This window comes from Cygnus olor, chromosome 4 (assembly GCF_009769625.2).
Source record: "Cygnus olor isolate bCygOlo1 chromosome 4, bCygOlo1.pri.v2, whole genome shotgun sequence".
Taxonomy (NCBI): domain Eukaryota; kingdom Metazoa; phylum Chordata; class Aves; order Anseriformes; family Anatidae; genus Cygnus; species Cygnus olor.
Window position 1 is genome coordinate 24709621 of NC_049172.1, and position 72089 is coordinate 24781709.

Consider the following 72089-nt stretch of genomic DNA (forward strand, 5'->3'; position numbering starts at 1 on the left):
GGTCACTACCTGCCTGAGCAAGGTATTGTTTGCTGCGGCCAATGTTTAAGCAAGACAACAGCCAAATTGAGGGCCTGGGGGAAGCACACTGCCACAAGCTACAGATAGATCACACCTTCCTGTTGTTCTAGCTCAGTGTCAGTTAGTACATACTTGTCAATCTTATAAGTTGGAGGCAAGACTATCAGATAGGTCACTAAATAAAAATCCAAACAGCATTATCAAAGCCAAGCCTGTCACAAAAATTTAATTGAAGTCCAAACTCCTGAAATCAACTGCAAAATAACTAAAGACCATCAATCCCTTTCAATCCCCTCCAAATCACTAGAACAATTTTTTTTTCTTCCTCCCTCATTCTAAAATAACCTAAAGATTGTATCCTTCCTTCTGTGCAGGTACGGGAATCTCTTATACTAGGGACAAAAAAAACGTTCCAACAGTGATGTACAAAAAAAATCATACAGAAACTTAAGTCACGAGACTTAAATCGTTGTATCACAGCTTAAAAAATGATTTGATAAAGTATTCAGTCTAGCAATCCCCCACCATATCAGCACCTATTTTTCTGTAGTTCACACAAAAGCACAACTACTTTATCTGAAATTATCGCAGCTGTCAACTACTTTTATAACTACAAGAAGCTGGAGCTTAAGTTACTACTAATACATAAGCTCAAGTAAGTTCATGAACTCACCCCTCAGTTCCTTCCATAGGTTCCAATGGAATGGTTTCAATTAAGAGAACTCCTAAAACCAGACTACAATTTTTTTCCATTAACTTTTTTCCTAAGTAATTCCTAAAGTGGGCATAAACAATGAACCAAACCTCATAATACTCTCAGGAGGAAAACAAGAGGAATCTCTTAGTTTTACAGTTGAAGAAAGCAGATATAAAATAACTATAAATAACTTATGCAACAATATATGGATAAAGATTCTATGTAATCCCGGATCATAACTCAGTCTGATAGGAAAGGTATAGCACAGTCAACTTTATCACCTATGAAACAATCAGGCATGCACTACTAAAAATAACTGGTGTCTTCATGTATTTTAAAATTCGCTTATATTGATATCACTTAAATTAAACAACATTAATTAGTCTAGCTTGCCACTTTACAGTCAAATGAAGGTTGAGAAGATTTGCTTCTTTTTATAATATAGTGTGACCATCTAAACAGAATATTATTTGATATGCTTTACATGTGCATATATGTTTGCAACATAATACAAAAGGTTTCCAAACATATTCCCTAAGGATTTGTTTTGCATTTGACAGTACATTTTATGGTCACTTTATTTAGCAAGAGGGTAGTAATTTATTTTTTAATTTATTTATTTTTTTTAAAACACAAAGAAAACTAAGAGGCTAAACCCACAAGGCTGGGAAAAAAAATCAGAAGCACATGTAATACAAAGAGCTATTTTAAAACTTGAAAGCAGACTCAATTCCAGAATTAGATTCCCTGTAATGCTATTCTACATGTTCTTTCAGAAGCACATTGGCCCTTTCATTTGGTCAGTTCGGACATAAATTAAACAAACATGCAAAAACAAGATTTCATGAATGTAAACGTCAAGACTTTGCATGAGAACTTTTTCACTTCTGGTTTACTATGAGCTCAGAGAAAAATTCTTCAGCAGTAACAACACTAACCGGACACATCCTCTCTCCTGCTGCCCAGTTACCTGTTGATACCACAGCATGCTGCTCCAACTGGAAATTTAGACACAAATGTTTGTATGCTGTGTCATAAGGTGGATCACAGAGCTATCTGTGGATGTGGATAGAAAAAAAAACAAAATACCACAATACCCTGCATGTCATATTTTCAGACTAGTATACGTAAGTCACAACAGCTAAGAAATACAGTTCACAGCACAGTCAGATGGGAATGGGGACCAGAGGGAGGAAATCCCTTAAGCTGGTACTACCAATAGTTCAGCTTTACGAAACTATTCTCAGCATTCACAGAAAGCATTCAAGGCTAACTGTATTTCCCTTAATCCCAGTTCATATTTCAGCATGCATTCAATGAAGTGTAGCAACACTGGGTAAGATGAGAATAGAAATACAAGCATGAAAATTTAAGAAGACCTTGCAGTATTTTTTAGAAATATAATTGTATCTTTTATTAAAATACCCTGAGGTATAATATTCTGATAATACTTATACCAAAAATTAATCCTTATAAACCTAACGGGCAAAACTATACTCTGCTGGTGGTGGAGCCTATCATCAGAAGTTATTTTATTTTATTGCATATAAAGTTTCCTTCATGATAACTGGAAAGGTAAAGGTGAGGGGAAAAATAACTCATTTTGCTGCACTAGAACACCATTGCTCCACACTACTGCTTGCTGTTGTAAACCTATAAATAGAGCAGTTTTCTCCCAGATAATAAAAAACATTACCACTTCCAAATCAAGTATCTGCTCTGAAAGGTGTCTAAAGAGAATGAGTTTCGTAACCAAAAATACAGCATCTTCTACACTTAAATAAGGCTACATTGCATATACAAAGCTACTGAGTTTATTAAACCTCATGAAATAAGCTGTGATACTCATGCAAAGAAATACCATATCATTAATAGTATGATCATGTCTTTTCTCCATTTGAAATGCTCAAATCACAAGCATTTTAAATAGTTTCCTTCAACTGCTCCAAAATATCACATGCATTAGGTAGAGTACCTTTACTTAAGGGTTTTGTGTTTTTATTTTGTTATTATCTGTGTATTCTTTTTAAGCTTTCAAAAGGTTTATTCAGGCATTAGATCCAATAAACTTTGATTTCTATCTCCCACCACTCTTCCCAAGACTATTGGGATCTGTAAGTCCAAGCATAAAAATATAAAAGTATGTTCCCCGTACCCACAAAACCCAAGCTTTCCAACTAAAAAAGAAAAGTGCGAAGAGTGATGTTTCTTGGTTAGATACCTCCTGCTCCCCAAATCAACCAACCTCCCACACCCAAAACTGCACTAATTTACTGCAAAAGTGTAGGAGGCCATGCATTGAATAACACAATATGCTCAGAAGTATTTTATTATGTCTGAAAGTGGTAAGGCAACACTAAGACATTCATTAATTCCATTTTTTTTTTTTTTGGCAGTTCTGCCAGTTGACAAATTAAATAAGAAATATAAGACCAGAAGTCAGTATTGGACAAAATTAGTCTGTTGTATTTCAAATGCTGCATATTTTAATTGCAGACTGAATGAGAAATGCATCCTAGATTTAAAGCCTAAGGAAATTAAGTTAAAAACAAAACAAGGAAAAAAACACATGTATTCTTAAGAGAAAAATATTACCCTTTCAGATTTCTTCTTAAGCAGTAGTGAAGATGCATTCTTTTATAGCACAATGGGAAATAACTTGATTAAATTTTACTCACATTAAAAAAAAATCTTGTTTTCTTATTCCAAGTGAATGATTTGCTGTACAATAATGAAATGCCTAGGTATTTAGAATTAGATTAACCAAAGTACACGTAAAAATATTGCCAAATATTTTTTATAACTACCCTTGTATTGATTGTTCCTCTGGCATAGCTGCATCATCCTAATTTTACAGAGAACAAAAAAACAGACCTCTGTTGCACAGCTCTGCCTAGAGACTACAGAAGCAACATACTACCATGGTATATGAAACACTTTCATATACGATGAAACATTTTTTGCAGATTTAATATCTTTCTTAACAAAGCTTATTGTGCTGTCTGAGGGTTATGGGTGAACTCCTTAGGTTTTTACCATAAAGAGTTTAAAAAAGTTCCATGAGAGAAACTGAGAAGGAACTATTGGCATAAAGTGTTTGGAATGATAACTGTAATGTCAAATACACAATTTTAAAGTGCAACATATTACAACTCAGACTGTTAGAAAAAGCTAACTTCCTATATCAAAACAAGCAGTTGATAAAAAATAAGCTGGTTTAACTTCTGAACATTGATGATTAGGAAAGAATTTTAAATATCTCTAATAAAAAGTAACTAAATAAATTTCATTAATATTAGCAGCTTCTCACATTTTTATCACCATATTTTATTCCTCCTCTGGAAATCTAACCTTTACAAAACAAGAATGCACCTCTCGAATTTTAGTGTCGCCGTATGCCTGATTTTAGCTGTACCTAGCTTTTCATAACAAAACAAAAATAGATGTAATTCGTCAAAAAAAAAAAAAAAGCCAATGGGAAAGGGGAAAAAAGAACCAAACAGACATTAGTTGCCATAATAACAACTTCAGCAACGAAGAAAACAAAACAAAACAAAACAAAAAAACTATTGTGCAGCATAGGGGCACCAGACAGCTATTTCCCCAACTCTACACATATTCTTGTTTTTAAGAAATTAAAAGGAATAGCTCATTTGAACAATCACATATTTGATCTTCCACAGTAAGAAAACTGCCACCCTCATCAAGTATAGCTAAACTGAAGTCACATCATTACTATTTTACCAGCAGCACAAGCTAAAAAAATTAAAAATAGAAAATACAGTACTGGAGTATTTATTCAAAACTCTTTTAACAATTACACCAAGTTAACAGACAAAAAAAAGCAACAAAATTATTTTGACTTTGGAGTTCAAAGATGTCTCTACTGTTAGAAAGAGCGAAGGAAAAACAAGTAATCTCTCTCCCCACAGAGTCTGGACTGCAGTTACAGAAATTTGTCCTTAATGGAACTGATTTCAAGCAAATGAGTATTTTGTATCAGAAAAATTTAAAAGAAAGAAAAACATTTTTAAGGACACGTTTGCTTTTGGACTACTTGAATTAAGCCTGACATAGGATATATAACTAAACCAGGACCAAAACATATAAAAATAATTCAAAGAATAATTAAGATAACTGGATACACTCGTAAGGAAATAGGGCACACAGTAATCATGGCCCTCAGCTTGAATACAATTCTGATGATGAAAAACAACTCAAGTTAGACTTAAGCGCTGGGGTATAACTGAACTCAGCTTGTCTCACAGTTCAGTACAACCAAATTTGAGTGATCTGCAATACAAATTAAGTACCAGATCTTGAACATCAAAAGTGACATAATACAACATATATTCTAGTATCATAGACTCCAATGGTTTTCTTAGTAACTATGACTTAGAGCACTGGAATTCCTCAACTTGTATCAGTATATGTACTATCTCAGAATACAACTAAAAGATCTCATCAGACTGCCTTTCAGTATTACAGGTTTGGAGTAAGATGATTGTTTTTTATAGCACATTTTAATTTCATTAAACAAATTTAAGTGCATATCGATGCTTTATAAGGCAGAGTAAAAAAACATAATGGGAATAAATTAAGTTTTATAAAACTCAATCTGCTTAAAAACCAACTAAAAATCCTGTTTTACTGGAGGCTTAGGTTTTAGTATTTTACTTAAAATGCAGTTACATTTTATTATCTTAAAAAATATTTATTATATAACTGAATGTACTTGTGCATTACAAGGTGGAATTACTCTACTGATACTTAAGGAAATAATGATGTCAAAATTCTTACATATAAAAACAATAATAAACTAATAGTTAAATTCAGTAACTTTAAGCAATAATAGTACTTCAATTAATGAGCTATAATCATAGAAAATTTATCTTGATCAAAAGGAATTTTTTTCCAAGTCATTGGAAAGAGGTAGTAGGCATGATGGAAACTATAGTAAAGAATATTATCTGGATGAATTTCATTTCAGAATGCTTCCAAAGTTTCCTCTCACTCAACAAGATTCACCCAATGCAACTGGTTGCACATTTAGAACATCAATTCTTAGACTACTATAGCAATGCTCAATTGGTATAACAACTTTCAAAAACAGCTGCTATTTTTGTTCTTGAAATGCATTTCCCATCATTGCACTTCTGTGAAGTTCTATGACATGACTAGTACTGTTTCCAATGATATAATCGAATAATTTAAAAAGCGTAATTCAAAAACATAAGGGATTAGAATGCACTAAAAGTATTTATTTTCCTGAATACAGAATAATCTTTCAGAACAGAATTCTGTTTAAGAAAAAAAAAGCGTGAGAAAAATACCTTAGAAAACCAGTTCCACTGCCCTAACAGTAACGCTCTTGGCTTCACTTTGATCGAAGTGAGAGCTTGCTTGGTCCTGAAAACAGGAGAAGCAAAACCTTTAATTGCAAAGGCTGAATCACATTACATAGAGAAAAGTTTCTCAAAAAAGGAAATAGTTGAACAACTTTGGGTTTTCAATTTTGCAGTACTGAACAGAAATGATATTAAATTGCACTCTAACACTTTTTTCTAACATTGCATCACTCAGCTGTTTTCAATACTAAATCCCTGTAACTTGAATCATTTTCATGGACTAACACCTTCTCGAACTGAACACACCAACATACACAGGTTCATTGTTTTTCTCATTCCTGCCATGAACTTTACCAAATACCATTCATAATTATTTTAATTAAATGGCTTTTCCTCTTCCAATACAAGACAAAAAAGGAAACTTTAAAAACGAGGTGGTATTTCAAAGTGTTTGATCATTATTAGTTTAAAGCAATGTTTTTAACTGTATACTTTTTTCCTACTCTGCTTATTATTTTGTATAAATTATTTCCACAAGATGGTGCTGCAGTCCTATTTTAGGAAGATAACATCTATTTTCTATTTAATTGGTTCCTTCTCACACTTAGGAAAAAAAATCATTTCATTGTTAGGTTAACAAAGTGATTTACAAGGTCTGTTTTCAAAAAGGGCAAAACTAGTTCACATCATCTAACTTATTTATTTATTTATTGGAAGCAAGTATAGTGAAGAAAAAGTTCTACTGCAAAATTCAAAAAAAAAATCTAATGTTCCAGTTTATAGAGCATAATGGATCCACATATGTTGCTCTTTGTATGTAAAATAGTCAACTTAAATTCCATATGGTTATAGAAAAGAATCGTAATTACTGTTAGAACACAAATAATTTTTTACATCATAATGTCGAACAGCTGCTTTTGCCTTCATCTACAAACTCTGCCAAAAAAAATCCAATTTTTATGATATCAAAATCCAAAAATCTTTTACACGAAGTGGGTATTATAGCACAAAGAAATCCTGATATGATAGGCCACCCATTTACAAAGGGTAATAAATCTTATCATATCTCACGCATCTTTGGTTTGATTATATAATGTTTATGAAAGTCTTACATCTACTTATATCTCCAAAGGGAAATTTTAATACGGCTTCAAATCATAAAAGTGTTTTGTATCTTTGTATACTGGATGGTCTCCATCTGTGCTGCTGGTCTTAAAATGTGTTCGGTAAGAGTACTAAAACACTCAACACATCTCTCACGGTCAAAGTCTACAGACTGACTTGCACATTTCAGTGCTTAGGATCAAACTGACCCTCACTTTGTCAGTGTTAATGGAATCCATAATGTGTTGGTGTGCTCCAGCTAGGCATGAAAATTTGTATTAAAAAAACAGTCAAAAAGGTGCATATTTAAAATCATGTATTTAAGTTTTCATTAAGACTTACTTAACAGTACAGATGGTAAGATGGTATGTAAGAAAGCCCCTTGGGTACAATATGCAAGTCCCAGCTGGAGTGTTTCCAACAGGATGTAAACCATGGTCCTCAAGCTCACACTTTAAAAAACATATTACTTAGCACACTGCTAACAAATGTCAACACAAAAATACACTGCTCTAATGACTTCACTTCACAAAAGGACTGGGGTGGGGTGGAAGTTATTTGAACAGTTTTTAAAACCAAAAGTCAGGGAGGAAAAAAAAATACACAGATGTATTAGAAGATATTTATTCAAAGGAGTATAAGCACCAGTGATCATTACAAATTCAATATATTAAAAATTTAATGCTGTACAAACATACATATTAGTTTTGATATCCATAAGTCTACAGAGACCAGGTCTGAAGACCTGTTCTTTCAAGTCTTCTCAGAGGCATTACTTGAGGTTTTCAACAATTCTGAGGTTTCTTCTATTCTGAAATTAAAAAAAAAAAAAAAGTTTTACACTCATGCATACTTATTAAAACACAGTAAAAGGCAAATCAATTATTTCTTACTTTCCAATGAATCCAAAATACCAATAAGCAGCATTAAACCAAGTGGCCTGTCATCCCCCTTTTCTTCTGCAATTGGTTTGCAGACTAAAATGCCTACCAAATATCAATAAAACCTAAGTATACACAGAAAGAAGTAGCCCACTCAAAATTAGAGGAAGTTAAATCACAAAAAAAAAAAAACTACAGTTTATTTAGGGCTGGCATTTGTAGGATGTACAAATTTCCAGCTAAGAAAATATTATACAGCAATTCCTCAAGTGTAATAAAAATATTTCTTACAAAAAAATTTCTTTACCAATCTCAGCACTAGCATGAAACACACCTTAATACAGTTAATGCAATGCTTAGCCTAAAGTTGGTTTTACTTTATTTTTTCCTTAAATAATAATAAAGCAGAATGGAAATGTCATAGTTTTCAGGAATAAAAAGTTGCTCATTCCAGAAACTTCTATCAAAAGATGCTAATATTCCTATTCCTTGTCAATCAAACTCTAAACACTCTTTAATCTCCAGTTAATACTATTAACAATGCTTTCTATTACTTTTTAGAAACCAAAACAGTGACTCTTCCCAAAAATACAGAACTGTAAGTGGATTTATTATCCAGTGGAGTCATAAGGAAATGCCACACCTGATGTAGAGACCTTTGAGGTTTGGAACACATATGTACGTTCTCCATAAGCCTTAGTCCAGTACAACTCCCTCCTGGGAAATGAATTCCTGCTGCCCTTTCCTATTACTTACATTTTACTTATCCTTTCCATTCTTTGTCTTGTTGTCTCCTGCAATTTAAAAGCAACAAGTTTAGTGAACTCTTCAAAGCTAACATTCCTCAGATGGACTTTCAACCTGAAAAATTCATTGAGAAAATGTAACTTTAAGCACTGTTTACATATCGAAAGGATTTTTATGAGACAGACCTAGACATAGTTTTGCATAGTTTCCTTGTTTTTCACTAGTAGTATATACAACTAAAACGAATGCTTACTTGTTCTCTTGACCCCAGAAAGGAAATCAACTAAGCACTTGCCAGTTTTACTTACCTTTGAAATGTCTGTCAGACCATGAGAATTAATGGTCATGGCTTTGGGAGATGGGTCTGTGGATAATAGTGAACTGTATCCAGACGACTGATGAAGACTCTCTGGCATCTCCTCCTTCCTTTCTGTATCTATAGAGAAAGACTCATTTTTATGTCACCTTTGCCTTTTTGCTCCCTTACTGCAAGGTCAGCTATCAAATAGCTTGATTTACAGTATGTAATAACAGAAGAGAATGCATTGTTTAGAGAGAAATAAAAGCTACTGGTGAGGGTCCAAACTAGCTTTTTTCATTTCTTAAAACAAAAGTAGGTAGAGTATATTATGTATAACGAAAGACAAATTCCAAAAAGATCATTTAGGAAAGCTACCTTTTATCCTGACTACAGTAAAATCAACACTTAAACTAATTACTGGATCAAATATTAAAGAGTAATTTCAGAATGTTCACATTATTTGTACTGTGAATCACCTGTTCAAACATGTTTTTTAATTTGTGCAAGGTAACCTGTCTTTTAAGCAGCAAAAATATAAAGTCATCACTTATTTAGCTAAAAATAAGTTTTTTTGTCTCCCTAGCTCTGCTCCCATTGGACTAGTTTTAGGTCTGTTTCTGCTGTATGGATGCTGCATGCTATCTTTTACTTTGGGAAGGCTTTGATATTCTTCAATTCAGAATAGTGTTGTCAGGGAAAATAACATTTTAGTACTTAAAACAAGTGTTTGTGTCCTTATTTTTAATCATGCAATCATCTACAGATAAAAACTCTGGAACATGTTCAGCTACGCTATTCTGTACTTGAAACGTATTATTTTAATCAATTAAAAAGTGTTCCTTCAATACAGTAGTGATTCATGAAGAGCACTACAAGCAAAAAATGCATTCTGAGTACTGCATATCCTCAATATAAGAGTTACGACTGGCTGCACAGCCTTTAAGCCTACAATTTTCTGGATCATATTTTGGAAAATCCAGATGAATTCTCTAAGTCTGAAAACATAAAGGTTACCTTTTAAAGACCATCAGCCTACTTGCTGACTATGAAGTCCTCAAGTGTCAATAATATATCATTGAACATACAAAAGCAAGTAAACAAGTGGCAAGGTTTTTTGCTTTTGTTTTAAGTCTCTAAAAAGGTCTACAAAGAGGCCTTCCTAATTTCCATGGAAACTGGATTACTCAGATTAACAGAAGTAGGTTCCTAGTTACCTTTCCAGTTTCTATCCAATATCCCAAAAGGGGACAAAAAGGCCTAATAAATGAGAATACGAAATGCAATACTCTCCTAACTAATGGTGATAGGGATAATAGCCGCCATAGAGGAGACAGACCAAATTAAAGTGATGAAACACATAGGCTAAGAAGCTACCATTGAGAAAGAAATAAGAATTACTCAGGAACTAGAGAATATTTTTAGTTTTCTTCCCACTTAATGCTGTTTCATTGACTACTTGTGTCTTCCAAAATTCAGCTGGAGACTGAAAAAAGCTTTTGCTGTGGTCTTCAAGATAAGAAAGCTCAGTGAAAAAGCTAGTGAGGATAGCTGTTGTTTCAAAAGGGATGAAACTATAGAGAACGTTCAGTACAGATTATGAACAAAAAACTTCAGTTTTCCCTTTATAAGTAAAGAAAACTTAAAATGTGCAATTATTTTAAATATAATAAACTTGTGGCAGCAAATAATTTATTTTGTACTTGAAAATTTTATTTTTTAAAACATTGTAACTGCTTTGAAGTGCAGCCAACATTATTGCTTTTCACAGCTTTATCTACAGCACCTTAAATTTGCATCTGAGACTTTTGGTAGAGTGTTACTTACAACTTAATTAATATGCCATGCATTTGCATTAATACATTTAAAACAATTAGAGTAAATACAGCTTCTAAAGAATAAATTAGAAACACGAAATTGCTAGCAGATTCATTTCTTATCTGAAGCATGCATTTAAATTAAAAGGTCTCTAAATCACAATTGACTCTCTAGTTAAAAACCACTGTTTTAGCCAAGGTCAGCAAGAAGTGCTTAGCATATGACTTAATTTAAAAAAAAAAAAAAAAAAACATTAATACTCACCAGGAGAAACTGGAATCATATTAGAAGTACATTCTCGACTTACACTGCTGAACATTGATGACAAGTCTCTCTGAAATACAAGTTTACTGCATTTTAGCCTTATATCCTGTTTTAAGACATCTTTTGACTGAACAAAGTTATACATAAGTACCAAATATGCATGCATTTTTGTACACCAATCCAAGTATGTTAGCACTGCACAGATATTTTCACAGAACTGCTCTTCAGCTTAAAAAAAAAATCTTAAATTTCACACTCACATTGTGTTTAAGAATCCCCTATTTTATGTAGGATTTATTAATATTGCTGTTGATAAACAGGTCAAAAGCAAGTCCAAATATAGTGCATATAACTTAACAGAATGAAGAGTTACACTGTACTTGGCCTGTGCTAACAATTACATCTTGATGGTGGCTGCTGTGAAGTTTAAAGTAAGCAAACCTTCCACTTACAGTTGATAATCAGAAATGCAGCTCCTCTGTCCTAGAAATTAGTGTAAAGATAAACTGAGATTCATTCCACCTAAATGGTGAGAACTCAAAAGTCTAGTTTAAGCTAGTTTTTCAGGCTCCTAAATGAGACCGTTGTTTCAAGAAAGGTTCTCAGTTTCACTCAATCTAGCTTAGAAAAAGTTGTTCATGAACAAGGAATCAAAACTGATGTTCTACTCACAACAAATGCGTGCAATTTCCTAATTTCAAAGTTTAAAAAAACTCAAAAACAGACTTTTTTTTAAACCAATAACTATTATTATAATTTCAAATCTCACCCTGCAGTAAAATATATCACTTTAAATACTGGACTAACTATATCAGTTAACAGGGAATTATATCCAAGTAAATGAGGAAGAATTAGTAGGTGTTGTGTGGGAAGAAGCTGAAGACAACTGCAATTATAAGTCGTTAAGAGAAGGCAGAGGGGAAAAAAAAAAAAAGATTATCTACACTGACAGCTTCTGCCCAATTCCTTTCATTGAACAGGTTTGGCAGCTTTCAGATTTTCCCAGAGTTAAATGCACAGCTGCTGCTACTTTGGCAGCAGTGCAATACAGATCTTAGAGTGGTCCTGCTATGTTGGCTAGATGCCAGAAGTTCCCTGAAAAATGCAAGAGTAAGAAGAAAGCCGTAGATACAGAAGCAATGCAGAATTACTAAGAACAACTTGGATGGAATTTCCTAAAAACAAAGCAGAAGCAATTCTCTGACCCAAAGGGTTATTTCTTGGCAGTTTTCAAAAGTCTGTTGCAAAAAAAAAGTTACAGTTCAAGACTTTCTTTTTTAATGTAAAAAACTGCTTCTTTTGCTTTGAAAGAAGTAACAATACCACACACAAACTAAAATCAAAATTATTTCTGCAGATAATTTCTTACAGTAACATCTAGTAGAGACATACAATTATCTTACTGGAAATTTTTGAGTGGTATTAGTGTTAAATATTTTCACAGCAAGTATTCCAGACAGCTGAACTACTTCAATACATATGATACCAGAGTAACAATAAACCAAATTTACAGAAATGAAGGAAAAAGCCTAGTTTGAATCACAAGCCTTCCCATTCTGCTGTCAAAAGTAGCCATTGAAACTGTTAAGCAAAAAAAAGTAATTGATAATGTCAGTCATTATTGTCTGAACTACACCCTTCAGAAATATCCCAGCACTTAGTCTGAACACTTGTCCATTTCACGACTTTGCGTAACTAGCACACTTTCAAGGAACACAGGAAAAAAATATATTAAAATGTCTTGTATACAAGTATTAGCAACATTTTCATATTGCAGGGCCAGAAATACACTCTGAGGACCTGATTACAAGTAAGTTCAACATTCTTACAACTACAGAAAAATGAAACACTGATCAACCATTTTTCATAAGTTTTCAGCTTCTGAAAAGATTCTCCTGGTATCCTTTGGATACACATGCAAATACATTTTGAAATCAAGCATGCAATGACAAAATTGATGCTACAGGTCACTGCAGCTCAAAACACATGAACACATGTACATGTATGAAATTACGTAATGTGTGTCTTTATACAAAGGCATTTCAACACCATGAGAAATAAGACCGTCTCAATGTAAGAAAACACCTGATTTGCTCTGACATATACGCCAAATATAGCCGCATCACAGTTACAGTACCTTTTCACATTTAAAAATACAATGAGCATCACAAGTAAGGCTGAAGGAAAGGGGAGGGAAGAGCAAAAGGGAGAAGTATCAGTCAGGCTATAAATTTAAAAGATAACCATAAAATAGTAGTAGGACTAAAAAGGGAATTAACTTTTCCCATTGTACCGCTTATTTTTGACAACTTTAGATATATAGAACGAAGACTTAATCTTTCGGATGTATATGATTAGAGATCAGTCTGGAGAATTAAAAGATATGAATTCAGCTGAATCAGTGGAAAAAGTACTACCTCATAGATTACTGCAACAACAATTGCAGTCCGGTATGAGATAAAATTTGATAATATGGACCAAAAAAAGCAAGCTTAGATGTGTCCCTAACATAATGAAATCCTCCACTACAGAAATGGTAAGTTTTCAAAATATAGTATAATTGCAAGTCTACAAAAGCTTCCTTCTAAAAGTTCACTAACAAATAATAACCACACACGGTCATTACTCATGAGAATATGCTGAGCTATACCTGCTGTTCCTGAAAGGAAACCGTTTCCAATGGAGAGCTTTGCTTCAGAGCATGAGAAAGCAACAGAACTTCACAGTTAAAGAAAAAAATATCACCAACTCCACAAATAGCACTTGTATTCAAGATCACCCCTTTAAAAATAGCAAAGGGCATACATCAGGAGGTGAGAAAAGCATAAACAGGCTGAGAGTGTTGTGTCTGGCAACACTTCTGTTATCTGGTAACGGCTACACAGTACTAAAAAAAATATTTTGATAGTTATATCTGCCTTTTTTTTTTTTAGAGAAGAAAAATGGAAGTTGATATACCTTTCTGGACTGCACCAGCAATTCTGTTTCAAGGAGCAAAACTCGGCTCAACAAATTATTCCAGTCCTTCTCGTCTATAGTAATCTTTCCTTTCAGTCTCTCTTCTAAAGTATGTAGCCTATCTTCAATCCAATCTAGTTTATGAAGCTTTTCCTGGCAATCAGCAAGCTGGCTCCTTAGGAGCTCAATCTGAGAATTATCTTCTATGACCTGAAAATATGGATAAGAACACATTCTCTGATTTTGACATAGATATAATTCATAGTTTGATCAAATAAGCTAAGTGGAATTTTCCTCATGTTCAATAACCACATTCTGCTACATTCGAAAGTAATCTTTTAGAACTGTCATTAACAGCATTCACAGAACTAAGCTTTTATAGAAATTTAACAGAATTGTCTCTTGTAAAGACAGTAGAATTTGACTTTTTTATCCCTCCCCAATCATTTGTTATATATCTACTAGTTACATTTAAGAAGAATCCAGCTATCTTTTTAAAAACCTCCCCCCTTTAGAAAAGTCCTGTAAGAAATATTAAGAATAAGAATGCACGTAGACATCTTAAATAAAAATTCTTACTTGTTCACATTTAACTTCCACAACATCATCATCTATGCACAATTCTTCATCACCTCCCTCGTCTGGAAGGGGTGGTGGATGAAGCGGTGCTGAACAAAGGGGTGCTGGATGAAGGTCATCGCTAACTTCACTTCCAGAGTGCCGTTCTACTTGAGGTATCTTTTGAGCATGTCAAAAAAAAAAAAAAAAAATCACTGGTGTTGATCTTTACAAGAAACTCCAATTCCTCTGACAGGTAACAGAAAAAAAAATCTATTACTTAAACACCTAGCCTTTTCTTTTTTTTTAATCTAACAAACTTATCCCAACTGGTTGCAAAACATAGAAAGCAATAGCAGTTTAATTTTTAAAAAGTAATCACATACACGTGAAAGAACGGTAAAACAAATATTCACACAATTTACCATAGCTACTGAATACCTTGGTATTCCTTGAACAGTACTGAAATCATTAATGGCCTTTCTTATTGTATAAAAGGACATTAATGATGTCCAAGGTTATTAGATTTCAAAGTATGAAAGGAGGCATGAAACTCACAATACAAATACACAGTTTCAACATTAAAACTACCTCTATACCATTCAGAAAGAAAAAAAATAACTAGGAAGCTTGGAAGTCTTTTCCTTGGCTACTGCCAAAGTAGCCCGATTAGCTACATGTTTCACTTCCTTTGAATACTTTCCTCCAAGAGAGCAAAAGACAAATGTTGCCCTTCTTTCCAGCTGGAGCAAGTCTTATGATCTCTACCTGTCACAACACAAAATACTTTACCTAATGATTAAGAATCCATAATTACTAGCTTTATGCAGTATCTTAACACTTGCATATTACTACATGTTTTAGTGAAGCTAAAATTCTTCTCTTCAAGGGAATTCTTAATACACTTGCATACATACTTGCATACATACCCAGAGTAAAAAGTATTTTGAAACCTACACTGAAACCAGCATAATGTCAAGCCAAACACAATTCAATCTCCAAAAATGATGTATGTTGTTTTTCCCAATTGAATCTTCATTTTGATTATTGTTCCTCCTTTTTTGTATAATGCAATTAACAGACAACAGTACTTGATTGGTACTATCAAGACTGAAATCAGCTACTCAGTAAAAGAGAAACAGTTTTCTCTGTAATAGCTTGTTGTGGTTTAACCCAGCAGGCAGCTAAGCACCACAAAGCCATTCACTCCCTCCCTCCCAGTGGGATGGGGGAAAAGAATTGGAAAGGTAAAACTCATGGGTTGAGATAAAGACCCATGAAGAGATAATAGATAATAATAGATAATAAAAAGAGAGAAATAATAATCGTAATAAATAATTACAACCAGTACAAAACAAGTGATGCACAATGCACCTGCTCACTGCTCTTCAACCAATGTCTAGCCCCTTCCCAAACAGCAGCAGCCCCAATCAGCCAACTTCCCCTGTATTAATCGTTCAGCATAATGCCAGGAGGTATGGGACATCCCTTTGGCCACTTTGGGTCAGCTGCCCTGGCTGTGTCTCCTCCCAGTTCCTTGTGCACTCCCAGCCCCCTCACTGGCAGGGCAGCATGAGGAGCTGAAGAGTCCTTGGCTCTGTGCAAGCACTGCTCTGCAGCAACTAAAACACTAGTGCGTTACCAGCATTATTCTCATCCTAAATCCAAAACACAACATCATACCAGACGCTGTGAAGAAAATTAACTCTATCTCAGCCAAAACCAGGACATAGCTACTATTTCAGTCACCCACATTTTGAAAAAGATACCTAGTGTGATCAAACATTAGAACCTAAGTGAAAGCACATATTCTAGAAAGAGCCTGGGAGATTAGATTATAAATCAGATTAACATTTAGACATACAATGTAACAACTACATTCATACCTGTTTGGAATTTAGAGCACTGCCGTTGGGACCAGCAGGGACAGTACCACAATTTGACCATACTTCACACTTTAAAGGTCTAAGTTTCTTCCTTGTTTGGGATTTAACCTTCAAATTGAAAAGGGGGGTGGAGGGTGTGTCATTAACGGGCACAGCACACAAAGACATTTAAACCTCTGCAGTACAACACTGTCTAAATAAATTATATACTAAATTAACAGACAAAATAGATCTTAAAATGAATGCATAATACTCGTAACACCTATGCAAGGCTGCAACAAAGTTGGTCACAAACATAAATGATAACTTGCAACAAAGTTCATAGAATCACAGAATGGTTTGGAATGGAAGGGACCTTAAATATCACCCAGTTCCACCCCCTGCAGGGGTGATATTCCTAAATATCACCCAGTTCCATCCCCCAGGCAGGGACACCTCCCAACATACCAGGTTGCCCAAAGCAAACTGTTCAAGGTTGCCTTGAACACTTCCAGGGATGAGGCATCCACAGCTTCTCTAGACAACCTTTTCCACTGCCTCACCACCCTCAGAGTAAATAATTTTATCCTAATATCTAAACTAAATCTACCCTCTTTCAGTTTAAAACCATTTCTCCTTGTCACACTACACTGTGTGAAAGAGTCCCTCTCCTCCTTTCTTGTAGGTCCCCTCCAGGTACTGGAAGGCCATTCTAAGGTCTCCCCAAAGCCTTCTCTTCTCCAGGCTGAAGAAGTTAAGACTTCAACTTCAGGAACAAAAAAGTATGTAATTATGCCCCCAAAAGTGACAAATGAAATAAATACAAGTTCTGTTTCATATGATTTTATAACATCTTCAAACTCCTGTAAAATATGAAGACTGATTTTTTTTAATCAAAATGTCTTTAAATACAGCATACAATGATAAAAATACCTCAACAATGTCCATCAAATGTGATTAATAATCAGATTTAAGATGTGTACCACCAAAACACAAACACAAGTTCATATTTAAATTAAATGTTACAGAACTTCAACATAGCAGAGGATTTTGCTTTGTTTCTAAACTCTGCCTGTAAAGTCTGAGTTACATAAACATTCACTATGTTGAGAAATACAGGAAATACACCACCTAGTGTGAAGTTAAAATATTTGATTAATCTTTGTTTTAGTAATTCTATTTTGTTTATACTACAAAGCACTGTCAGCTTCACATCTTTTGTATACCCAACAGCACTCTAAAAATCTTAGGGGGAACTTCATACTAAATTTCCCCCCTACTTTGACTATCAGTAATGCTTCATCTTCAGATAAACTCATCTTCACCTTCTAACTGCAGCACCAAGGATATGTCAGAAGAAACATACCTCATAATAAAGTTATCATTTGATCAGTACCTTATTCAAGTTACTTAATTCCTTATGCTTTTTCACCACACAGTTGATAATGTCGCAAACAATCTGTATTTTTCGCTCTGCAAAGCCAAACTGAAGAAACTGCTGTTTTGTTAAAACCGGTTTATATTGAAATTGATCTCGAAGAAACTGCAACAAAATAAAGTTTGCTTTCAAAATCACCATATAATTTATTGTAAAAATAGCATGCTCAGGTTCTTATCTTTCCTTCATTCTGCAATTCAGAACTAACCAAATGAAAAAAGGATTGTTTCCATACTCTCAGCTGTTTCTTCTAGCTAAGTTTTCAATATACCTCTTCCAGAAGTATTTCGTTCACATCATGCTTGCAAAATTTATGTCAGTCTAAAACATTAAGTTATTATAGATGTTAATATTTAAAAAATTAAACAAAATATAACCTTTTCACAGTGAATGCACAGTAACAGCTTGCATTGATCTCAGCAAATGAGTGAGAGGCCTAACTAAGGCTTACACAAAGACTTTGTAAAGGATTCTCTCCTATCCTCAGATGGAAAGCTAGTATGAATAAGCCAGTACTAGTTAATACATCCAGACTCCATTTATAAAACGTTTATGTCTATATTTAAGAATAGTGTAAAATTATTTTGATTCACCTTAAAGAATTTGATTCCGATTTATAAACTCTTAAGAACTAGACTTTTAATATTAATTTGCCCTATGTTTTAAAATAACTGTTTCTTTGTTGTGTCTTTATTACAATTACTGAAGTTTGCCTTTTTTTTTTTTTGCTGGTTATGATTTCTTCTAAGGTCACTTCTCGCTACGTAACTTATTGTGCAACAAATGTTTCCGTATTCCTCACACCTAAAATAAAACTTAATTATGTTACTGCTTCTATGATTGCCCTAAAATTAGAATTTGGACAACAATATCCTTTCCTATTTTCAGGAAAATCTAAATAAAAACTTGCCCTAGCCACTAGCCGTCTTAAATCTTAACCGAATTGCAGTTCCTATTCACAGCCAAAAACTTTTACTCTCACTAGATGTTTAGTTTTTATGAGCCCATGCACAAAATTGTGTCTCTTCTGCAAAGAATATGAAGACAGATACCTTATAAATAGCTTCAATAAAACGCAAGTCGCTCTTTGCTGTAAGCTCCACATCACACTTTACCAGAAGTTCTGCTATGTGAGTTGAGAAAGATGTAAAAGAATAGCTGATGATAGGTAAAAATGAAGTTGGATCACCCTTCACTAACCTGTTGAGATACAAAAGTATTTTACATATCAGGAGATAACAAAAGCCCTTAATTACATGATTACAAACATTTTACTCGAAAGGTGTTTTAATATTGCCAGCATGTGACACCCAAGTTATACTGTTTCTCCTTAAGTTTTTCCTCTATCTTGATTCATAGCAACTTACCAGGTATTTCATTCAGCAGTCCTTACTATTATCTGTAAAACTCCTGAAACAATGATTTTCTGTGACCTCTCATATCATTCTAACATTGGCAGGTCTAAAGCCCAAGAGCATTTCTATCTCAGCATTGAACACGTTATTTGTGATTTTCACAGGATGAAAATTCCTGAGGAAAGTTTTGCTAGCACTTACAAAGAAATAAGGAAGATGACAGATTAATCAAAGAAAATAAGAAAACACCAGAAGAAAGAGCAGCAAGACAGTGGCAGACGTTAGAATTATTCTAAGGATTGCTTAGACTCGCAAAATTGCATTACCTCTTCTTAAAGTCCCTATTTATCAAACCTCAACTTTTCATAGACATACCCTTTGTGCTTACTCATCACTGGATGCAAAGCTAATATTTATACATATCTTGTTTACACATCTTGTTGTCATCATGTATTAGCATAGTTTATTCACACTGCTACTTACATTGTATAATCTACATCTCTTGGATAATTTAACAAGCGGAGTCCTTGCTCTATTTTTCTTAAACTTCCTTTTAGGTCTCCTGTTGCCATTATTCCAAATTCTATTCTTCTTTCAGATTATGAGATAGATGTGATATCGTACACTCTTCCCCTTAAAAACAACAAAAAAAGAAAAAAACATTAAAATTACTAAATGCAATAGAATTGTCATTGAAATTTAACAGGTATCTGCTCATCTTTTCTATAGGCCACTATTTCCAAAGTGTTACAATACAGCACAGAGCTATGGCTCAATACTAATACCACTCATCTTCCTCATTCCTTCAGTATCAGGATCAAGTAGCAATGCCTAATCCCATCAACTATCAGACCTTTAAAGATAGAGATCTGAATGCATATTAAGAATTTAGGACTGGCTAAATCAACTAAAAAGGAGTGAACAAGTTTCTTTGCTGTTTCAAATCAGACAATACTTCTCTATTTAGATGATCCATTAAGAACACTTAAAATTGTTCACGGGGAAGTGTGGCAACCGGCTGCCCAGATACTTCAAGATAGGACTAAGCTAACTGGAACTATAAGCAAAAGGTCCAGTTCAACTTCTACGTTGTCACGCTCAAGCTGAGAACCTGCTTTTAATTTATTATGAGCTTTGCTTCACAGAAAAGACTCATCTAATGACACAGAACAAACTACAAAGAGGTGCCTCTCTCTGCAGAACTATCCTACAAGGAAATTGAGGACTGCAAGAAGAAAAAAATGACAACAAAATAGAATCAACAATGCAGGAGATCACCAACACCCAGAACAGCTTTTTCAAAGGGATAAAGTACAGAAAATTTATACTTTTAAAGCAAGCAGTACTGATTAGTAAGTTCTCAGATGGAGGTAGGGGAGACTGAAAAAAAAAAAAAACTGCCATGAGAAATCTAAAAAATTGGCAATGGAGAGTTGCTATTTATCCTTCAGGATAATTACCATTATCCTTCATATTTCCCCAAAAGCCTGCATAAAAGCAATGATTTCAGCTGTAAAGCCTTAGAGCAGAAATTTATCATTTGTTTTTCTGCTAGAATCGGGCAGATGACTGTCTGGCGCTATCTTCATGGAATGCCTTTTCCTGCCAGAAAACCACTACTTTATGTTTTACCAGGCAAAGCAGTGAGGAGGTATTGCCAGACAGCACATGCATGAAGATATTATCTCAAGATACAGAATTCTGTGAGGTAATTTGTCTTGCTGACGGGTAGGATTCAGCCACTACAAACCTGAAGACGAAAATAGAATTATAGCATCGTTAAGGCTGGAAAAGACATTCAGGATCATCTGGTCCAACCATCCCCCTACTACCAACGTCACCCACTAAAACACATCCCTAAGCGCCAGGTCCAGCCTTTTCTTGAACACCCCCAGGGACGGTGACTCCACCACCGCCCTGGGCAACCCATTCCAATTCCTGACTACTCTTTCTGAGAAGAAATGACTCCTCATTTCCAACCTAAACCTCCCCTGGTGCAACTTGAGGCCATTCCTTCTCAGTCCTATGACTAGTTATCTGTGAGAAGAGGCCGACCCCCAGCTCCCCACACCTTCCTTTCACGCAGTTGTAGAGAGCAACGAGGTCTCCCCTGAGCCTTCTCTTCTCCAGACTAAACAACCCCAGCTCCCTCTACCACTCCTCAAACAGCCTAGGTGTAGCATTGCCAGAAAGGAACTCAGGCGAGCACTCCACCTTACAAATTCGTTACCCGATATTACAAAAAGCTGAAGCAAAAAGACAGTTTAAAAGGAACTTTAAAAAAAAAAAAAAAAAAAAAAAAGTAAGAGCCTGCAGTCACAACGCACCAGTTGTTTTTTTTTTTTATTATTATTATTACTGTGCCTCATGGCACTTAGCCCAGTAAGCCTGAAGAAGATGCCCCCCCGCGCGCCGTCCCGTCCCCACAGCGCTGCCTTCCCGACGGGGCAGGGCCGGGACCCCCGCCCGGGGGGCAGGCCAGGCCAGGCGCTGCCTCCCCGCCGTGCCCCCGGGTGTCCGCAGGGCGCCGCGCCCCGCCCGGCGCGGCCCCGGCACTCACCACCCGCCTCAGGCGCCCGCCGCCGCGCGGCCCAACGGCTGCTTCCGCTTCCAGCGCGTCCCTCCGCTGTGACGCCACTTCCAGCAACAACAGCCCCAGTCCGGCAGGAGACGCGGCGGCGGCCTCTCTGCGCGCCCGAGGGGCTGCCGGGCTCCCCCCACCTCCTCCCTCCGCCCAGCCCCGCTCTGCCCGGCGCGGCTCCCGCCCCGGCTGGCAGCGGGCTCGTCGCGGCGGCGGTCGGGAGCCGAGCCCGCACAGGTAAGGGGCCCCGGCGGGCTGCCCTCAGCGGGGCAGCCGGCGGCAGACGGGCGGGCGGCGCGGCCAATCGGAAACGGCGGGCGAACGGGAAGGGCCAATGGGGGCGCGGGGGCGTCGCCTCCCCCGGAGTAGAGGGGACTGGGGCGGCCCCGGGGTGCCCAAGGGGCTGCTACAGGGCTCCCTGCCGGTGGGCTTTGATGGCTGCTGCACGGATCCCGCCGAAGATCTGTGCCCGGCCTCTGCGTTGGGCTTTATCCGGCCGGGTGACAGCCACTGAGCCCCTCTGGTTTAACCCGGGCTGCGCTCAGCTCTTAGTGCCCTGTCTTCAGGTCTCCGAGAAGGCTTTGGTGAGCCAGGTAAGGGGGTGAGGCGAGGGAGACGCCGTTCGGTGGTGCCCTGGACACCGAAATCAGGCTTGGCAGATGTGGGGCAGGCGCAGCCAGGGAGGTCAGCGCCTTATAAATAAGCTTCATGTTGTTTTCCCTGCCTAGTTCGTGCGATCAAGCCATCAAAAGGTTTCCATTACTAGATAAAGTTATGTAAATTGGAGGGTTGGAGCCCACATTTGAGCGACTTACTGAACCCGGAGGTTGAAAATGGACGTTCAAAATAATTGAAAAATATACTTCTGGGCACCATTACTCTAAGGGCCACATAATAGCAGTGAGTCGACTCATCGTGTGTTACGAGTGAGTTCTCACAGCGTTTATCCTGGATTACTGCAAAGCCAAAAGCAATTGCTTGATGGGGGAAAGGGGACACAATCCAGCAGACGGCATGGCGGCTGCTGGGTAGCCACACACACATTAAAGCCCGTGAATTTCAAGCAGCCGTTTCTGAGTGGTTTGGGTTGTGTCTCTCTTCCCGTCATCCCTGAAACTTCTTCAGTTGGTACTTAACATAGAGCATCAATCAAAAGTCTGTTTACAATATTTCTGCAGTGGTATCATGTGCCTGAGTATGTGAGTACGTTATAAGAGCTCTAGTTTCTTGACAGTTTTGTTTGTTTGTTTTTGTCTCAGAGCCGCTTTTTAGTGTTAAATAATTTAGAAGTGGTTGTGTCGTAAGTGATGTGTCACGCTTAGCGTTGCGTAGGGTGATAAACCAGCAACAAGTGTTAGTGCTCTTGTTAGCTCGGTATTGCTCAACAGAGTGTATTCTGTGAACAGGAACTGCTAGCTGGGTATTGCAGTAAAGACAGTAAGCTAGCAACTAAAATTTGGATATTTGATTTAGGGCTAGGTAGAAAATCTTGATTCCCCTGCAACCATGACTGAGTTCTTTACAGGTGCTGCATACAAAACAGAAAGATAATCTGATCTTGAAGAGGTTTGAAAGCAGTTATAAAATTGCTAGATCCTTACCAAGCACCTTAAAGTTTGCTTGATAACTCACAGGGCACAGCCTTTCTACAGTCTGTTTCAGATACTGCTGTTGTTCTTTCTGTCTTGTCTTTTTGGTATATTACGGTTATGGAATTTGTCACAATATGATTCCTAATGTACCTCAGAGCCTTAAAAATTTCTTGTTGCTACTTTTTTTTTGCCTTTTATTTAAAGTATGTCCAAATCATTAGTACTTTTGAAAGACTTTTTTTATCGGTTTGCAGTTAACAAACGTATATAGAAATGTAGCTTTGTTATAATGATGGAAACTGACGTCAGAGTAGATGTCAAAAATACTAGCAAAATGCATTCCTTAATGACTTACAAAAAACTACCTTAATGAGAAGATCTAGCAGAACTTTCCTTTCTCCTTACTTGACATACACAGTTCACATAGGTTTTATTATTTCTTATTATGTAAAATTTCATGTTTCATATTTCAGTACTGTTGTATTTTTTCTTGCTGACTTTCTTGCTCATATACAGTGCCTAGCAAAATGGGAACATCATCTTAATTGAATCCTCGAGTTCAGTGATAGTAACCCTTTTTGAAAGGCTGTATTTGCTCAGAAATTTTCTTTATCTGCACTTTTCATCCCCTAGGAAAGTATCCTCCTAGCTCTTGGCTGTTGTGTGGCCTACCCAAACAAACTGGTTTTGAGCTTTGTTCTTTACTGCACAAATATACTCTGCCTGCTCTTTGCAGCAATAGAAGCAGCAGCTGGAGTTGGGAGTGGCAGGAGACTTGATGGGTTTATGCTTGTAGTCCCAAATACCAATTCTGGCACACCTATCTTTGATTCATTTAATAGCTCTTGATTTTATTGCAACTGCACTGGTGATCCTCCTGTGGGATTAACATTCCTTCTCCTTGGAGAGATTTAGCTGTTCAAAGACATAAAAAGGTGGCACTGAGCAACTGCAACTCTGGGAATGATATCGCTTTAAGAAAAAAAAAAGTTGCTACCTCTTATTTTAATCTAGCTGGGCAATTAAAGGTATAGGCAGAGTCCTTTGTCTTGTAAATGTGTTTAATTTACAGCTGGATTTTGCAAAGATCAGCATGAATTACCAAGGCCTCTCCATTGCTTATGCTTTTTTTTCTGTATTTTCTGTAATTTCTCCATTTTTATCACTCGCCTTATCTGTGGCCTGTTTCTTTCTGCGTATGTAGAACAGTTTCCATCCATTTCCAACTTCTAACAGTTTTAAAGCCCCATTTTTAATTCCCTCTGCTAGTAGAATATAAATAACTTTAAATGCATGTGAGATCCTGTCAGACCATATGGGTTTCTTTCTCAAAAGTCAGCATCAGGATCCTGCAGATTCCTAGTATGATTACTTGGAGTGGTCTGCCATTATAGCAAAACCCAGAACATTAGATATATCGCCATATATGCACTACTTGTGATGGGATTCAGACAACATTCCAATAATGAATTAGTGTGATACATTATACTTTAATTTTCCTTCTTAGTAAATGCAGGTTATTACTGAAATTTGAATTGTGGCTTTCAGAAATCATCAAACCTGAATAACATAGAGGATCTGTTGTGTTTATTACAATCTGCAGCCAAGTTTGACAAAAATAAATAAATAAATAGATGCAGTGTACAAGTCGTGATAAGTAAATACAGAAGCCAGTGAGTTTTTTTTCTTTGTGTGAGGTGACTTTTAATCTTGTCTCTTACATTCAGTCTAAGTACTTCTGGGGTACCTCTTAAGGGTTTGGGATATGAGATTGTAATGCAGACATTGAAAAGGCTGTAGAGAGGGACAGCAAAGAGAAAGGAATAGACACCACCTTGTGTTCCAGTCAAGACTTCTTCCAGGCTTTCAAAGCAGTGGCCTTACATTTTGGAGAATTGTTCAACATCATAACTGAATTTACTGTCACAATGATTTCAGAATTCAACCTCAGTGTTGCCTTACATTTATTTATTTATTCTTTGTCACAGTGATTTAAAAAAAAAAAAGAAAAAAGAAAAACAAAAAAGAAAAATTTAGGTAGGTCACTGTGTTTCCTACAGTTTTCAGGATTTTCAAAAATATTAACTTTTTTTGCTTTACTTTTTTTTTCTTACCTTTCTATGTTATCTACCAACCATCTGATGGATCTTTTATAAACCAAAGGTTTCGAGTTCTCACAAACAAGAAAGTGAATCTTTAATATATAATCACTGAAGTAAGTTAGAAATATTGTAGCTAAAAGCCATTCCTAAGTTGTTAAGTGTTGCCTTAATGTCAGCATATTTTTATGTGCTTCCCAATCCTGAGGACAATTTCATTTTTCCTTACGTTTTTATAGCATTTCAGTATTTCTAAATAAGCTTTTTTAATTACGTTTTAAAGGAAGTGTGAAAAAGATAATTACAAATATTCTGATGGTTGAGTCTTCTTAACTTGCATCAGACATAGATAATCTTTGGTACTGTTTGCAGAAGTTTTTTTTGTTAATTTTGTAACTCTTCAAGCAAGGAAACATTTGGAAAAAAATCTTCTAGTTTTTGTTACAATTTTTGCTTTCAGTATTTATTCAGTTGCTCCTTTGGAGACAGATTAAATTGTCAGCATAACTTTGACAAAAAGTCACTTTTTTGTTATTCAGAACAAACCTACAATTTTAATTTTCTAATCTGTCCTGACTCTGTCTTACAAATATTTTTAAATAGCTGAGAATATTTAACTTGTATTTTTATGTCCAACAGGCTCGCAGATGGGTCAGGGACTCTGGAGAGTTGCTAGGAACCAGCAACTGCAACACCAAGGGTACAGTGGACAAGGCTATCTTACCAGAGAACATGGCAGGAGGATAGCTACTAACAGTGTTTCCAATGCAAGCCACCGGAAACAAGCCCAAGGAGGCATTGATATCTACCACCTGTTAAAGACAAGAAAATCTAAAGAGCAAGAAGGATTCATTAACTTGGAAATGCTGCCACCAGAGCTTAGTTTTACCATTTTGTCATACCTGAATGCAACTGATCTCTGTCTAGCTTCGTGCGTCTGGCAGGATCTTGCTAATGATGAGCTTCTCTGGCAAGGGTAAGCAAAAAAAAAAAAAAAAAAGTTACCTGGAAATAGTAAAAACAATTATTAAACTTAAATGTTGTCTCAGAATGCACTTTGTATTGTTCAAACCTTAGCAAAGGTTTCCTAAGTTAAAAGGAGAAACTTGAGTACAATTTAAAAATGTGTTATTCTGGATTTGTAATTACTATCAAGTATTAGTAGATGTTACTATACACACAAGTGTGCTTGGTGTAAGCATATATGTGTATTACTGCAAACCTGTTGTTTGATTATGTCGTGGAAAAAAAAGAGGGCTTGTCTTCTCTTTTGTATTAACACACAGCTGAACTGTTTGTATTATTACTTCTCTGAACTTCAAATAAATATCTAGCTCAAGCAAGCAAATATATTCAGCTGAAGCTCCAGGTAGAAGGGAATGAGAACTCATGTACTTTACTTGTCTTAGAGCAACCTAAACGTTTGCTTTTGGAAGACAGTGACAGAAGGAAGGGGGAAAGAAAAGGTAATTTCTGCAAATATATCATGGAACTTCAGCAGTTGAACAACAGCTGAAATGCATTTATACAACTCGCAGAGGTAATTCTGCTTGTTTATATGTCCAGGAAATAAATAATAGAATGTTCTATCAAATAAAATAGTATAGGATCAAAATTGAATTACAGACACCATCTTTGATATTTGGTGTTTTACAGCACTAGGGAAGAATCCTATGAAAGCATACCTAGCTTAGAGTAGATGGTCAGCAGAATGTGTGTCTTCCTTCACAACATAGTCTTACCCCATAACTTAACTGACAGTAAGTAGTATTAATATAGTAAATGGGTTATTGTTCCAGGTCCTGTTTATTTTCTTTTCTTTGTGCTCTAGGTTTTTTCCTTCTGTCATCTATTTATTTGCCCATCTGCATTTGAAGCAGTTTCCCTTCCTATTATGCTTTATGAACTGCAGTAATAGAATAATGCAATTATGATTTCTTAGTCACAGTTGTTCTGTTGTTGGATACTGTTGTCTTGACAGAAAATATGAATTCTGGTGAAGGTTCTGCTAAGCTTCTAAGTTTATGCACATCTTAACATTTGAGTAGGTATGCGTTGTACTGTTTTTGATCCTTAGTTTGAAAACCATGCAAAATACAAGTAAATTTCCAGTACTGAAGCATAAGTGTACTATAGCTTCTTAATTAAACAATTGTATGCAGTGTATATTCTTAACATGCTGGTAGAAAGTGTATTTCCCTCAGAAATATTTCATCCTGTGAAACACCTCATATATATATATATAAAAAAATAAATATTCAGTGAAATCTTCACAAATATTCCTTCCAAGCATACAGTTTGGTGGTGAAAACCTGTCCTTATTTAGCAAATTTATAAAAGTCTCAGTTCACATAGTATCTGCAAACATCTTACTTTTTAATATTCCATTTGTATTGGATGTGTTTGAGTTTAGACTTCAGCAAGTCCTGTGGTTGTAGTTCTGAACTCAGTCCAAATAAGACTCAGGTTCCTGATCTGAAAACCAAGTTTCTTTCACATTCTCAGCAGTTACCTGCTGAATTCTGACTACTGTGGTCAATTATTTACAAAACAGATGCCTTAAAGCAGAACTGCAACTGAAATAAGGAATCTATATAACAAACAGAGTGCCTAGAAAGTGATAGTTCAAGGGAAGTTCAGATGCTGTCATCAAAGAAAATGAGATGAGGGACAGAAACTGATGAAACTGATACGGAGTCGGGGTGGGATAGAAAGAAAAGAAACTGGGACCTAATGGAAAATATAGATGAAATACACATGGAGGGGTGGGCTTGGATCACATAACCCAGACTGGTCAAGACTGGAAAAAGGACAGGTAGAAAGTAGTGAGTTGCATAATTTGATGCAGATGTGGCATCTCACTCACTGCAAAACTGGAGCACAAGAAAATAAACACAATATTTTAATCTCTGATACTGCTGCAGGAGAACTTGTCACTTGTTACCCACTGTTCGGATACTAGAGTGCCAGAGGTCCCAGCTGTGTGGATGTCATTATGATGCCACCTACTGGGATGCATTTTGAGATTGCATTCAAATACACCAAAACCTGCAAAAGAAAAAAATCATCACATAATTGAAGACTTTAGCAACACACATGCAAAAGGCTTAAGAACTAAGTGCTACAATCAAGCTTTTTCTTATTGTTTGGGTGTTTGGCTTTGCAGCAGTCATTACATATTGATTCTTTAAATGTATGAAATACAGAAAAGAATTTTGATAATAGACTAATTCTGTTTTCATAGGTTGTGCAAATCCACTTGGGGTCACTGTTCTATATACAATAAGAATCCACCTCTAGGATTTTCCTTTAGAAAATTGTATATGCAGCTAGATGAGGGCAGTCTCACCTTTAATGCCAACCCTGATGAGGTAAGTGAACTGTTGCTGACAGTAATAAACAGTTTAATTATGACTGTTGTTTTATAGCCATAGACATATTAGAAGCAAAGTTTTAATAGGTATTGTTCTACAATAGGACTGGTTAATGCTAAGATACAGCCCCTTCTTGATCTTTTTTGCATATGGTACCTCTGCACATCATTTACATGGCTTGCCTCTTAAATGCTCTGTACGGTAGTCTGACCTATGGATGCCAGAAACTCATTACCATGTATTGGCATGGGAACAAGGGGGAAATCCTAACTGAAGAGGCAGTGAGAATCTTAAAAAGGGTAATAATACGCATACATAAACTAAAATGCTGCTTCACATTATGGATTTGATCACACTTAGTTGACTTCATGCAAAGCAGGATGAGGTGTAAAGTGACAGCAATTACTTCTGTGACAATTGCAATTTCTTGTAAAGCATTTTTAAACTTTCACTGTCAAGGAATGCATCTTGAAATATTACGGAAGAAGATTTACTCCTGAACTACTCAACAGATTGGTTTGATTTCTGTGGACACTTGTTCTGCATAAAGCTAATCTTCTTTATAGTATATAATGCCATATATTTATTTTCAAAAAATACCCCATGTCAAACTAAAAGGTTTCCATTTATTAATTCATGTAACTAACTGGAAAAGTCAGTTTCTGCCTTCTCTCTGTCACCTTTCAAAGAAGAAAAGACTTTGAGAGTAGACATCTTTTGCCTGGGAAATACATAGTTAATGCCAAAGTGACAAAGAGAGTCTTTTGTGTACAAAACCAGACTCCTCCTGCTTCATGTTTCCTAGGAAGAGTTGGTAGACAGTACGGAACAAAAGGGAATATTAACTTCCTGCATATATTTATACATACACAAGGAAGTGGCAATTGAATAAATCCAAAGTAGGAAAAGAATTAAGAGTCATGAAAAGATATACTTCCAGGAGCCAATAGTTCACTCTGCTGATAAGATGCAGAAAACATGAACTTATGACCGCAGGGTGAAATAAATAAAGCAGTCATATGAATCATTACAATAATGGGATTTTGTTTAAATTCTTGCTTTATCTCATATTCTGCTTGATAAAGAAACACACTACTTTTATTAGTCACAAATTATAGTATATTCTGTAATTTCTCTCGTAGAGCTCTGCCTTGAACTTTGATACACAGTGCTGAGATGTCTTATCAGCACCTTGCTGCTTGAGTGATAAGCATTGATTTTCAGCAGTATTTTAATGAATATAGTAATAAACATAAAGCTTTGCAAATGAAACACAATGTGTTTTCAAGGATATATGAAGTTTTAATTGGCAACAGCCTTGCCCACCCAAATTTTTATTTGCCTTTCAATTTGTCTTAGGATAATTTTTCATTTCATATTTCAGTTTATAATATACTGTTATGTTCCAACCTAATTTAAAGTAATTGTGCTAGGTTTAAAGTACTTGGAGCCATCACAAAATGCACTGAATAAAGGTGTTGGTATTTTTCAAGGAAATGAAGATGAGCAAATTAGAGCTACTTTATAGTATACCTAAACTAGGTATTAAATTTGTTATGCTACATTCCTTCTGGTTTCATTATAGTTATATTGTACAGTGGCGATACGAACAGTCTGTGTCAGGCCTAGTGAGAGATTAAAACCTCAGGATATCTCCTAAGGGCTTCTGTTCCTCTCTCCCTGTGGAGCACCATAGCCTGGCAGGAATCATTCAGGACCTGAGTTTCAGGAGAATTCACAGATACCATTGCTTTTCTTGTTTACAACTGTGATATTGGCAGAATTATTATTATAAGGACAGTGTGACTGGAATATATGATATGACATTCCACTATGACAAATTATGTCATGGAATTTCCTGCCAAACTCTGCTTTACATTTGATAACAGACCTGGTCAAAGTACTATAAAAATAGGAATATTTACAGCCACAGGAGCAAGATTCTCCAAAGGACACCGCCCATGTCATGAAAATGGGTAACCAGGCTCCACAGCAACAGCTCCAGAGCTAGCGGTGGCTCACGGGGTAGGGAAGAGCATCTACACACTTTGTGGTAGGATTCTCTGGTTAGCCATTGTTGTGTGCATGGTGTTGTGATATCTGCTGTAATTTAATGTATCGGTTGTGTGCATGAGCTTGCATAATTCATAGCAGGTGCTCACATTCTGCTGAAAGGATGTGCGTAATCACATTACACAATCTGAAAACCTTCTAATGCATGTTTGGTTTCTGTTCTTTTGTTTGTTGTTTGGTTTTTCATCATAATGGCAGCATCACTGTAGCCAAGATTTTGGAACTTTTTTTTGTTTTCTTTTGGGAGAAGGGGTGGCTTAGTGTTAGTATTAAGACTTGAATATGAATATTCTGTTGTTTAATCTGCCTACATGGTCTCTGCTGTATTTTATTCTAAAGAGTGTATGGCATATGCAAAACGTTTCTCACGCAGTGCTCATTCCATATCATGTATGCTTATGACTCAGAGCTTGTAAGCAACCAGAAGTTATTTCCCACTTTTTTGTATAGTGTTTCTGACTCCCTGCAAAATACACTGTCAAGTTTATTACACGGGGCTATGCTATGGATTTAAGATTGGAAATGAAGGTGGAAACATACTTTGGTCAGGAAAGAAGATCTAATTTTTGTTTTATTCTTGATGATAGCAGTTCTTACACATTCTGCTTAATAGCATTTATTTGTACGGATTTATTGGAATCTGGACAGTACTAAAGCTCTCAGCCTTCATAGAGGTCAGGATATCCTTTATGTAGCATAATAACAGGAAAGTACAGTAAACAGAGACAGTGTTTACACTGTACTTGGCTTTCCAATTTATGGAAGTTGGCTCATTCATTACCAGCCGCCCTTAGTTTTCACTAGGGAGGTGAGTTTTCTGTTCTTGGTTATAAATGAATTTTTAGTGAGGTGCATAAAGCTACCTTACCTGGCTTTTAATTATAGATAGTCTGTAGATAATAGAATATTTACTGTGCTGTATATTTCTAGCCAAATTTTTGGAACCCATTTCATAGTGATCTACTAAGCAAGCCAAGGATGAGATCCATTGATTTATTTCTCCTAAGAATATTAAAAGTATGTGCATGTGACAGGGGCAAGAAGTTCTATGTGATTTCAACTTCCATTCTAACTATGTGAAAAGGTGGAATGGATGAGAGAGTTGAAACCATTTTGAAAACTGTCCTTTTAAGTCAAAGAACTTCAGTCATCTAAATTACCAGTTATGGAAGCTGTGTAACATGAAAAATATTTCTACAATTAAAAGATTGCATCACAAGTGTGTATCACCGAGACTGTATTTTAAAGACATACCATGAAGGAGGCTGTTGAAGTGGATGTTTTATATTGTGTCCACATTTGTCACCAAATAAGTAAATCACTGTATGACTTGATAACTTAGGAAAAGAACCTTATAAATACCTATTGGAAAATATAAAATCAGTACTTGTGTTCTGTTCTGGAAGAATCACCATGAAATGTATTAAGATACTGTATTTATGTAGAAAAGAAATGTAAATAATAATACTGTACATTTCTAATTATCATTACTAATCATGTTAGTGTTACCTAGAAGTCCCAAATAGAAATTGGGGATAGAAAAGGCCAGGGGCCTTTATTTATATACAAAATAAGAGCAGAGTCACTGCCCCCCAGAAAATCATCTATATAATCAAGCTAGTAGTTAAACTTGAATTCCCGTATTTCCTAAGCATTTATTTAAGAATGTTTACATTTATTTGGTGATCAAAATCCTCCTTTTTTAAAAAAAATATAGCACAGTCTAGAAAGAAATCTGCATTTCATGTTGATATTTACATAATCCTACCAAAGCCTGAAAAAGTCAACAGAAAATGCTAATGTTGATATGCTACTAGCAATTTCCTTAGTCACCTTTTAAAACTACATAAGCTGAACAAATAGAGCAGTGTACAAATGTTTATGTCAGATTTCAAATATTAAGTGAAATTTGTCTCTATTGACGAATGTATTTGTCATATATTTAGCTGTAGTATTTTTAAATGTCCATTAGGTAAAAAGCATCATGATCTCCTACTTCTGATTTGGCAGACAATTCCATTTAAATATTAAAAACAAAGAACGTTATGTGTAGGAGGAGAGGAAATGTGATTTCAAAGAGTTCTGTGTCACCAACGTAGAGTGCGGTTGGTTTGCTTTGTGTGTGTAACTAAACAGAAAGGTCCAAGGCAACTACAAATGTTTTAATGTTAACTACTTTACTGAAAAACTCTGGGAGTACTATTAGAAGACAATCAATGCAGAAATTAAACCAATTTTGTAAAAGAAAACTTTTTGATTTTTAGCTGTCCTGTATGGATATAAATGAATGGAAAGACTCTTGGGAACTAGAGGAAGTAAGCTAGAGGTGTCAGTGCTGTAACAGAATAGATTGGTAATATAAGCATTTTGTGACTGGAAAAAAGAAAAAAAAAAAAAAGCAATTATAGAAAATAAGTTATGGAAATACAAGGAATTGATTTTCTTGTTACTGTTGAGCTATAGCTGTGATTGCTGTTTCCACATACAATCAAAGTGCTCTTTCATCCATGAAGATTTTATCCAGAGCTGGCTTCTTGGCCATGGAAGGCAAGGTGTCTTTAAGGAATCTTTCCTAACTCTATAATGCTGAGAATATCATAGGGACAAACAGGTTCCTCGCAGAAGTTAGAGAGCTGCTGGCAATCTAGGCTGTTGTGCTGTTCACCTAATTACTCTTCCTCCAAACCAGCTCATCCTGTTCTATTTCCTAAGCGTTAAGACCTCTTCAGACCTGGTGGATAGTGGCCCAGATCTGCCTAGCTGAATTCAGTCAAACGTTGCCTAGGAGAATCACCAGATGACTGAAAAATAATCTTAGCATAGATTTTAACAGCGTGTAGGACTCCTTATTTCAGCTAGTATACCTGCCACAAGCAACCATTTTAGCTTCCTAAAGGGATTTATTTGAAATGTGGGTTCTGAGAGGAATTCAAGGCAGCGTTTACAGTGTTACAGAAAGCAGATTTGATGACATGCTTTAAATCTTGAAAATAAATTTAATTTGCTGTGAGCGAAAATTTAAGAACTTTGAAGAGAAATCAGGTTTCTATTGCTGCGAAGTATTTGTGGTTGCTTAGGAAGAAATAAACAGCAACTAAAGATGATGGCTTGTGTTGAAGTGTATTTTATTTATGCCCTGTTTATTTGTGAAAGAGATGAGGAAAATGAATAAAGAGACTGCATTCACATAGAGAGAGATTGTCAAGTGTTGTGTGGTGGGGAGAGAGAGGGAATTAAGAGACAGGATAAAAACATTTTGCAAAGACTCATTAGAGTATCAGATAAGGATCCTACACTGAGTTGTAATCTAGTGCACAAAGGAAATGACTTACAGCATTTACTGACACAGAAAAATCAATCCCCTATTTGTCTTGTTTTCATGTTGCTTCATCTATGAAGTGCCAGGTATTTTCTGGATATGTTGCAGAAGTGTTCGTTAAATAGCTGCAGCATAAATGCTTTTAAAAGTAGAGCGTTACTGAAACTTCTTTGACAGGGTCCAGTTTATATTACCTTAAACAAGCACTTCTTAGTGAAGCAAATGCTAAAGTCTCATTAAGTCAGGATATAAGTAAAGGAGGCATAGTTAAGCCAAAAGTGTAAAGAATAGTGAAGCCCTGGTGTCCTGCTGTTAGTCACATATACACTGTCAAAATACTAGAGAAATTAATAAGAGGTTCATACTCATTTTGGTCTCCCATTTTTACATTCCTATTTACCTCTAATTCAAGAAAGTACTAATTCATTCAAGTACTTAACCATACATTGCCCATCCTTATTTCAAACAGACTTAAATATAATCTAATTTGGACTTAAATGCAGATGTATAATGCAGTACATTTCATTACTGTCGCAAATAATTCTTAAAATCAGGCACTAAAACTGCTGGTTTATTTTGTTCTTAACTGTATAAAACCTTTATATTTGTATTTGTTTTAGAAAACACTCTTTTAAAAATAAAGTATGCTTCTCCACTGCTATTTTTTGTAAATATATAAGCTAAAATTATGGACTGGTTAAAAAAAAAAAAGGTTGGATAATACTACAGGTGTTTATTGGCTTTTCACTTGTCATGGATATCTTAAGTATCTGAGTCTGTATCTCAGGGCATATATTCTAATTTGTTTTTTACTTGATATACGTGAGATTTTGTTTTACTGATCCACTTCATAAAACATCTCTCCAAACCTATGCTCAGTACTTTATTTCGTTTTTAAGCAAAATTGCACAGCACTGGGAAGTTAGTTTATAGACTGAACAGGTTTCCCCTACGTGTTTATAGATGTAATGTATACAATGTAAACTAAAAGGGCAGACTTACAAAAAATAGTGGTCTCATTTCAGAAGATTTCAGAAGTGTTTTAAAGGTGATATAGGTAGTGGCACTACCTTGGTGTACACTGCCTACACAGAGATGCACTCCCCTACACATTTTAAATTATTTCAACGTTATGGTGTAATAGATACTGTAATTAAGGAACGTAAAATTTCTGTTTAACCAATTCCCAGAACTGCTCCCACTCCCTGGCAAATTAAATGAAGCTAGTTGGTTAGATTTTTGTTGTTGGAAAATTTGAACATTTTAAAAATCCATCAATGTGGTTTTGATCAAAGGGAAAATAGTTTTCATGCTTTGGGATATTGCAGTGAACATAAAGAATTCAGGATATCGTTGAAATATTTTTATGAAATATTTTTATTTTTAAATGAAATTTGGCATGTGTATTCTATAAGAAATGTGTGCTTGGCAAAGTGGAAAATTCTGGAAATTATAATATATTAAATATACACAATAGTTCTATCTTTCTTAAGGTATTTATATATTGATGCAGTGTTCTTATTTATGTGTATGCACATTTATATATGTTTATATTTACCTCTGCTTTGAAATCAGTGTGCTTGTGTTTATTTGCATTATTACACATTTAAACAAATGCATTTAATGCATCTATTTGAATGTGATGCATCATATACATGTGAGAACATTAATGTTTTAGTCAAAGATTTAAAAGACAAAACACATTATGGCTAAGATTTTCTTCTCTACAAGAGTTATGAAATTAAAAGTTATGGTCCCTGTAGCATTTTAAATACAATTTTTAACAGTATTAAAACCGAAATATTAGTTTACACTGTAAATGAGATACTACAGAATTATGGGATTCATAATTTTAAATGTCCTGCTGTGAGTATATGTAAAATCTCAACCATAACAACATATTAAGTTTCTTTTAGATTGTATTGTGCATGTTGAAATGTTATTGAGAGGAAGAGGAATAATTCTGCTTAAAAACATATATATATATATATATATATATATATATATATAATTGTATTATGTTCCTACATTGCTAAGGACAGTGCTTGTTCCTAAACATAATATGAAGATTAAACATATTTATATGTACATATCTTTTATCTCAGGGAGTCAACTACTTTATGTCCAAAGGCATACTAGACGATTCGCCAAAGGAAATAGCTAAGTTTATCTTTTGCACAAGAACACTAAATTGGAAGAAGCTGCGAATCTATCTTGATGAAAGGTAACTTGAATTTCTTGCAAGGAGAAAACCGCTATTCTCAGTGTACAGCACCATTCAACAATAAATATTTTGCTTATATTAATATAATTTTATTGATATAAAACTACATGAAAACACAGCTAGGTAATGCTGTTGCTAAATCTGAACAGTTTCTTGGTTCTAGAATTTGTGACTATAACACCTTATAAGAACCCTTGAAAATATTACTTATAACCAATGTATCAATCTCATACAGTGTGCTATTTCTCCATTTTTGCAATTCTTCATATAAATTGTGTGTAAGCTGTAGTGTGCATTCAAACTGCACATGATAGTTTGTGCTGTATGATGTTCAGGACTTGTAGATATTTGTTGCTTTTTTTGATTTGGTCTTTCTTTTTGGTGTTAAGCATGAAAAACAGTCCTTTTATGAAGTGGTAGTAGCTTTTTAATTAATGATGGATTGTCTAACCACTATTTGATTGTGGTTAGACTGTAGCATGCTTTTCCACCTCAACAGTGCTTTCTTTTGCCCATCAGGGTACCTTCAGGTTGGGGTGGTGCAGTATCAGGAAAGAGGGGCACCAACTACCAGTTCAAACGAAAGTTGTAAGAGGAGGAAAATAACAACTGGACTTACACAGGATGAGCAGAGGGACAGCAGCATTTACAGCAGGAATCCTCTCCTGCTTCTCATCCTATTCAGCCTGTACTACTAAAGAACTCCTTTTATTAGAAGTCATTTTTTAGTATCATCACCACTGACAGTCCTGTGCTATAAAACTTCAGATTATGAAGTTGTGGTATAATAGAAGAAATACAAAACCATTTATCAGATGAGACTGCAAGTTAATTTTAGCAACCCCTACTGCCATTCATCTTCCCTTCATGGAGTGTAATCAGGCACTGAAAGTTAAACTAGGTTTCTAGATATCCCTCTTAGTATTGAACTGTTTAATAGAAAGGACCAATGTAACAGAATATTCTTTGTTTCACTCAAATTTATTTCCAAATTTGCTTCAGATGTCTTCTTCATGTCTGTTTGTTTAGGCTAGTCTGAATGATTTTGTTGTTTCTGTGCGCAGTTGAAAACACTTCAGAGCATTGCACTCTGATGGACTTAGACTTTAAAGGGGCTTTGAGAGCAAATTTTATCTAACTTAAGCTGGGTTTTAACAAGATACTGCTATAACAGCTTCTACTTAGGCAACAAAATCTGCATGATACACAGAAATGTATTCCCTTTACTGTCTCTTTAAATGACTTTGTCGGATAGCTTAAAGGAATTGAAGCCTTTATGTGTAGTATAAGTGACTATGTATATAAAGAAACGTAAACTGCTAATTAATGTATATTTTTATGATAACTGGTTACTATTGTAAGTGCCTGAAGAACATTTATATTACTATCTTTGTATTGTTAGTGATAATTTTGTCTTTCAACAAAAATAAAGCTAATAAACTATTCTAAAGCTCAAACTACTCTAAACTTTTCGTATCGATTTTTAAACCTACATTTTCATATGTAAATAGGTAAAAGAAACTTCTCTAATCATGTGGGATTTTCTTCTACCAGGCGAGATGTTTTGGATGACCTTGTGACGCTGCACAACTTCAGAAATCAATTCTTACCAAATGCACTGAGAGAGTTCTTCAGACATATTCATGCCCCTGAGGAGCGTGGGGAGTACCTTGAGACTCTTATAACAAAGTTCTCTCACAGATTCTGTGCTTGTAACCCTGATTTGATGAGAGAGCTTGGCCTTAGCCCTGGTAAGCAAAAAGAGCTTTGATTCAGTGAATCATGTTATCTTGTTATCTTTCCTTCATTTTTTCTGTGTTTAAGCTCTGTACTCTCTCTAAATTCCCTCTTGCAAAGACTTACACGCTTAACATTTTACCCTGTGGATAGTACCAGAGAAATGAGGGAATTTGGGGCCTCACTGAAGTTAATAAGCATTTCTAATTGGTTGCTGGGGAGCCAGTTTTCAGCAATGGGACTGCTTTTAAAGATATTTAAAGATAAGCTTTAGCTGGATGTTGACCTTAGTTTATAAAAACTTCAAGAATCCATTTAAATGAATGTATATAGACACATCAGTGACTTTTGGATATTGTAGAAATATTAAGAGATTTGTAATTGTTCATCTGGCAATGTGCTGATGTTATTACTTTGAAAATTGGTATATTAAATTTTATGTTGGTGGGATATCCCTTTGTATTTTTATGTACCTATATATACAGTTATAGGCCCTGATGCTGAAGACTTGGTAAGATTCTTGGACAGGAAATAATATTTGCAATGATCACCGTTTCCTTTTATATTTTTTTTCTTGTCTAGATGCAGTTTATGTACTGTGTTACTCTTTGATTCTACTTTCCATTGATCTAACCAGCCCTCATGTGAAGAACAAAATGTCAAAGAGAGAATTCATCCGAAATACACGACGAGCCGCACAGAATATTAGTGAAGATTTTGTAGGGCACCTTTATGACAACATCTACCTTATTGGCCATGTGGCTGCCTAAAAGCACAATTTGCTAGCACTTAATATTTGTAATTTTCAAAAACTACATCAGTTCAAGAAATTGATTATTTTGTAGAGATGGGGGTTATTTTAGTGCTGGTCATTCTAACCTCTGTATGCAATCAAAGTTTGTGTGTGTAAGTGTGTGTATGTGCAAACTACCTTTTCTAACTATTTACTGTGGGAATGGAAGGATTTGGAGATTTGTTTTTCGTAATTTTTTTAGTTTTGCACAAAACAATGCCATTAGTCTGACACAGCTATTTACAAATGTTAAAACTGACATTACAGTCTAAGCTGACAGTGGTGGATTTGTGCATTAGATCTGCTTGAAACTTTAATAAGTTCATTCTTTTTAAAATGCCATGTAATGTGTACATATTTAACTAAAGAGGTTTATAATCATAATTATTTTATTGTAAAATATTTTAACTAAAATTTCTCCTTTTATCTCTTAAGAGTGTACTTCTTTCTTTTGCATTAAGCTTTTTCTTTTACAGTGCTAATTACCTCAGATACATATGTTAGAGAAACATTGATTTGAATACTATAAGAAATTTTATTCTAGAAGGTGACAGAATACTTGTAAAATATCTAAATTGATATTTAATGCTATATGACTAACTTGAATAATAGCAATGTGCTATTCACTCAAATTTAACGAAGATTACAGCCTCTGTTTTAGATGAACCCTGATGTCAGTTAGGCACAGCCTAGGGAGAATGTGTGTTTTACACATAGCTAACCTATATTGTAGGCACATTGGTGATGTAGGACAACTACATTCAGCTATTTAGCACTGTAAGCAAAGGAAAATTTCAACAGGGAAAGTGGTAGAGAGCAGCTAAACATGTTGCTTCTTTCAACCACTTCCCTCAGTGTAGAAGTGTCAATGATGGAAATGCCTAGGCAAATTTATACCAGATGACTCATTGTTAAAGCTGTTAAAAACAGTGACTGTGCACGCTTAGAGTGGTTACTGTGCAAGTCTGGAGCTGTTGCAGACTGTTTGGCCAACTGAGATACTGAAGTATTCTTTCTGAGTCTCTTACGTAGCTAGCTTTTTTAATACTTCTAGATTTATGAAAATACTTGAGAAATGGTTTCAAGTCAGGTCGTATCTTACATTCTCTGAAGCGTGTAGAATATTAGTGCATTTGAAGTGAAAATGAAGTTAATGAGGATTTTTGCCTGGTTTTAACTCGTAGTGCAGTGCTTTTCTTAAACTGACATCATATGTAGTTGAAATACGAGTCATTCCTTAATCTTTTCCTGATTGTTTGTTTACATAATCCTCAGCTATCTCTAGCATCTGGTTTCATTGTGGTAACTAATAGATTTATCATTTTTACCTACCACACCATGAGATGAGGTAGAAAGATCTTCTTAGTTCTGTTTTAGAGATTGCTGTGGATTTTTTTATTTTTTTTTTTTAAATGTAGGAAGCTTATGGCAGAGACAGGAATTGAATGCAGGTCATACTCCTCATAGGCATGCACTTTGCCCACACTGCTGCTTTATCTTTGGCACTGAGTGGTTATTACATTCGTCTTAGATGTGAGAAAAGCAATGACTGACAATATACTTACTTCTGTCTACATAAGGGCTACATAAATAACGGGGAAAAACATAGCTACCGCTGCTTCTTCAAGTATTTAGCATAAGCAAGATTTTGTTCATAGCTCTGGTTCACATGCAAAAATGCACTCAGAAAGAGTTGTATTTTTTTATTAAATTACCTTTAATCAAGTTTAAATGTCATTTGTATTTGTGTAGCGTACACTGCCAGCAGTATTGCAGCAATCTTCCAGCGAAGTTTTACAGTATCATTCCCCTCTCTCAGGGTCCCTCATTGCTTCACCCTGTGTCCTTTCATGTATTTCACAAGGCCCAAGGGTGCATTCCTTAATCATTTATTAATCTCAAACACGAAATGTTAAAAACATTATATTAAACATTGCCTTAGGCAAACGTCTGTCCCTGTTCAAAAAAAAAAAAAACAGGAAAATTGTAATGTAATCTGTAAAACCAACAATAAGGACAAGTCTCTGTGTGCTCCTTGAGGTGCTCTTACATGAAGACTGCAGATTACAGATTTCTAGAAAACACTCCTCAGACATTACGCACATAAAGAGAAGAATTCAGTGAATTTTGAAGTTACAAGTAATCTTATCTGGAAGAGTTTTCTTCTGGGACCACAGATGCAGCTCAAGGTCTAATTCTCTTCTCACTGGCACCTATGTTGACATGAGAGATAGTGTTTTAGATTTTGCACTGATATGAGAGTACAATTCGTTAATCTGCATTTTTCTTATTTTCCAGTTACCCTCGGTTCCCATCATCAGGCAGATACAGAACAAAGCCTCCAGGCAGGCAGAATATGTTATGTCTGGGATAGTTGAGTACATCTATTAACAAGGTTTAGAAAGCTTCAAAGACCAGGGTGATAAATTAGAAACAGGACAACATGCTTAAAGTCCAGGGGGAAAAAAAAAAAAAAACTACTCATGTACAAATAACAGCATCTGATCTTCTGAGTATGATTTTGAACAGCATTAGTTGATTAGCACCCAACTCATGCTGTACCTTATGTTACCAATTCAGAGTGGAACAGAAAACCTCAATGTGCCACATGTGAATTCCCGTAGAGGTAACCAATAAACAAAAAATGACAATAGACATCTCATCTGTTTTGTTTTCTTTTGTTTTTTTTTGAGGTTTGTGTCTTTCTCCAGAGTGGCAGATAAGTAATTTTTATTTATTTATTTAAAAAATCTAGAATTTTCTTGAAGTTAGGCAATTTTCTGCCATGTTTTACAAGAAAAAAAAATCTTAAGCAGGTGTAAAACCACTCTTACAAAGAGAAAAGATAAAGTTTGAATTTCCTTAGTCCTCCAGAAGTCCTCTAAAAACAAAGGTTTGGGCAGTGTCTTCTTCAGTATACACTATTGCTTTCTCCATGTACATTTGAAAAGAAAATAGTGATAGCTACTACACTGCCCTAGGTGTTACTAAGCACTGTACTGTTGGTTTGCTGTGAAAATAGCTACTTGATCAAGCACTTCAGAATACGTAGAGGATCTCAAAACTAATTACGCGAATGTGATCATACTATTAACTGCAAAATGATTCCCAAGCTAGTAGGAGATTCCACCACTGCATGCCCTTTGAAATTTGGCCATACAACTTACAGATTTGTACCAAGAGAAATACTCTGTGACTGCTCGTTAGAAAGCTGTGGAAGAACTCTCTCCTGACAGTGGAATTGGGAAAATCAAACTGGAAGGTGGTATGTAAGTGATGTTGCCTGCACACTTAACTGTGTAGTAGATACGCTAAAGGAAGAAAAGAGCCTGTGGCATAGCAAATGCTCCAGTCCTAAAAAACTAAAGCTGTGATCTGAATGTCCATTTCTGAAAATTAGCTGACTTTAGAATACACTTCAGATGTGATGGAAAGACAATTGTTCTTTGTTCATGTGTAGGGGAAACTGTGTCCACTTGAAATATCACATAATACAAGTTTTTTGGGGCTGGATTAATTTCTGAGTCTCATTGCATTTGTTTAAAGAATATGATGTATATTACATATTCATGTAGCTTAGTTAGAGTCTGTCTGACATTCTACATTTTCTTGTTTTTCTAACTTGAATAGCTTTCATTCACATGCTAAATAACAGATTTATACAGCTTTGGCTTCTCAAAATAAAACAACCTTCAACAAACAAAAGCCCAAACACTTGTAAGCGAGACAAGTTTGTCAATTTTGAAGTAGACAAGAAATTTTCATTAAATAAAAATAAATTCTAATTATTCTCTTCAACCTGTCCCTTCCATTCCCTACAATGGAAAACAAATATTATAAAACAGCTTCAAAATAAAGATTTAGGAAAGTGAACTGTTTACCTGGGCAAATAAATGTGACTGTTTCCTGTGCAATATACTGAAATTTAGTAATGTTCATTGCATAAACAAATTTATAGACTGGAATTGCTCTTTTTTGAAGTGGTAATAACGTAGTTCTCTATTTAAGGTTGTTGTGCCATATGATATTTTTACAGTTCTATTTTTAAAAGTATTCAATTACTTTAAAGTAGTTAAGCAAAGACTGAGGTATACTAACTTTCTTGTGTTAGGAAGTCAAAACAACAATATTAAGTATTTAGAAAAGTTGGATTTACTTGCCTTGAACTGGATTGCAAATGAACATTTAAGAGAAGGATTTTTCTTTCTTTTCACATATTTCATGTAAATATCAAAAGTAATAAACCTTACGGTAGATGACTTGTTCTCTGCCATTGTAAAATCTATCACTAATCTCAAAAGCACTATTAAAATAGACAAAGGACAGACTTAGAGGATTTCCTGTGTCTCCCATAGGCACATTACAGTTTCAGTTTGGCTTAAAGGGAAATATGCAAACTGTTATAACCTACATATAATAGTGATTTTAGTAAGATAAAATTTTATGTGATCTTCTAATATTATTTATCAGATGCTAAAAGTTAAGACTTACCGTACAATGGGTGTAATTACATCATAACCAAATAGCTAGGATTAGCTACAGAAATGAATTTTTATCTAATAAGCTTCAGAGATCACATAGTTCCTTCATCACTTCAGTGCTTTTGTTAACAGTGATGTTAATGAATTTGCATTTTTTTTTCTTATTTATCTAAACAAGCTTTGAGAAGATACAAACTATTTGCACAGAACACTTCCATTCCCTATGTGCAATTTTATTCCATTAAAAAGCAACTTTTTTTCTATATTTGCTTTATGATTTAGAAAAGCAAAAATCTACAGTTCACTGAAAAAAAAAAAATAAGTGGGTTTAAATATGAGAGATGTTCCTGCGTAGCACCTATTATAGAAAACAAGAACAAAAAGCACTTTTCAGATTTCTGGCCATTAAACAAACTCATTATTTTTCAGCTTAAAAATAATACCTATTTGGTATTTAGTACATGACAGAAATCAAGAATATTTATCTGAAAGCAACATGGTCAGGATATCGGTTCTTCTCAGAGAGGGTATTCATTTGTAAAAGTTAGCTTTCTTCTTGGCAGAGTTGGAGAGGAATGTTGGATTTAATTTAAAATGATTAATGAGATTTTGTCAGACTCCCTGCCTTTACCACCACTGCAGTTTGTCAGCACAACAACCTGGGAAACCCGGACGCCACTCTGTCGCCCAAAACAGCTTTCCAGGAAAAAATAAACCTGAGTAACTAGTGCCAGGTACATGTCAATGGTATTGTCTTTCAGCTGTTGACAGTTTAACTCTGAGTCAGGACATTTACACATTCTGAGGAAGTGAACCTCATTCGTTATTTCAATGTCTGGGTTTGACAGTGGATACCAGCATAAACATAAGTTTTCCGAGGAGGCATAGCCTTTATTATTAACCTTCTGGAAAATCCTCTAATCCATGCAGCTGAGAAATTATTTAAAAGGGGGGGGGGGAGGAAATCAAGGCTTTTTTAGATAAGGGTTTGGGTTTTTTGTTTTGCTTTGTTTTGTTTTTGTGGAGAAAGACCAAATATGCAACCTATCTCATTTTTGGCAGCGTTAAATTCTGAGGATCTCATTTTCTAAGCCTTGCTCATGGGAAGAGGCTGCCGATTTGCAAAGAATGCGCTCTTGGACTTGAGGCAGATGTGTTTGTTAATAGCCAAAACTAAGGTATGCTAATATCCAAAAACTAGTAAGCTCACAATATTTTTGATACGTAACCATTGCATAAGAAAATGAGCGTATCTTTTGAAATGTAAGGCAGATACTGAAAATTATTTACAATGTGTCTCCTTCACTTTACCTGTGGAAATGTATTCTGTTGGACTACAGCTGGAGCATTGTGTTCTTCTTAAACATCCTATATAGAAAAACTGAAAAGAAGACTTTAATTTCAAAAGCCGGCTTTCCCTTTCCAAGAAAACATTATCTATCTGTCTATGCTGTGCAAGCCTTTCTGCAGTCATGTAACCTAGTGCCAACAACATGACTTTTCATTCAGTCCTGTGGACCTTTCCGCAGATATGTTCTATCCACTGACTCATCAGGCTTCACAGAGGTTTACGTGGTAAAAAAGATTTTTAATACTACTCTGCTACACCAGAGAGAACATATTCCTTACGGCATGATGCCTCAGGTATTCTTTACATGACTTTCATCTCAGCGTTTTCCTAAGTGTTAGAAAAAGTGTTTTCACAACTGCTCTTTCCCTGTCTTCACATCAAGAATTCAGAATAATTACTGCAGTTACATGTAACACAATCAAATTGAAATATATTTTTATAACTGGAGAACTTTTAAATGGTCTCATTTACTTGCCTTCTGCAGCATTAATCGCCTGCATGACAAAATAAGCAAAGAAATTGATGAACTGCTTTAGATGTGTTAAGTGTGTCTCTCTTTGCATACTTCTTAATGACAGTCAAGATCCTGCATTTTTCACATTTAATATAACTTCCTATTTCTATATCCCACTTAGTAATATATATCAATAAATTTATTTACTATTGTTGCATGCTGTCTAAAGTGTGGCAGTACCATTTCTTATTTGTACTTAGTTTTGTCTTAGTTTTTTTGGTGTTTCTTTTTCCTTTTTTCTTTTTTCTTTTTCCTTGCAAAGCAGCAAAATTTATAGTAATCAAACAAACAAAAATCTATCACACTAAAAATATGATAAGAAATGTTTGAATCTTTTTCCTACATATAAGGTTTACATATGTGATAAAATGCAGAAGTCACGTGGTTAGTAATTGACTTTTGTTAAAACTTCATTTTCAACTTTTTAATATAAATTTGTTTTAATATATTATTTCCTTTTCTTGGTACTAAGGAAGCCCATGTTGCCATATAGTTTTATGTCAATAAATTTGTTCTCATCCTTATTCCAAAGTCATCCACAGATCAATCCTACAAATGCTGATTTACAACCTCTAGATTACTTTAGAAGTTGTCCACTTCATGAAGTGTGCAGAATTTTACATAGAATATGAGATACTTTAGTGCTAAGCAGGCCACCAAAAAAAATGCACTTAGAGAGGCTTATCTACATTATTCTTTCAACGCATTTAACAAGATACACCCTATATGATCCTGACCCCACCACTGTCAAAAAAAAAGCAAGCGAGGAGTAAAAACAGAATGTCAGTAGAGTATGGAAAAAGTAAAAGCTTAGGAGTATCTCTAACCTCACCTTCTGGCAGACCTATGGTCTTAGCTTAGCACTCTGTCTGAGCTGATAAGTGACCCCATGATATCAACTACTACATAGCAGCATTCTCAGATCTTTTTGGACAACCATCCTTTACTATCCATAAAAAGAAACAAAACTGGAGGCTTTATGCTTACTACAAGTAATACAAATAAGACCATTACTTAATACAAGTAATGCTTTGGTCAAAAACCATTTAACCTTGGAGAAAAGAGATATAGTCAAATTCAATATCCATGATGCACATGACGCCTGTAAAATAAATAGAAGAGCCCCATCTGTACTGGCAACAGCAAAACATTGGTCCAAATGAAAAGGTGTCTCAGTAAACTATTCTAGGGTACAGGTGTACCACATAATCTAGCAAAGGAGAATTTGTCCGTTCATAGACTGATAAATAATAATAATCTATCCAGGAGAACGTGGCTGACAAATCCACTCACATTTATGATCTATATGATTGCTCTGGCTGGCACTTACAGTCTTTGGTGGGCCAGTAGCATTGGCTTTGGAAGTAAGAATCACAAAGTTATGCTGAAAGGTTAAAGAAAGTGAAGTTGGTTGGTTTGTTGACAAATTTGTGCTGTTTCTTCATTTGAAAAAAAAAAAAAAAGTGGATAATTGTTCTAGCAAAATGCGCACACAAAAATAAATCAAACTTGTCCATCAAAATTTGTTTTTAATTTTCCTAGCTTTCTGAAGGGAGCTTAGGTATGTTCCTCCTGAAGGAAGAATCCTCTGCTATGTCACCAGACAAACTCTTCACATGGTTTGCATTCCTGGTATCTCATAACTGTTGTTTTTCTCTCAGATTAGAAGAACACAAGAATTAACTCAAAAATCTCAGTTTATTTATAGTATTATTAACAATGATTTATTGGGGTGGAATCTTTGGTAGTGAAAAATAGTGTGTTTTCACAATCTTTCCATAACATTAAACATTTATATGTTTGCCAATAGTTTTTGTGAATAAAGATGGTGAACTTCACATGAACCCAAATTAATCCACTGCTAACTGAGAGCAAAAGAAAGTCTCCTAGCAATTATCACCTGAGAAGATTAACGTGGAATCAGTGCTACAGTGCTTACATAAAACACCACTTGCATTAAAGTTATTAAATATTTCTTAAGTACTTCATGTACTATTTTAATTGCAAATTTTCAGTAAGACTTCTATCCACCACAGATCAAGACATGTTTCTGTCAAAGGACTCCATAATCCATTGCTACAGAAAACCATGCATCAAGTTCACAAGAGTAAAGCTTTGATAGATGACGCACTCACTTATATGATGACAAGTGGAAATGGTTATATAAAAATGGAAATGTCCTTTAAGCAAACGAGTAATCCAATCCATTTTAAACATAGTACTTAACAGGGAGAATGGAGGGTGTCTTAGATGTAAGCAGATGAAAAATCCAATCCCTGTTCTGCGGGCAGACCCATTTTTAAATATGTGCTTTTAAGTCTCAGAGAAGCCAATGAAACTAACTTTCCCTACTATTTATGTCTCTAACTTCCAGCCAACTTGCAAGGGCAGCATCAAAAACCAGTCCACTGACATCAGTAATGTTTGTTTTAGGCTCCTTATATGATTTGTTTTTAACAACAACAACCACAGAGTGAAAGTGAGTTTAATATCAAGTTTATTCTTGATTGGAAAATGTGCACAACAAATGCTGTAGCTGTAACAGAAGAAAAATATGCCTGACAATGGCTCCACAGAGGGAATAGAGTCACAAGATCACTCTTGAGCAAGACCAATGCGGTGGTCCCCAATTTTACAAACTTGTTTAGCAGCTTTCACCACTGGGGAAAAGTTGCCTGTGATACTCTCTGCTGAAACTCAGCTCCTGCTCCCTAAGCATCATCCCCCTACCAGGCCAAAGCAGCCCAGGACTTTCCCTGGTGCTCACTATCCAGAGGAGAGAGGCACAGGTCAGGATCGTGGCAACATAAGAACTGCACCCTGCCATTTCTGCAGCACCAGCCCCCTCTGTTTCAGTGAAACTCCTAGTTTCCCCCAACCTTGGCGTCTGCCTTTATGTCCTGGAAGTTGATTTTCTCCTACCTTGATAGGTAACTATTCTCTCTGCATTGCTGGGATGCTTCAGATCTGCTGGGCACCTCATGTTAAGGATGCTGTGTTCACACATGTCCTCCTGCAAGCAAAAGGCTCAGTGTCACAAAGAGGGGGCTGTGCAGAGCTCTTACTATCAAAAGATCGTTAAAAATACACAGTGCATTTGCAGGGACCTATCTCTGGACGTAAATATGTTTCAAATTAAAGTAAGACTAGAAATGACTGCAACATAAAGAATGCTCTGCTGACTAGAAAATCTGGTAAACTCATGTCTTTTCCAGATATATCTATTGCATCGTATTTTTAGACGACCAGTTTTCATGTTTTTTCAGCCACATATTCTACAAGTTGAGTCCTTGACTGTAAGCATAATAGGATTTTTTACAAGTCTTCAACTTTGGACGTTCATTTTTTTTCTTTTTATTTCTAACATTTCCCTTGCTGGTATTAGAACATATGGTATAACTTAACTTCCTCAACAATATCTGCTACTTTTTCACCTTGATTTCCCAGCTTTAGATCTTCCAGATACAGTTTCCCTTAGAAAAGGGTCGTAGAAAAATAATGTGTAAATACTACAACGCTGACGAGGGTTTCATGTATATATATTTATGTCTTGTATATACTCTAGGCTCCTGGTCTGCGTGCTTGCCAGCATGATTGATTGACTGTGTACTGAGAGATGTTTATAAAAACAGGCAGGTACTGTATTTGAACATGTGCGCGAACACCCGAAGCAAACCAAAGCGATCCCGCTGTGAGCTGCATTCCTGTGGGCTCCGATGCCGAGTCTCTGGCCGCCGACAGCACTGCTAGAACTAATTCCGTGTACTAATCCCCTTCCTCCTTCTCCTCCCTGGGCACCAGGGAGGTGCAGCGGGCGGCACTGGCGCATTGCCGCCGAGCGCCTGGGGATGGAGAGGGCGACCCGAGCAAATTCAGGCTCCGGGCAGGCTGGGGGGGTCCGGGGGGGAGCAAGGAGCGAGCTCGGGGCTCGTTTTTCCTTCCCTGTTTTAGGAGGGTCCCCTGTCGCCACGGGGTGACAACAGGGTCACCTTAGAGCGTGTCAAAAAAAAATATATATATATATAATAAATATATATATATATATATATATTGGAGGGGGGGGGTTAAGAGCAAACTATTTATTTTAAAACTCCTGGCCGGGCCGAGCCCCGCCCCGCCGGGCTCCACCTGCCTGGGCGCGGGGCCGGGAGGATTCCCCCCCACCGCCACCCCGGGGCTTCTCCATGTGGATCCCATTAGCATCATTTGCTCCTAGTAGAAGGGGGATTAAAGCGATTAGAATGAAAATAATTAAATGATCTTTCAATTTACCCGGTCGTGCTGGTTGCAAGTGGAAAGGAAGAAGAGACTCTGCTTATGGTAACCGCGGTAGGGCTTGGGATATTATTATTATTATGGACGGGGTTATTTTTAAAGGGAAGGAGGAAAGGAAAAATAATAATTAAAAGACAACCACCAAAGAAAAGAAACTTCGCAACTGTCAACTATTTTCCAAACTCCAGATTAATGCTGGCCAGACCTCTGTCGTAACGTGACCCTACTGCTTTTTCAAATGTGTTTTCCGATCTGTAATCGTTTGTTATGTCTCAGCGTTGAATAATGAAAGCAAAATAAAAACCAAAAATGCTCTGATGCTCTGGGTTTTTTATGTTATTTTGGAGCAGGGAAGGTGGAGATTTTTTGTCTTTTCCTGCGGCAGTGACAAGTGAAATCCCTATGTTTTATCATTTGGAATAAAGCCATAATCCTGACGAAAGTCTTTAAACATTCAGAAATAGCAGATGGTTTTTAATCTGGGGGAGGGATAACCGTTTCTCCGGTTTCTCCTCTTGTTCAAGGAGAGTGCTCTGAACAAGTGACAAAATTGCTCATCCATAAGCTCACGCTACCTCTGCATACCCGCATCTGAACGCCCCCTTACCTCGATTTTCAGTGATTTCAGCTGCAGCGAGACCATTCAGGACTGAGAACCGAGGAAAGGCAGCAAGGCACGGGCTAAAATCGGTCGCGAGCGCCTTCCTCTTTTTTCTGCTTTCCTCTTTAAAGCCACGTTAACATCGAGGAGATCCTCAGGACATAGGGGCCCAGCTGGCAACCCAAAAGGCAGCGGCCCCGGTGCCGGAGGAGGAAGATGAGCCGGGGACACTCAGATCCCGCAGCTACCTAAAGGCACGGCGCCAGGGCGGGTAATTCCTTTGCCTAACTAAAATCCCCGCGGAGGAACCTCAGGACCTGTAGGGGAAATGGCATTTCTGCTCTCCCTGCGTGTGCGAAACCCTCCCGGCACCGGTGCGGGTGCTCTGCTCTCAGCCGCTCTGACCCCAGGCGTCTGTCCGCGGGCAGCGCTTTGCTTTCGTTTGGTTCTTCTGAAGCTGAAAAATTTCCCTGTTGGTGCTGTTATTTTAAAAAAGAGTAGATCTTTCAGGGTGAAATTTAAGTATAAGCGTTTCTTTGATTCGACGGGGAGGGAAAATCCCGTTTGTTGTCAGAAGTTAATTTTCAGCTACTAGAGAAGTTACTGACTTTAAATATTTTCCTTTCCTCTATAAAAGTTGTTGGCCTGCTTTCATAGCTCCCAAAGAGCTTAACCGGCAAATCGAAGCCTAAACCCCGGCGTTCATTTGGCAGTAACTCGTTTAGTAAATACTTGTTATTACCGAGCCCTGCCCTTTGCCCAGCGGGTCTCGTCCACAAGCCAGGCAGTGTCACTTCTGCCCCCTGAGGTGGTCCTTTAACGCCAAGCCTGCGGGTGGGAGTCGCTTCTCGATTACCAATAAAACCTTTACTGCAGCTCGCCCAGAAGTGTCTTTGGAGAACACCCTCCTTCTACGCGTGCGGTGCCCCAGCGTTATTTTTTCTAATGCCTCCTTTCCTGATCCCATTACCGGCCGCTCCCGTTTTGCTCTTTATGGACAATAAAAGCTCCTGCTCGGGGCGTGGGGAGAGCGGGAGGGTGCGGAGCAGGTGGCCGCGTGTTATCTCTTAGGCATTTATTTTTTCCCCAATCTCCCTTCCAGGAAAACAGCCACCCCGGCTCCCTTCCCACCTCCCCATGCTAAGGATGGGCAGCAGCCCCTCGGGCGGCCCGGGCCGGAGCCGGGGGGCGAGGAGGAGTCGAGCAGCAAGGAGGCAGCGCCTCGGGTCCCCTCTAAGGCCGGGGGCAGCCTCTTGCCTAGCGTGGGACCCGAGGGCAGGTCCGCGAGCGCCGAGGGGAAGGAAACAAAAAAGCGAGAGTGGCCAAATCTGGTTTACCTTTCGTGGCCGGGAGGGTAAATGCCATCCCTCTGCCTTCCTGCGCCACCGGCTCGCCTCGCAGATCCCCGGCTCCTCTGGTAGGCGCTCCCTCTGCCACCTAGGATGACACGCAGCTGCGTGGAGCACCGAGCAGCTGCCCCCCGCGCACACGCACACAAACACACACCCACGCTCTTCCCCATCCTTGGCCCCCACCCGCAGCCGTGGGTGGCGCTGGGGCATCCTCCCCAGGCTGCTGGGTGCCCTTACCGCGTCTCAGCCCCTTGAACTCGGGGAAATCCTTGCTCTCCAGCAATACTCGTCTTTTTTTTGTTTTCTTTTTGCTTTGTTTTGTCTTTCCTGAGGGGTGTGCTCGTCCTGCCCCCCGACGTGCGGCAAAGAAGCTGCCCACCCACCCACCCGGGGCTCCTCGGGAGCCGAGGGGCGGCGGGGGCACCCCGAGAGCTGCGGCTGGCCCCAGCCCTGACCAACGGGGGACTTGGGGGGGGTCGTACTCGGCCGGGGCCCCCCTGTGCCAAGGGGCGCCCCGACGGCTCCTTGAAAGCCGCCGGCTTGTTTTAGGAGCCAGGCAGGACGGAGTCCTCCCTGACACGGGCATTTGATTTAAAACTGCCTCCTGAGAAATACAAATAAATAACTTCTCGGGGAGAAAAGAAACCCAACCCCGAGGCTGACAGGAGCTACAAACACTAAATATGTGTACGGACGGCAGAAAGAGCAAAAGTAAATAAATCTCGGTTACCTAATTGAAAGGCAGAAGCAAGCCCTTTGTGTACATAGGGCTTCAGGGAGAGGAAAACCAGAGCACCGGGGACACGAGAGGAGCGGCGGGGCGCGGCGCCCGCCCTTTGCCGTCGGGGAGGCTCCGCCGCCACCGGGAGATTTACCTTCGCCGCTAGCGCCAGGGCAGCCTTCCTCCCCACACCGCCAAAAAAAAAAAAAAAAAAAAAAAAAAAAAAAAAAAAAAAAGGTGGTGGGGGGAAATGTAATAGGAGGAGTCCAGTATCAGGGAGAACTCTTCCCCGGGAGCGGGGTCGGCTGCTTGCGGGGGCGAAGAGGGATGCTGCGGCGGCACGGGAGGTGGGAGCCAGCACCTCGTCTCCTAACACATGGCCGAGGGACGTGCTGCGGAGCGGAAAAGGCGTAGAGAAAAGGGGATGAGTGGAAATACCACCTATTTCTACTGCAAGCGGCCCCCGCTGTTCCAGGAGCCCGGCCTCTTAGCTGGGAAGAAAGAGCGGCAGACGCGCTTTGATAGGGATTTCTGGTCTGTGTTTTAAACCCAGTGCCTTGGCAAAGGTGTTCGTATCCACGTTTCTCTGCACGGAAGCCAAAGCATCGAATTGGGTTCCCGAAATCAGTTACCCCGTAATTATTTGCGGAAAATTCCGAAGCCGCCCAATTCGGAGCCAACGCGACACAGTACTGAAAACGAACCCAAAGAGCGGGCCAGTTGGTGCCTCTCGCATGCCCCCGCAAGTTCTTCTCCTCGCATTTGTAACGATGCCCCATATGGCCATACCCCGACCTCTTGCCGGGCACGGGGCAGTTTTGGGCACCGCACCCCGCTGGTGGCCGCCCCTTGCTTGTCGGCTGCAGAGGGCGCGTGGTTCCGAAGGACGCTCCCGACACACGGTGTGAGACGACAAACCAGTCTTACGCCTCTCAGTCCTATTTACACTCACAGTAATTAATAACAGCTGCAATTAACAGCTGCCATTTCGCCTTAGAGAGTATTCTCCGCTCCCCCCCCGCCTGCTGTGCCAGTGACATAAAACAAGGCGAAGAGCCGCACTTGTAGGAGGAGCAACTCGCAAACATTTCGTTCCTGAGTGCGACCTTGCACCTGTCGCCCTCCAGGGTATCAAGGGCAGCTCCTCCTCACCAGCCCCAGACCAGTTTGCAACACTTCGGCCCCGCCACCGCCAGCCTCTTGCTGGGCATTAATTCCAGCATCACTTCCATTAAAGCCAGCGGGCTGGTGACTCCCCAGCCAGGGCAACCAGCTCTGATCAGCTGTATCAACTAAGAAAAAAATCAGTCTGTTAACAGACCTGTCCTAAGACTGAATTAATGTGCACATATCCGTATTTCTAACCACAAATATGAGTACATACTCTGATACCTCTCCTGTCAATATCTGTATATTGTGGATGCAAACTGGAGTGTCTTTAGAATTGCTGTATAATATTTGCGATATGTAGGTGCCTATCTGGGTTTACCAGGAACAAAGAGGTTGGAAAGTGCCTCTTTAGTGTCATTAAAACCTTCTAGTGTAGTGCATACACCTAAGCATATAGTACAATTGCAGAAGAGCTATCACCTTCCTCTACTGTTATATTTTCCTAATGTCTCTATTTTCCAACTGCTGGAAATGATGTTTTGAATATGCTGGTTTGATACAGAAATGGAAAACTGTTCAGATAAATGTAAAACCCATTAATTTTTGAATTTTACCATTTGCAAGGAGTGGAAGAGAAAATATTCGAGGTGCACAGTTCAAAAAATTTGGAAAGAAAACAAAATCTTCTTACTGACGTTCTCATATACCCACTTTAGAAAAGACAGTGTACAAGTTCATTTTGAAGAGCTAATTATGGAAATGTTAATGGATTATCTGCTGGACCGGTAACTATGGACTTTCTAAATGGAGATTTTGCTCCAAGAGATGCCCTGGGTAGCTGCCGGCCCTTGCAGCTGACCACCTTGGCCGCTGTTAGGTAGCAGCTTTCACCCGGGGTCTACATCCTGCAGTTTGGAGTTTAAAGGGTGAGGTAAACAGCTATAAATCCGGATGTCTTAGCGAGAAATCCTGCATTATTCTGTCGTATGAGAGGGTAAGAAAGGTGAAGAGAGCCTTTTCTGGCTCTGCCTACAACATGGGTAGTTTTCACACTCATCCTAGCACCAAGTGAGAGAGTGGCCAAAGCCCTGGCTGGAGGGGAGGAGAGCTAGTTCTTTAGATAACTGAAAGTGGCAGGGTCAGCAATTTGCTGGCAGGAGAAATGTAATGCCTCTGGAACAAGTCAAGACAGAAAGGACTACTTGTAGGCAATTAAAGAGTTGGTCTGTCTATCCGACATACTTAGTTTCCTTTCCTGTTTTCTTAGAGGCCAGTCCCACAGACCTAGAATCCCCCCAAGTGGTCTCTGGTGTCGCTTACTGCCTTGTGCAGGGCAATGGGGATCCTGGGCACAGGATCCTACAAGGACAGGAGTGCTTTTTACTGCCTCTCCTGGGCATTTGTCAGAGGAAGCTGCTGCAATGATCTGATCTGCTCCCTCACCTGGGGTGGGATGTGTCCTCTGGAGTCTGCTCTACTGGAACATACAGAGAGAGATGGGTGGAAATTTTAGAATAAGCATGAAAGCCACTTTCTTGGCTGGACGTTCATGTACCAGATTCCAGCATTCCTGCTTTTACAGATTACAGAATAGGTTTGGAGGGTGCTGACATGAGACGGTTGGTGAGCTGGTACCAAAAGCAGAAAATAGGTAGCCTGGGCTCATGAAGAGCAGTCCTGGTACTAGACCACGAGGGATGGTGCCATGATGTGAGCTGGCTTGTACCACCAGCATAGCTCTAGAAGCAAGCAGTGCATCTCCATTCACCTGAGCTATCCATCCTGCCAAACAGCTAGTGAGCACTGTAGTGGAAGTAGTACATCTTAATATTCTGGCAGTGCTTATTGGTTTGGCTGTCTTGCAAATTTTGGCTAGATTGTTTTTAGGAAGCCACTATGTGCCTGTCAAGAACAGAATGAAAAGCAGTAACAAACACACAAAATTGCACAGTTGTATGTTGAACTTTAATTTATTTATTTTCCTTCCTGAAGAGAAACTCAGTGTATACAAATTCAGGAACATATCTTTGATGATGAGATGGCATTTGGACAAAACAGGGCACAGCTGAAATGGAGTCACTTTAAAGAACATAGTTTCTTTTTTTTTTTTTCATGTTATATATTTTTTTTAATTTTTATTTTTAAGAAAGCACCATGAATTCCATCTTACTGCCAAGAACTAGATACTTTACTGCTACAAATTCATAAACAATATTAAAGGCATGCTGTATTTGAAAGAGCATCATGTTTCAGTTCTATTTGCCTTAAAAACAAATTATGTAAGATACATAAGCCCTTTCAAAAAATGATCTATGTGTCAAATCTCAACCTTGAATTAGACTTCTGTTAAGGGCTTTCTATCCTGCTACAGAATCAAAAACTCAGCCGTAGTTCAAAGTATTCAACCATTTTAGCAAACCTAAATTTGGCTATTCTTTTCCCTGGGATAGATAGCATTTGACCCTAACTACTATAAGGCACTGGCATGGAAGTGAGGACAAGAAGGAAAAACTACAGAACTTTTCTTCTCCTACAGTGAAGTATGAGAGTGGATTATGTTGTTAGAGATGCTCCAGAACACATACAGTGGGTAAATCACTTTTCTCATCTTCCTGAAGTCAGAAAACATTGGTTTGATACAACACTTAGTGCCTAGATACTCAGGGGTTGGTTATGAGGATAGTTAGATAAGAATTTTCAAACACACTAAATATTGTGTGACTTGTTTATGGCTGCTGAACCCTGTCCTTGGGACAAAAACTAAAAGCCACCACTATGGATTAAGCACAATAACAGCTTTAGGATTTATGAGTCACTGTTTTGGACTTATCTAATTGTACTTCCAATTTCTGTCCATACTACTTCAACTCCATACCTGTGTACTTTTAATTTCAAAGTTTCCTGTGTATCGTGAACTTGTCTCTGCAGAATCATAATTAAACCATGAGTTTAGAAAGTATAAATTTCTCTGCAGAAATCTCCTGAAGTTCCTCATTCAATGGATGACCCCCTAAAAATACCTTCTGGTGATCACCGGATCAGGTTCCTTACCAACAGCCATCATATCTACTTTAAATGAAAATAATGGCACAGTTGTGTTGTGGTTGCTCAGCTTATCCTGATGCCAAGGAAATGGGAGGCTGAGACTCACTGCTATTTAAAATCTGTAGGGGCTCAATCACACGTTTTATTATTATAAATAAATATATTATAAATAATAAATTATAAATTTATTATATTATTTTTTGTTTGCTTGTTTGTTTGGGTGGGAGGGGGAACCACATTTACTGTTTGAAAGAAATTTAAGAAATGAAGTCAAAAGATGCATAAAGTTACATTTACATGTGTATTAGAATATTCCATGGAGTATTTTGTATTGTAGAGCATAAAAAATTGGGCAATTCTGTCCATCCCTAGGCAAGCCAAGTGAAAAGGGAACTAAAGTGAAGTGGGGCTAAAGGTGTGCCCCTGCCTTCTATGTTTCTGCTGGCCATTGGATGTTATTTGGTCACCTAACTGCATACCTGTGCTGGACCGCAAGCGTGGGATGCTGATGTACATCATCACTCTGAGTCCAAAGGGCAGGCAGCAGCCATTCTCAGCTGAACCAAGGCCCAGGCAAAGAGCTGCTCATTATGAGGCATTATCTCACTGAGAAAACCAGAGGCAGCTATTGCATTGAAAAAAGCAAAGTGTGACAAAGCTGGGCTGCATACGCCGGAGGATGGAGGCACCCTGTGAGCGGCATGGAGCTGTGCAAAGGCTCAGGAAGCACTGACAGCAGCTGGAGAAACAATTGCAGCCGTACTCTCTGAAAGGAAAGGCCAAGTGCCAGATGGCAGCCAACCAGAAGGGTCTGGTTCTAAACAAAAGCCCTGGAAAAAAAAAAAAAAAAAAGCCCAAATCTAAAGAGGGGAACTAGTCTTCTGGGGCAACACAGATTTCATTGTGAGGTATTCAAAAATAAAATAAAATCCATTGTCTGTTGTTTTTCCAAAGAGCAACATTTTCTCCGATACCTGTAAGAAAAATATTACAAATGTTACTTTGCTTGTTTGTAATTTTGAAAGGAAAAAAAAAAAAAGTTTTGTTCAAGGGGAGTTTGATGTGTTGTTTAGCCTGCTCTGTCATTTTTCTTGTCTCTCTTCATAATCCCTATGCAACCCAGAAACGGCCAGTAAAAAAAGAGAGAACCTCTGCTTGTTTAATTACTTCCTGAAAATTTGACAACTACTACTTCAGTCTCATTGGATAATCTACTTTTAAATTGCCTAGTCTTTCAAAGACAGCATAATTATTTGAGTACACTTACTTCCCTAGCTATACATCATGCCTATCAAAATTAAATGCTTCCAACATACCATTGCAGCGTTTTAACATTTCACTTCTGTAATACATTTAACAGTAAATTGATCCTATACTTCCTTTTTAAGAAATTTTCATACCTTGAGCAGTGAAGCACAGTTAGAAATTGGATCTTTATTCTCTGACTGGGGAATAAAGTCATTTAAAGAATGACAGAGACTCATAAAATGCAAAATATGGTGGTGATGTTCATGATATTTAAACATTCTTTCCTTTATTTCTGTTTAAAAAGAGACTATTTCATTAATATAACTCATTTCTGAACAAAATGTTTAAACCAACATAATCTCATGAATTTACTGTTTTGTTGTACATATACCCAGTAAAATATATGTATTTTTGAAGGAATTTTGTGAACGTTTTCTTTCAAAATGATAAAATGATTTATAAAAAGTGAATATAAAATTAAGTATTGTGCTTATTTAGCAAATTATTCCACCCATATTTTAACTGGCAAAAAATGTCTAATTTTAGAAATATTATTTTTCTATGATCTGTATGATTATTTCTACTTATTTATCACCAGAAAAACAAAAAGTACTCTTAACAACATGTACTGATTAATCAACAAAATCAGTATTAATCGTGTGCTCCGGGTGCAGCCACTGCAACAAGAGTGTATATTTTTCAGAGCTGGAAGACTCTTCCCCCAGTACTAGGATTTCTTCTGTGAAAAAAAAGGAAGTGAAAAGCAGTCCTGAATCCAAACCCCTCTCAGGTTTGCTGAGCACTTTTGAGCATTCCTTTCTCAGGATATGCTGAATTTGAGTGTTTGTTTTTTGTTTGTTGTGTTTTCTTGTTTGGATTTGTTTGGTTTAGTTGTTGTTTTTATTTTGTTTTGTTTTGTTTTTTTCCTTGTAAAAAGACACATCAATAAGCCAAATTTTCAAAAGAAAGAGGAATTTTGTTTGCAGGAATGCATGCAGAATGTGGCGGTGGATCCCAATGGTATATGCACCACACGTGTGTGTGTGCATGCAAGCCAGAAGACTGTCTACAGCACATGTGCAGGTCAATCCAGCATGAGCAAAACCAAAAGCAAATGAGGTAAAGAAATGGCACGTAAAAAAAAGAGAAAAAGAAAGAAGCCCCCCTTGGTTCTAAATCATCACAAAGACTGCAATATCCTGTTATCTATTGTAGTAACATCATATACAAAATAAAGAAACAAATGTTGCCCTTCTGTGAAGGGAGATAATAAAAGATTGATTCATTAAAAAGAAAAAACAGAGGAGATCAGATCAGAAATACGTTGTTTTGAGAGTTATGCTCAAGAAAAGCACAGACTGACATAACTTCTAAGCAACACGAATTTCTTCATATTGTCTGTTTCTGTTGTCTTATGAAGGCAAACGGTATAGACATGAGATGAAAGACAAGTAAAAGCTATTGGATGTCTGTTTCCTGCAAACCTGTTTCTAAAACACACCATTGGCCTAGTGTAAGAGTAATTTTGCATGCTGATGTTCGTTTATTTTTTCCTGCCACAGACCTAAAAAGACAGAAATAAGAGACTAAAAAGCACCAACATAATATGTTTTTTGGGAGCTGGTAACAAATGCATTTTACCCTAAAGATAGAATGCTGCTTACCAAGAATTGGTGTTGATTTGAAACATCCATACTGAATGCCTCTCTAATTCTGTTGGTTACCTAATGGTTATTAAATAGATATTAGGAAGGCAAATGTGTCAAGTCATAACATTAAATTATGAGTAAATAGCTGCCTCAATTCAGGCACAACATTTTTTAATTTCATGTCAAAGAATTAAAAAGTTACTTACCTGCTTCTAAAATTCAAGTCCATGACTTTATTGATATACCAAATCAAGTTTTTTTCTCCCTCGTATCCTAAATGCACTTAAAAGTTCAGGAAATATTCAAAATGGCAGATCATATTAGAACTTATGAGACTTTTGCAGAAATAACAGTTAAAATAATAAATAGCACGCATAAATAAATCCTCAGCCCTTCCCCTCCTACAGGATCAAGGCAAAAAGATGTGACGAGAACAAATTTAGAAACAACCCATAGAACCCACAAGAATGAACTTCAGTCCAGGAATATTTGCAAGATCTGGAAGAAGTGTGAGTAATCAACTATACATATGCTAAGAAAGTGTACATGTTAAGGCTGCTGAACAAAGGAATTGAATGCTGACAGTTGGACTCTCAGGGTCTCATTTAGCTGCTGAATGAAGTCTGGCCAGCAATTCCCACTAACACTGGTGCTCTGCACTTCCACAACTTGTAGTACTTATCTAGCTGCCCAAGTAAGGTGTTTGCTTAGGCTGGAGGCATATTAAAGGAAGAGAATAATTTTCCATAACCTGACATCTGCATCCATGCTTTCAGCATACTTGGTCTGCTAACATGCATAGGTGGTGCGATTTTTTATGTGGGTAGCATAATAAATAGTAGCAGTTTTTACTTTTACAGAGTATTAAATGGCACACACAGTTGCTCTCCATTTCTCAGCTTTTTATTTTCGCAGTGGCTTAAACAGAGTATGTATGTAGATTAATTTATTATGAAAAGAACCAGTCAGAATTTATTTGTGGTAAATTAATTTTGATTAATGATATGAAAAATATAAAGATCTCAAATTTCTGTAAAGAACTAAATGTAAATGCTTCTATTCAGAAGAGTAGTCCATAACAGTTTTCTCTGAGTATCTCATGCTTGCTTAATATTTAAGGTCAGAATAGTCACAGTAGAATTAAATCACTGTTCTGAACAGAGCCATGCTCACACAGTGATTTATCAAAACGGATTAGATCTTAAAAATCAATCATTCCAAATGAAAGAATTCCAGGTGACATCCCACCTGGAGTTAATATCTAATTAAGTATAACAGACTCAAAGGGGGAAAAACATTTCTTCAGTAACTCACGCACATGTATCTGATATTTCCAAGTTTTCTTAAATTCTACACAAACTCTTGCAATACCTGCCAAACAAGTTCTATAATTTTGTTTCAGTCCCGGTTATCAAATTCATGTTAACCTGAATGCCCATATAAGATAATTAACCACTCCTAAAAATTTGATCTATTTTAAAAATTACCCTTAAATCAGTTTCCAAATAGAAATTTGACCTGAGTTTTATAACAGTATTTTAAATTTCACTGATGGCAAGTGTGAATTTCAAGTTCTTAAAAATACCTGAAAAAGAATTTATTCTCATAGTGGTTTACAATATTAATAGCAGTGACAGTAATAATAAAATCTGCATTTAGTTTCTTTTTCCTGTTTTTGTATGCTTTTGAAACATTTGAGTTTTATTTCCTACTCTCAGCATTCTTCTAACGGGTCTTTGCAGAGCTATTCCATGACAGCTATCATACAAATAATTTTCTGGGTTTGAAATTTGTCTGGGTTACATGCATTTTCCTTAGGGCAAGACCCAGGGGAAATCCTCACGGCAGTGAAATCTGTTACACAATTGATTATGGTGGAGCCAGCATTTTGTAGAGCAAGTACATTTGTAAGAGCTAGAGTTTTTCTGTATAGGTAGAGTGCTATGAAAAGAGAAACAAGTCAAAAGTTAAATATCTTTATAAGTAAATATATTCAGTTTTTGTTTTGTTTTGTTTTTTAAATGGTGATTTTGTGACAATTTGCAGTAAAAAACCCCATTGGGCCAGAGATTCCTTCTCTCCTTGAGGGATTTCTTTTTACTTATTTATTTTTGACTTTGAGGAAGGGTAAGAATTATTTCTTTAAACAACTGGCTGAATATTAAAATTAACACTGTACATTCCAATTATTATCAATTCATCAAGGAATTAAAAGAGTTGGTATCTTATTTTAATTAAAATATTTTTATCAGATAACCTAAGCCTCTAAAGCCATATATTTGATTTTAATTAAAAAAAATTCTGGTTGTGATCATTGTTCAGAATTAATATACCAAATAAAATATGGGAAGAAAGGAGGTAAAGGGAGGTTATATAGTGTTACCTGATAAAAGGAGACAGTAATATTTAAAATGAGGTAAGTGTTACACCGATTTATGATGTATTTTATCTTCTGGAGAAACCCTAGTTTATCGTAGTGTCGTTCAGTTTGAAACGTCAGCTGTATATCTTTCTGCTTTCGAATGTAACTCTAGGTTGAAAGGAAAAGGTTTGCAGTGATGTGATGTATAAGCAGATCAAAAGCTTGGCATTTTTTCTGGGATAATTCACTTTTATATTGAAACATTTTTGTTGTCATAAATGCATAAATATTATACATATCCTATAAATATCTTGAAAGAATATTAATTAATAACACTTAAATTGCCTCTCATCTTCAGAGTGCTGTACAAACATCTACTAATCAGAAAGGATGAAAATGTTATTTTTGTTTTAGTCCTGACTCAAATTTTCACGTAAACATCCCCAACCATAACCCACTAGCACCAGACTTTCAATTTTTTCTTGGTTTTGAAAACAAAACAAAATATCTTCATTTGTAGCCTGCTTTTCTTTGTATCCATACTATATTTGTGTCAAGAATTTTGCCAGTATAAAAGGGATTTAGTTTGTAAGAAAATAGAAATGCTCACGTGGTGGCCTTATAAACACAAATTTAGTGCCCAGGTAACACAGTACTGGTAATGGATTTATTCTCAGCATATACTCCCGTAAGTTGTAAATCAGATTTTGCTTCCATTGTGTATGTGTTTAAAAGCTGCAAAATCTTCCAAATAGTTCTTGTGCTAAAAATAATAATTATAAAAAAAATCCAAAAATTAAAAAATCCCCCAAACCCAATAGCAAAACAACAAGGCAAAGTAAATCAGTGTCTGAATCGCCCACATAATCTAATCACTCAAAAGCAATCCACCAGCCAAGGTTCAAACTAACCTGTATGTCACAGCTGGAGTAGGCAATGCGACAAGCAGAGGTGGCACTTTGCTTCAGTGACATATGATGCAAGAGAGGAAAACAATCTGCCTTTTAAAGATGGTACTGAATGTCGTTTCTTTGTGTATGTTTTTTTGTTTGTTTGTTTTTGTTTTTGTTTTCCTTCCCTAAAATTATAAGATATCCAGGATCCAAGAGTTCCTGCGGCTGAAAGAGGAAAGATGGCATTAATCTGCAGGTCAGCAGGATTTCATTTCTTTCAAGGTAGCAGCTCCTACCTCCTGCTGATTTCCAAATACCAAAGAAGCAATGACATGTCACTTCTCAGTGACTGCCCTCTAAATATGCTGTTGGCTTTCAGCTCTGAGAATTATGCCAGTGGACCATTTACCAAGTAACACCACAACCATGTAAGGCTGATCTCTATGCTTGAAGGCATTTATCCATCCCATTTCTGCATGCACACTCATATATCCCATACAGAATGCATTTCTAATGTTCATTTCTTAGTTCTAGTGGTATTAACTAAAGGAAGAAAAGTTACAGTCTTCATTCGTACTCTCAGTTGTTTTGCTCTGTATGAACTAAAGCCAGCTGCCCTGAGCACCGTTGTTTATTTCCATTTACAGCAATTTGTAGGATAATATATAGTTGTAGTATAAGGTTTATAGTTGCTTGACACTATTGTCAGCATGCTTTATTATAGAAGTGCAAGCTCTGAAGTCCCATGCCCTTCCACTTTTTATCTTTAAAAACTCTTACTTCAGGTTACAGTAGATTTATTCATCATGTTGTTCATTTCTGTATCTCTTCACATGTTCCCAAAGTAAATGGGATAATAATTATTGTAATCTATAAAGCTTTAACATATTTGCCTCAAGAGAGTTCAGTGTCTGGGCCATAGTGTTAACATCTCAGATGTAAGTACCAGAAAAGAAATTACAACTAAACCAGAAGGATAAATTTTTGTTATTAGTTCTATTGTTGATTTTTTTTTTGGTTTTGCATGAGTTTTTTTTTTTTTTAAGCCTGACTTGTTCCAGTTAAGTAAAAGAAGAAACTTGCATAAAACTTCCAGGGACCTCAGCTCACAGTTTAAGCTCATTACGACAGATAAGGAATTAATGGCTGTTGAGAACTCATATGTGTCCTGGGGATTTAAATGAACACAGTTCAGACGTGTATGACAGCAGGATCTCATTTATGCATATGCGATCACTAACAGTCTCATCACATTATCCTGGTGGATCCACTGGGCCCATTCCACATCGGATGAATGCAAAAGGAGAGTCTCCCATTGACTTGGGCTGCTTTGGGTTTGGCCCACTGAAGAAAGCAGTTCTTGAAGTCATTTTCAGACCTTGTCTTGGCCAGACTCATCGGGAGTTCGGATCAAATTTAGAAGTGCCACTTGGGGCTTTAATTTTTGTCTGTTAGTCTTCCAATGAGTGGCTTGCAGATAATAATCTGCATCATTTATGCACATACCCAGACAGATGTATATGCATGGATGCACACAAAGACGTAGACCACAAAGTCTTATTTAGGAAATTAAGTGTATGCTTATGCCATGATCAAAAAAAAAAAAAAAAAAAAAAAAAAAAAAAACCACTCAAGTCTTCTCAGGATAAGAAAAACTATTGGAAGACCTAAAACAGAGCTTTGATCCCATTCATTACTGAACTGACAAAGAAACAGAAGCATACAGGTTTCTCTTGACTCTTCCTTCAACGGTTCCTTACTAGAAAAGCATCTGTTCGGCTGCTCTTTGCTAAGTTTCTATCAAACTGTGAAATACATAGAACTTTGCAACATTTAATGTTCATGGAGCACTGGCAACAAGTTGATGTTTATTAAAAATATTAAGAAAAGAAAAAAGAAAAACAAACAAAACAAAACAAACAAAAAAAAAAAACAGAAAATAAGTACTTATACAGGAGCCCAATTAAACTCTTTCCTGTTTTTCTCTCTCTGAGAGAATCTTAGCATTTTCCTGAAACACTGTGCTACCCTGATAATGAGAGAAAACAAATACATAATCAGTGTCTAACTTTTTCATTTGTCACTGCTTTACAAGCTCTGACTTCAGAGTTTTATACATCAGTATGTGGAGGGGAAGTTTTCAGACAAAACCACGCTTTTGCTCACAGCAGTAGAGTGCAAGACAAACATGCAGGCCAAATTGCTCCTTCCTAATTGGTCAGGGTCTACAAATTACAAGGCACTGTAACATGCACAGAACTGTCAAAAGACACTGGGTCACCAGGGACCAGAAGAATTTGCCCCTGCACAATTCTGAAAGAAGAGTTTTGATCTCACTCTATTGCATGATTTCTCCTGTTAAGCATTTTGCCATTGGTTCTCACATTGGCTTTTAATATTCATTCATTCATACCACCCACAAACCAAACAAAATACAACCCCCAGGCATTTAGCCCTATAGTAGCTGTTGTCAGCCCCAACAGTTTATCGCCTCTGTTTTACAAATGGTGAACCTGGTGCATGGAGAGACCCCCCATTTACCACAGTCAAACGAGTAGAAACCTAAAAATAAAACTGCTTCTCAAGTCTCCTATAACCAGCTGCCAAGGCCCGTAGGTACATATCCATATTTTTCCAGCCACATACTGTGTCCTCAGAAATTGAGTGCAGAAAAACACCTTCCTTATTCAAATTCATTTTGATTCCAAGAAAGAGAAACTTCGACTTGTTTGCTGTGCTTCACTTGACATACTGCCTCCAGGGCAATGTTCAAAATGACCTTGCATAACAGTTTACATTCATAATCCATCATTGTAGAGAGAAATCAAAACAACAGAATCTTTCCCATTCCGTACTGACATGCTATTGTTCCATGCAGAGTCCTTGAGAAAGGATCGGGGATGTGTGCAGATTCAAACTATGAAAAACTCCAAACACCCAATGCTGGCAACAGGCATTTGTAAATTAGTTGCAAGAATCGTGTGGCTTAAAGTGAACCAAATAACATTTCTTTGAAGCTCAAAGGCCTTTTTAATGCCTGATAATGAGGTCACAAATCCTGCTGAAATATCTCAAGGATCACTTTTAGAACAGATTAAATACTAATATATGCAGATGTTATCCCCTTTTGCAAGTAAAAGAAACATTTTTTTCAGTAAAGACTGCCTTTAATACAAATTTCTTTCCCCTTCCAACTACTTTCTATGCCTATCAGTATAATATTCCAGGATCTTGCAAAACAATTTTATTACTTACCAGAACAGGAGAAATCTCACCCCCTCTTAACTTGAAGCTGATAATGAAAACCTCCCTCATTCTACTTGTCAGTCAAAAACCAAACCAAACCAAACCAAAGCATTCTTGCTCACCTCACAGAGTGGGTGAATAAATAAATATGACACAGCAGGTTTAGTGATAAGAAGTCAACAACTTGATAAAAACCTTGAATTCTGAACTATTCTTATTATCACCAGATCTCAAACAGTTTTGCTAAACAGCTCCAGTTCTTTGGTGAGAGAAGCAAGGATGGAAGCTTTACAATACCCTTCAGTGCTTCTTGATAAATAGCAAAAAAGCTCAGTGGAAATGTTCAACTTCTTTATGATTAAAAAACAAACCTTTAATGTAGTTTTTGTTTACTGTGTCATAAGTGCAGCGTTGGAAGTTGTTGCCAAAGAATCATTGGAACAGGCATCACTAAAGCAGTGTCAGCCAGCCAGCTCTTTGAAAATGATTCAGTTCCTCTAGTCTTATGACTAAAATAATATCCAGTGGCTCCAGCTCGAAGCCTGGTTAATACATCTGTCCAGAACACATAATTACTCGGTCATAACATTCCCCCGGCCACCAGCCAACAAACCAATCAGCATTTCTTCCTAACTCACTAGAATTTTTGCTGCGTCAAACTGTTTGATCTCTAGGTAGTAAAAATGCAAAAAATTGAAGGACACTGCACTGGAAGGTTTTAATTTAACATAGTTTCTCATGGAAATTAAATCTGAAAAGAAACATGTTTTTGTTGACTTTGTTAAAGTTGAGATTTTCATTCTGCTTTGGGAATTATATTAACATATATATATTGCAGCCTTGTTATCTCTTCACCAGCTAAGATTCTGAAATATGATCTCAGTTTCATTAATTGCTTTCACAAGGAAACTCGTGTTTATGAGAAAGTGAAGTGACATCAACAAATTAAAGGCCTTTAGGTTTACAACTACCAGGGAATATGTTATATACGCAATGTGTAGAAATGAGTCTGAAAGAGATGAAACACGGTCTATATTTATACAGATGCTACTGCCCACAGTTCTCTAAGCTTTACTTGTAAAAGTACATGTTTAATTTTCTGAAGCTAAATTTTTGAAAACTCAGATCCAGATCCCGAGGCACTGGAATCAATAAAATCTTTATATTGACTTCACTAGGACACAGGATCAGGAACACTGTATCATTATACTTACTTCCTCTATCATGTGCCAAAACCACAGCCAGGAAAGCACTTTATGCACGTTTCAGAGTAATTCAATCTTTTCTCTATAAAGATATGGTATTTCTAAAATGACAAAAGAAATTGCCAAAATTTCTGCAGTGAAGAGCTCAGGCAACATCCTCAGATGTGCAACCTAAAAGAACCCACATCATTTCCAAGACCATAGTATATTTATTGCTCAAGAGCTATAGTTTTATGTAGTGTCCTTTTTTTTATGGTGCATATAGATCAGTAAGCACCTTTAGGTCATGGACAATAATTAGAATTTAAAGGCACTACAGGAATACAAATAAAGAGCAGCGCACCACCCTTGTCCCCACTGAATACTAGTCACTCATTCTGGAGAACAGGAGACAAACAAACAATTTCCCTAATCTACTTGGCAAGAGCCACACAAAATGTGTACATGGGTTATGTCTAACCTAGTGCATGGGTGAGAAATGTCAGGTGCTCCTGTTCATCCCAAGAGAAAGAGTGTAAGGAAGATGATGTCTGTCATCTGGAATCCGCATACAGATTTTCTCCCCATAGGAAAGAAGACATGAAAGGAGGAGGGGTTGGGAGAATCTCTTTTTCATACAGAGTTAGGATGTGGTTGGAGTGACTCCAGAAGAAAACTCAAGAGAAACTTTCAGAGAAACTCAGGTCTCCTGATTTAGACTTTGCTCTTTATTCCTTATTGGTATCAAATCTCTCAGATTCAGCACGTACTCTCTGAAAATGTGAAATCTGAGGTGGATAAAATCCAAGCAGTGTGCTCTGAATTTTTGACCTATTATAAGACACAGATAGTAAAATATCTTACAGGTCTATAGATTTGTTCTGCAAATGTCAAAAACTGCATAATCCATTTCGATATTGACAATAATTTGATGCACTTAGGTGTCAGAGAAGACTGCAAAATGATTCCCTATAACCACAAAGGATGTCAAGGAATTATGGGGTTCTTATCACATACACCAGCTTTTGTTGGAAAACACCTCTGGTTTCCTGAAAACTATCTTACTTACAAGCAAAGATAAATTTTCACAAAACTTTTAACAAAATGGCAAAACACTGTATAACTTGCATCCCTCTAGAGAATACTAGATCATAAAGAGAGGCTAAAGATTCTTTCTTTATTTCTAAAGAATAGAGATTATTATAGAAAATAAGGATTAAGACCAATGGATTATATTGGAAACTGCAAGAAAGGTGTTGCTTGAATCCATGCAAGCTACCCACAGCGGTCACCTCTCTGTGCAAATGCACATTTATCCAGCTTTAATTCTATGATCCCACTTTAGATTTTCAACAGAATTCCTGTTTTATTTGGTGTAATCATAACACTGCCTTTATTATGTCATCTGCTTTCCTTGTATGCTTAAGTATTACACAGAAGCATATCATCCAAGCCCTGCCTTGAATACAAAATCCATGAACTTCATGTTTTTATACCCACTTCCATGTTTCTGCCTCACAACAAGTTTAATGGAGTGCTTTGCAGATTTATTTCCATAGTACCCTACTATTAAGACCCATGAGGTTATTGACATTTTCATTTTCATCCTCATACAGAAACCAAAACATCAAATCAGGAGCACTCACAAGTTTGTGAGACCATCTCAACGTACACAGTTCTGTGAGAAATTAGACTTTAAATACACAGAATCTGAAAAACAGCACTGAATGATTTCAGCAGTAATCACAAAGGCTCAGTACCTATGGAAAGCTGTCCACAGGTGTTTCAAATTAGTTAACATAAGAAATCATGAATACAAAGCAAATAGTATAAGTAGTACTTTGCTTTACCTCTCATCTACAGGAGTAGAAACCAACTAACCACCAACAACAAAAAAATAGGCCACTAGAAGGAGCATTCTCAATGAGCTATTTTTGTTTGTTTGTTTGTTTTCCTGTGTTCCTGTTGTTTCATCTCTTTCTTGTCTATGTGATAATGAAAAATTCCTAGAAACAGCCAACACCTTAGCTACAAAAGCCTTGTGCACCTCAGAGCATTGTACTGATGCACAGCACAGAACTGCACAAAACTGGCTTTCTGGCTTCAGTTATCATTGCCTCCCCTCTCCCACTTTCTATTCTTTTGGAGTACATCTAAAGAAAAAGGTAAGGAACATATCCTTTCTATCCCCTCCCCCTTTAAAAACAAACACACACACACACACACACAAAAAAAAAAAAAAATGTGTTTTATCTTTAGTTTATCTTTAGAGAAGCAAAGCTAAATGCCCAGTCTCTGGGCTTGATCAAACTAGCTCTGAGGATACTGCAATTAATTGAAATAATCTTACATGCTTTAGGACAAAGGCATGAGCACAAGTTTCATATTTGGAAATAGATACAGATTTCTGCCAAGCTTTGTCATGGCTGGGGTTTTACCTTAAAAAATTGTCCTTCACAATAATATAGCTACATGATTTTTTTTCTTAGGTACAATGTGCAGAAAGGCTCTATTGCAGATATAGCTCTGCCTTATGAGGTTTTACGTGAGGTAACAGTGGGCTTACTGCCATCATTCTTCTCTCCCTGGTTGCTTAACCCTGCACATAGCCTCAGAGGTTATTTTGGGCAAATAAATTTGTACACAAAACAGAGTTAAAAATAATTAGTAACTCTTGTTCACTGGCGTCAACCTGAGTTACCTGCAATTGCCTGCACCGCTAGTAACAGTTCAAATAAGAGAACAGGAGACATTTCAGTAATGGCCCTACCCATCGGCCAAATTCATTTTGTATAACTACAAAATGTTCCAGGATGTTTGTACAACTACTATATGTTCCAGAAAACCAATGATGCCTTTTTCTGGGGCAGAACAAAATAGCTTTTGCTATTTTGCTGTCTTGCAGACTTAAGATATTTTCTAACTGGAGTTCATTACCTCAATGTATCTGCATTTCTTCAGTTTTAAAATATTTCATGACACAGAAAACCCCTTTCAGACTCCTTGTTCCAACAGCAAAGATTTGAGTCTTGTATTCATGACAGTACTTACATGGATGGGAATCATCTGATCAGATTTAAAAACTTGTGTGCTCACAATTACATCCACAGCAAAAGTTGTCATCTAGATTATCTTTTATAGTTAATGAAATAAATGGTCTAAGTAGGGTATGATTTCAAATGTCTCTCTCTCTATTGACTATAACTGTAAGTTACAAGCTATGAGCTCATATAGATATATCTCAGGTAAAATAATTTATCTTCAGTGTCTGCAGCTATTTTCACCAACTAATCAGCAATGGATATACACATAGCAAAGCTTAAGGCAGCTCCATCTTCTTCGTTTATAATAGGAACAACAAAAATAGGATAATAAATATTTTACATTCAAAGATATCAATTAAATTCTGCTGTTCAAACCTGATACCTGAATTTTCTCACTAAGATACTGTAGTCACTGTCCAGGTCCAGTTTTAATTACTTTGTACAAGCAATTGTTCTTATAGTTACAGCTAGCCAGGATTTCACAGCGTGAAGCAAAGGACATGTTCTCTTGACATGATCACTTATATCAGATAATCGAGTGCTCTCATTAAAACATCACAACTCATTTAAGACATTGCACAGGGCAAGAAGTATCTCAAAATTACACTTCTGGCCTTCAGCAAGAGCTGCTTATAAATAAGGCTATATTTTAGCAGGGTCATAAAAACAGGTAGCTGTTGCATAAACAACAGCATTTCTCAGCCAATTAATACATAATCTAAAACTATGAACTTGTTTTCATCTTTAAATGCATGTAAAATCTGAAGCCCATCCATAAAAGGGACACAGTGAAATCCAAAAAGAAACATTTAAATGACAAGCAGGGCACTTGCACAGAGCTCTTGGTTAATTTGGTTTAATTATGAAATCAAAGTGCAGCTGTGGGGCTGAACAAAGACTGTCACAATGGAGTATGTTCCCAGGCTTGTTGTGCAAAAGGACACATCTGGGGAAAGGCTGCTGTGTATGCTTGTTCAGAATAGAAAGGTGGGGGTTTTGTTCAGGTTTCCTCCCCACCCTCCTCTGCTTTCTTTTGAATCATGCATTATATTCTGTTCAAAATTAAACACTTTCATCACAACTGGGGAGGTTTTTGTTTGTTTGTTTGTTTGTGTTTTGTTGTTGTTGTTGTTGTTGTTGTTGTTTTCTCATTATTTCTTTCTATAATAAGCCTCTAGTGACTTAATTTGAATTAGGATCTGTGTGAAGAAGATATATGAACAGACATTACACAGCTCATGTTAAAAGTTAATATAAAGAGAAAGAATGATCCTTCCACCTCCCTTCCCTCTGTTTCTTGCATTTGCAGGAGCTGCAGGACATTTCATGTTATGGTCCTTGCTGTGGTACTTCCCACTTTCAGGGAGGCGGTGCCTTCCCTGCTCTTCCTACCCCAAAAAACCCAATTTGAAATGCAACGGGCATATTCCCATGGTCATTTCTCCACATCTTCCAGCCCACAGCTTTTCCCATCCTTATTCTTCCTTGCTTTGCTGGGACTAAGAAAACACATAGTTGGCAGTTGTTAGTAAAATATTAATTTTATATTTATGTATATTAAGTGAACAAAACATTCTGAAAAAGAGCTTCATATGTCAATTTATTATGTCATTTAAAGAAAAGGAAATGCTAGCAAATTGTTCTAAATTATTCCAGAAGTGTGATTTGTACAGATATAAAGAAACAAACAAACAAACAAACAAAACTTTAAGTTACAGCCAATAGGTTTATATACTTAAGGTTTTATGTACCACCTTATGTGGTACATGTGGTCTAATCCTCTTTTCTTTTCCCTGAGTATGCCTTGGCAAAAACCATTTACATAGGTGATGGTTATGTAAGGAAAGTTTTCCCTGCGATCTTCGTTTT

At 37.0% G+C, this 72089-nt stretch overlaps 2 protein-coding genes across 6 annotated transcripts; one reads left to right on the forward strand and one right to left on the reverse strand.

Annotated features, from left to right (window-relative positions):
• Positions 1-7781: 7781 nt before the first annotated feature.
• CEP44 (centrosomal protein 44) lies at positions 7782-22049 on the reverse strand. Of its 3 annotated transcripts, XM_040555496.1 has the most exons (12): positions 21913-22049; positions 21038-21102; positions 19836-19985; positions 19050-19197; positions 17956-18102; positions 16581-16688; positions 14716-14874; positions 14137-14346; positions 11179-11248; positions 9107-9234; positions 8808-8845; positions 7782-7981 (listed from the first exon to the last, which is right to left on the reverse strand). In XM_040555496.1, the coding sequence occupies exons 3-12, from the start codon at positions 19922-19924 to the stop codon at positions 7924-7926; spliced, it is 1155 nt and encodes a 384-aa protein (XP_040411430.1). In that variant the 5' UTR covers positions 19925-19985; positions 21038-21102; positions 21913-22049; the 3' UTR covers positions 7782-7923. The 3 variants fall into 3 exon arrangements, with proteins under 3 accessions (XP_040411430.1, XP_040411431.1, XP_040411432.1); XM_040555497.1 differs by lacking the exon at positions 21038-21102 and having other exon boundaries at positions 21913-22006; XM_040555498.1 differs by lacking the exons at positions 21038-21102; positions 21913-22049 and adding an exon at positions 21680-21860.
• Positions 22040-41605, forward strand: FBXO8 (F-box protein 8). 3 transcript variants are annotated; one of them, XM_040555500.1, is made up of 6 exons: positions 22040-22170; positions 26264-26600; positions 28869-28995; positions 36496-36614; positions 38169-38365; positions 38934-41605. In XM_040555500.1, the coding sequence occupies exons 2-6, from the start codon at positions 26272-26274 to the stop codon at positions 39119-39121; spliced, it is 960 nt and encodes a 319-aa protein (XP_040411434.1). In that variant the 5' UTR covers positions 22040-22170; positions 26264-26271; the 3' UTR covers positions 39122-41605. The 3 variants fall into 3 exon arrangements, with proteins under 3 accessions (XP_040411434.1, XP_040411435.1, XP_040411433.1); XM_040555501.1 differs by lacking the exon at positions 22040-22170 and adding an exon at positions 22300-22526; XM_040555499.1 differs by lacking the exon at positions 22040-22170 and adding an exon at positions 23110-23128.
• The last annotated feature ends 30484 nt before the right edge of the window (positions 41606-72089 follow it).

Coding starts and splice junctions, on each gene's coding strand:
- CEP44 (XM_040555496.1), bottom strand. CDS start 19,924: ATGGCAACAGGAGACCTAAAAGGAAGTTTAAGAAAAATAGAGCAAGGA. Junction 18,103..19,049: donor TTATTGAAGCTATTTATAAG/GTATCTGTCTTC, acceptor ATTTTGTTGCAG/TTTCTTCGAGATCAATTTCA. Junction 14,875..16,580: donor GTGCTCTAAATTCCAAACAG/GTATGAATGTAG, acceptor CATGCTCAAAAG/ATACCTCAAGTAGAACGGCA.
- FBXO8 (XM_040555499.1), top strand. Junction 36,615..38,168: donor CGAATCTATCTTGATGAAAG/GTAACTTGAATT, acceptor TTCTTCTACCAG/GCGAGATGTTTTGGATGACC. Junction 38,366..38,933: donor AGAGCTTGGCCTTAGCCCTG/GTAAGCAAAAAG, acceptor TTTCTTGTCTAG/ATGCAGTTTATGTACTGTGT.